Source organism: Betta splendens, chromosome 9 (assembly GCF_900634795.4).
Source record: "Betta splendens chromosome 9, fBetSpl5.4, whole genome shotgun sequence".
NCBI lineage: Eukaryota > Metazoa > Chordata > Actinopteri > Anabantiformes > Osphronemidae > Betta > Betta splendens.
The window spans coordinates 23,439,112-23,508,762 of record NC_040889.2 but is presented as its reverse complement, the minus strand read 5'-3'; the positions used below and the strand labels follow the sequence as shown (position 1 = coordinate 23,508,762).

The window sequence follows — 69,651 nt, the reverse complement described above, 5'->3', positions numbered from 1 at the left end:
GAGGCGAGCAGCTGCAGACCCTTGCTTTGTGTGCTACGTTCAGCAATATTGTGTTTTCTTATGAAAGAATAGGGAAATAAGAAACAAGCTAAATAAATCACATTTTCTTCAAGCTCCAGAAGGTTACACTGCTTCATTTATGGCACTGACTCACTCTGGGTTCGTGTTTCTGACCCGTGCTGTGTTTACCCTCCGGCCAGTGGGTGGAGTGGATGTAGCTCCGCTTCCTGTTGTGCAGGAAGCGGAGAGCGGGGCAGGAGAGGTGGGAAGGGCTCCGAGGAGCTGATGGACGAGCTCCTTTTACCCCTTTGTCTCTTCGACAGGTGCACTTCTAGCAGGATAACAAAAACAGAACTGTGCCCTACCTGTTTTGTGATTATGGATCTGAAATGTGATGAAGCTCAAACAAATTGCATTAATTACATTCTAACTCTGTGCAATGTAATTAATGCGCACATTAATTACAAAAAGCAGGTATTATTAGGTTTCTAGTAAATGATTAAGCATTTGCAAGAAATCATTTGTTGTACGTGGAAGTGAGAGAAGCAGATATTTGTGTTTTGTGCCATTTGTTGTGTTAGTGATGTTTAGTAAAGCATTATGTTTAACTGGCTAAATCTGCACCACATCCTTTAGTTGCTATGACATTAAAACCTGCATTAGACCCAGTTGGGTAAACAGCAGGTTGCTTGACTTTGTCACGGAGCTGCATTAATCTAAGTCGTGTTGCAACGCACACAGCGGCTGCCTGATGGTTCCATGCGTACGCCTCCGTGTTTGTGTGTCGCTGTGTTGCAACGGCGCTCTGTGAAGGCTTAAGGCTGAGCTGCGGCTGGAGGAAACGTCCGGGCATGTCCTCCTGAACGTGCTGCGCAAGAATTAAAGCCAGATTGAATTCCTGAAGTCGGTGTTGAGCAGCAGGATGTTGGTGTGTGGTGTTGTTGATAACAGCTCTCTTCTACTGCCAGAGAGCAAAGTAAAGAAGGTTCCAGATGAAACCTTTTAAAAAGGAAAATCACATCCGAACCCACAAACTGTTGGACCAAATGAAAATATTTCAATGTATTTCTTGCTGCTTTACTTCCACTTTGAGCCACGCACGTGTTTGATTGTACTTCCTGCTGCATTGCTTCCGAAGGTACTTTTACAGTAGCTTGTTCATACCAGTCATCAGTTGCTCAATGACATACCATCAATACCAAGGCTCACTCCCATTTTCACTCATCGCTAAATGAGAACGAGTCTCAGGCTAAAACGAACTACTGCTCAGTTTGTCCGACACTTATTTCCTGCATGACAAAGTAATTCAAAGTGTCAGAAGTGTTTCTCGCACCCCAGGCTACATGCAGAGGACAGTTTTGGTGTCAGCTCTGTAACGTCACAGCTCTCACAGGCCCCGGAGGCTCGTTGAAAATACAATGAGTGAGCGAGTGTTCAGCCGAAAGAGTCGCTTTAGCCTGATGCATTGACCCTAAAGTGTTAAAGATGTTTGAGCCGTACGGTGAAAGGGAACAGCGAGAGAGTGAGAGATGCTGGATGCGTTTTTATTTTCAACAAGCTCAAACAGAAAATCACCACTTGACCCCAGTGACAAAAACCCAATGCAGAGAAGTGGAGGTGGAGTATTTAAGCTCCATGTTCCCTGTATAGACAGAGGACGTGTGGTGAGTAAGGCTGAAGCGATGCATTAGATATTGACCCTGCACATACAGAAAGAGTAAAATCATCATTATGTAACGATAATCTACCTTATTATTTAGACTGTCAGTGTTTTTCATTGCACCGATTCCCATTTCTGTGCCTGTGTAATTGGATTTCCTGGTGAAGGTCGTTCAGTGATTCGTCTGTTCTAGCACCGGACTCTGCACTGGTTGTGTGTGTCTGGACTGGGTGCAGCCTCCCTCCCTGTAACTGTCTGCCTTTCCACCTTCATGAGGAAAAGCAGTTTGGATGAAGGGACGGATGCGAGTTCTGTCCGTTTGACTGGCGGTGTTACTGGCACCTGTGACAAGAATCAGATAATGCGTAAATGAATTCCACTCAAAAGCAATGTGACAAAGTGGAATGCACTGTTGTGATGTGTCTCTGAGGAACCGGCTACCTGGGTTACTAAGATACGCCAGGTAGGAACAACCGTGGGTGCAGTGCAGTTGAGTCCAGGATGCAGTGGTTAAAGTGCAGTTTCAGAGGCTTTCACACCAAACGCACAATAATCAGCCTGCGGTTCTTGCATAACTCCTCCTTTTTTCTGTGGTAAATAAAGTTGTTGAGGCGCCTATGCTGTAATTTCAAGGTGCTTTGCCAGGACGATGTGTTGTGCTGTGCGTCCCCCCCCCCCTCCCCCTTTACGCTTTGTCATGCTGTATGTGAGCGCTGTGTTGTGCGTTGCGCTGCGTCGTGATGTCTTGGGTCTGTGTTTTTCCTGGAGGACTTATCAGAGCAGACACTGAGACAGGCTGCATTACAGCTCTAATGAAATCTGTCACTGCCGACTGCACTAGGTGCAGCTCACGGGGAGAGAAAGTGGCACGAGGGCGCGATCGGGCGCGGAGATAGGAAGAGATTTATCTGGGAGTTTGTGTGTGAGGCTCCACGTGTGCGCGTGCACACGTGTGTGTCTGTTAGAGTAATTACACACTGATGAATAAAGTGCTCTGGCAAACTGGGGAGCCTCACTCCAGTGCCTTTAAACCAGAGGAGCAGACAGCCACAGCCTCCCTGCATAGACTGGCTGGGCCTGAACAGAATACTAATGTGAGCAGGAGGCTGCGAGAGGAGGAGGAGGAGGAGGAGGAGGAGGAGGATGGAGGGAGCGCAGGGAAGGTTATTAAAGCCTGGGTGCGACAAGAAACTCGTAAAGATGTGAATGGAAGGATTAAAGGAAGGATTGGTAAAAAATCACGTACATCACCGTCAATTATGGAGATTGTTGTTTCATTGGAACTAAACCAGAATTGCGTGAGACCCCACGCAGACGTTGTGCGTGGGTGCTTCACGCAGGTTTGGTCCTGGTTTGAGTTGCTGTATTCATCGTACACCTGCAGGAACCACGCAGACAGCGTGGCATTTCAAACATTTCCAAAGCAAAAAGAAAGAAGTTTCCTCCAACAAACGAGAAGAAAGCTGCTGTGTCACATGAAGAGCTTCACAGGCTAGAATGTTTTGATGTGACTCATGATAAAAGCTGCAACATTACGTAAAACGTGAGAGCGACAGAGGCCGGGTGCTGAGCGCGTTCCTCCAGCGCGCTGCTCCGTGTTCCGTCTCGGTGAGTAACCACTCAATGCAACTGTGCAAAGTCCTATTTGATGCGTCTGCTTTATTGCTGCTTTGCATTCACATGGCTTCAAGCTGGTGCGCTGCATTCCCCGAACACCGACGCAGGTGCAGTTTCGCGAATTCCGAGCGTAACTGACGTTTTCGCCTGTCACGCCTGCGTGCACGTCCCGCGTGCACGTCGATGCTGGTGATGCCGGTGTCACTCAGGTCACATGGGCTCCTGCATACATTCTGCAGCACCAAAGGAATACTATATAAGAAGCGTTTGATCTGTGTGCTGTGGTCTTTGATATTCAGATTCATATTAGCTGCCGACCCCTTGAACTCTCGTAGCTGCTCATCATTACCGGAGGCCGGTGTCACTAAAGCGCCTCTCCTCTCTTTACAAATGTGATCAAAGAATTTCATATGACACTTCAAACAATATGGTGGTGTTTGGCACAAATGCGCATCCTCCTGCATTTGTCGTCTCAAACACTTCAACAATATTATACTGTACAGACTGATTTGGATTCAGAGTCAGGGTTAGAACATGTCTATACAGCCTCAAATACTGGACTGATGAAAGGAGTGATTGTGTCCTGTACAATATCTGTGTTATTTAATTAATTTAATTCAAATCTGTGAGGCTGTATAAGTCAAAGGATGAATACAGGAACATCTCCAGGTCTCTGTCACACACTTGCCTCCTTACATCTCCTGTCGCTTCGCACCCCCACTGTCATGCTCCTCCTCCTCCACTACACCTGATGCTCATGTCCACTCATTAATTCTGTTTGCTTCACTCCTCTGCCAAACTGTCTAGTCTGCTCATGCTGCCAACATTTCCTGCCAGTTTATTTCCCGTGGTTCTTATGTTTTCTGACTTTGGCTTGTCTTCGCTCTGCATATTAGTCCTTTAGCCTGATCAGATCCTGCCCTGTGCTTGTTTTTTAACCTGTCCCCCTTCCTTTTTGACAGGAATCGGGCAAATATTAGTTCGAGTCTAAGTTGCTAACTACAGCAATAACAGTTATTAAATATTGTCAGACCAGAGTTGAACCCATCACCAAGAATTGGAAGTAATGTCAGTACAGCTGAACTTCAGGACCTTCGCCAGTCGAATCTCGATGGGTGAGAAGTCGCAGACGTTAGTGACAGCGCTGAGAAGGTTTTCTGCTCTGATGAGATCAAAATAAACCCTTTGGCTCATCAGACACCGTGACTCGTATTTAATAAGCTACACATCTCCATGAACACAAATTAGGTTTGTACCACGGAATCAAACACAGATCATAGGAATTATCCAGCGACAGCTACTAAAATAATATAATAATTATCTAAATGAAGGAACATTAATATTTGGAGCTAATTGTATAATAAGTCAAAATAAGACATTTTCTTTCTGCTGCACACGAGTTCAGAGTGCCAGTCGCTCCCACTCCCATGCCATCGCTGCCTGCTCTGTCCTCTCATTCAGTCAGAGTAACGTGTAATTACAGCCGGTTAAGCTGCCCAGAATCTCTTTAGAGATCTTGGGAAAAAATATGGTGCTGCTCTTTCCAATCCACAGCCTCTGCACTAAAGGCTGGACACTTTGTTCTCGGGCTTCTCTCTCTCTTTCTCTTTCTCTCTCTCTTTCTAGAAACACCTCAGTTGTTCTCTGTATTCAGCACATCTCTCTGCACTCTCCTGCATAGTAAAGCACAGTGGGATGATTTAAGGCTGACCTTTCGTCGAGGTGGAACAGAATAAGGCGTGTTCATTATTTGACCCGAGCGGACTTCCTGTAGTATGTTAGAACTTCCCAAGTTGTGCACATGCCGTATCGTGCCAGCAGCACGTGCGTGGCTCACCGTCCGCGGTCTCGGCTGAACCACAGGCTTCTTGATGCGGTGAACTTTCCTCCATTAACCACAAGGTCCAGGACAACAAGCCTTTGTGTGCGGTGTAGCCAGCTGCACTCCACATTTTAATGAGGACACATGTAGCTGGGTAAACAGAGGTGGGAGCCCGATGATGGGCTGAGGGGAGAGAGGCGTGGGTAAACAGGCTGGATAATGCAGCCTGCATCAGTCATGGTGGGTGACAAATATTTACAAACCCGAGCTGAGTCATTAATCAAAGACATTCTGCGGTGTAAAGGACGCCGGCGTGGGGATGTCTAGCACAAATTTAAAACGCTGTCACTACTTGGGTTATCGGCAGATCCTCCGATGCTGGAAGGCGGCAGGCGTCGCCTCTGCTCGAGGTAGATGATGCAACACGCGTTCGGTTTCTGCAATTATTCGTCGGAGTCACCCAATTCAGCCTGATGTGAATCCATAAATTGAGATGATATAATGAGGCTGACTTTTTTTAAAGACGCCTCGTACCAGCCACAGCCTCTGACTAAGAGCGATATCCTATAGAGAACAGAACAATAACAAGCGGTGACAATGTGAAATAACCACACTTCAGCCCTTCACGCCAAGAACACTGCGGCCTCCCCCAGCCACACATCCACATCTCTTTATATCTGTCTGCCTCTCTCTGGGCAATGACTCACTGAACACACCAGCAATTCTACCAGATACGGTGGCTCTTCTTCTTCCGCTGACGTCCACGGCAGAAGACGTCTGGGAGGCGGAACGGTGCATCGGCGACGTGAACAGCGTTCCTGTACAAGAAATGGGTCACAAAGCACGAACCCGCCCCCCAGCATCGCCGGCGCCTGTACCAACTTCCACGGCGGCCCATCTGCGAGCCGCTGAGCTGCTTCAGTCCGGGCCACGGTGGCACATAGACTGAGCAGCTGACACTTCCATCCCCAGAGTCGCGCTCCCGGCACGGCTAAAAATGTGCCGCTCCACCGCCTCAGCGGGACGAACGGGCCCCGGGCCGTCAGCTGAGCTGCAGCTGGTTAATGGAAGCGGACACCGGAGTTCACGACGTGTGATTTGATGACAGGTTGAGGAGATGAGTCTACTTTAATGCAGGCCGTCGTATTATCCTGCAGGTACCACAGGGACTTCCCAGAGGGAGTGGCTGTGTTTATTCCTTTCACTGTTTGTTTCACATTATTGTTTTTGTCCTGCAGCTGCTCACAGTCAGTGGGAACCAAGGCCTGGAAGCTCCTCCCCTTCCTGTCCTCTTGTTGTTGACCTCCCCCAACTCCTTCCTCTTCATTGAAAGTATCCCTAGAAGAAAGACTTTTGCCTCGAAGCGTTACCTCATCCATTGTTTTCTTGGCTTTTACCCATAACAGTATTAAGCACTGACACGATGACGTCTACGTAAACAGAAAAATGAGTTCCTCAGTGTTTGACAGAAAAACACTGCACCTAACCACACTTTGAATAAATGCTTTGAGTCTATGAATTCTTACTAGTTTACTAGTAAGTATTACTAGTTAAATTCTGGTGACAATATTAAACATAAAAAATATTTTCAAAATGTCTGTATGTCAATCTCTTGCGTTTATAGGAATAATTTCTTCATTCAGTTCAATCACGTTCTTCATGCTGTTTAGTTCAGCACTGCTGACCTCAGGCCTCACACAGCCGAAGGGGGACGTGTGCTGTGACTCAGCGTCCGTGCCATCATTTCAAGTTCTGCTGTAGAAGGTTAAAGCAGACACAGGCCAATAACATAGGGTAATAATTATTCATTGTGACCTGTCATTCTCTTATTGCTTTGGAATGTGACTGACTAGCCTCAACCTTAGTTCAGTTGTTTTTTATTCACCATGAGATAAATCTGTCAGATGTTTTAATATATTCCAACACAAGCTGCTTCTAATTAGCTCCTAAATGCTAATAGTTGAACCATTACAGTATTAACTGTGTACTTCTATATTAGTCTTTTAATGTGTCACGTACAGTATAGCAGCACCCACTGGCACTTTCAGCTCACAGCCAATCACAAGAGCCTGCTCAGGTGTTGCACTACTTCCTGTACGCTCATCTTTAGGAAATCCTGCCCGTGAAACCTCACGAGTGGATACATTTTTCAAGTAAAACGTATGAATGAGACGAGGGAGGACGCTTCCTGGTCGAACAGGCGGCTTAGCATTCTACAACGTGAAGAATGTGACACTACTTACTGCACCCATACCAATACAGTGACACAATCTCCATGTACTGTAATACGAAGGTGACCTTTGCCCTTCTTACTCAATGAACTGCAATGCTGCTTAGGCGATGCATTATTCTGAAGGCTGAGAGGAGGAGCATGACTACCTGCTACCTGCTCCATCAGCGCGTGTTGGTGCGACCGCCTGCGTGTTCCCGGTGAACATGTCTGACGCCTGCTTGACGTTTCTGGACGTCGGTCTCGCCTACAGCTGTCCTCTGCCGTCGCGCAGCGCTATTGCTGACGGTGACATGAAACGATTCTACAAATTCTGGCTCGCTGCAGTGCGTGGATTCACGCAGGTGTGCGGACGCGGCGCTTTCACACCCGTGTTGGTTTCGTAAGCCAAGTGTTCACAGGGCTGTTCCCACACGGTGGTGGAATGGAGAAATCAGCATGAGCCTTACACAGAGTATGAAGTAAGGTTCAAATATGAAAAAATGGCAGATATTTCATCACATGGTGATTTTAATAGTATCACAGGGTTGGTGGTAGAACAGCAGCTCTCTTTATGGCTCTGGACTGCTCATAGACAATGGGCGTCACACACTTCAGCAATCAGGTGCTGCTTGACGTGAATGACCCCAGTTCCTGCGCTCTTTGCACATCCAGAGGCGAGCGTTCCCGTGCAGGAGGAAGCTCCCGGCGTTCACCTATTTGCCCTGTGGGAGAGGCTTCCTCTGTTATAAGGGGGCGGCTTCGCCACCCTGTGTGTTCATGGGATCCCAACAATGATTCACCGAGCAAGTTTTTCCTCTGGTTTCTCGGTCTCTCTCCCCTTCTCTCTCTCTTTCTCTCTCTCTCCGCCTGAGCCGACCAACATTTCACACTCCTCCTCCTCCTCGTCCCCCCTTAGTCAGAGCGCCGTTGCTTTTCTCTCAGTGAGTCACAAACGAAATCCACGGATATAGATGGCCTGTGTGGGTGGATAGTGCCCCCCATGCTCAACTGCTGTTATTGCAACTATGAGTCTCATCCAGGCTCCTTTAGAGGCTAGGAAAAAAGACAGCTCTCCCACATTGTTCTCACTTCAGCGGAAATACTGTATGTTTAATACGAATTGTCTGTAATATAACATTTTACCATTCCCCACCAGTGTCTTTCCTGGCAGCAAGCAAAGCATTGATTCTACAGATGCAAACACCGGAGCACTGGCCCAACTACAAGCATATACTGGACTTATAAACACATTTACAGAATAAAATCTATTATTTTTTTATAAAGGATTAGTCTTAATCTAAGATATAGCTGTTATAAATGCTCATATATCATTGTGGCACTGTAATCACGAGGTTTCATTACTCACATGCTCACAAAAAAAACACATATAACATCATTGAACACGTATGAAAGATATTAGGCACACACCCCTAATCATCACAAATGCCTCTTTGTACAGTAGTTCACACTGAGGTGATCGGCACTTGATGTACAACACCCAAACTGGACCTGACTGACTTTTAACTGAGGAAAAGGGAGGAACCTTCAGAGCAGAGGAGGTGTGAGAGCATCCTTCCTTAAAGGAAGCATATGGAGGGAGGTGGAGAGGAAGCCAGCTCCTCCAGAGGCTAAAGCAGAGGATGTCTAATTAATTGCTGGAATGTGAGAGATTTATATACATTCTTTGGTTAGAGAAGTATCTAAACACTGCTGCATTTCTGTTGAAATATCTCAGAGTTTCAGAAAATTGATGTAGAGTGAATCATAATAGTTTGTCCTGCAAAGTACTTAGTTCAGTTTTCTACATATGTTGTTTTAAGATGTGTGTGTCATGTTTCCAACACGACTAAAGAAGCAAATTGGTTTTAAATAGATTTTATTTTTTTAGGCAGTATGAGTAATCGCATGTTCTTCAAACAGAATAATGCCAGTGTTAATTAACATCAAACCTCCTACTGAAATTTCCCCTGGGGTTCTCAAATTACATAAAAATGCTAAAATATGTTTAAAACAGCTTCTCCTTGTTTTCATGGGTTCCCTCCAAGTCTCTTACTTTCCTCCCACGACTCCAAAGCAGAGACAGATTAGCTGCCATCTCATCTCTACTGTCTATACAGTAAGTGTGTGTCGATGGACTGGCAAGTTGTCCAGCGTGCTTTTCCGCCAGTGGCTTAAAACCACCTGTGACCACAGGCAAAGTGAAGACCAGTCACGGCACAGTAATCAGTATAATGCTCCGTTTTCATTTTCCCATGAATGTCTTGCTGAAGTAATTGTGAGAGGAATGATAATTATGCAGCCTTGGCGTTAAGCTACCAGTTCGTGTCAGGAAATCACTTTAACTCCCATTAACATTCACTGCATATTTGTGCTGTCTGTCCCCACAACCCCATGTGACAGCTTACATGTCTGGTCATTTAGTTGATTTCAAATCTGCTAAACGGCCGAGACATTATCTGGATCACTGCACAGAAACAATAAGCGGTGCAGATAAATGGCCGAACAATTGTATTATGTATGACGTAATTGTTAATGTCCAAATTATATCAACATGGAGGCACGAGGGCATCAGCACATCAGCTGGGACAAGGTCACTGGATATGTTTTTCCATAGTTATAGACTATAGCTCCTATGAGAATCTGCCCTGTGGTGAATAATTATCACAGGTTCACTTACTTCTTCACAAAGTGAGCATGGGAACAAACCGAAGATAGTATCTGGAAGAAAGCAGAGACAATGGGAACAGGGGGCTGAATACATGAACGGTTGAACCTTTATCCATGCTGCCATGACTCCTGACTAAATGATACAAAAAATGCGATTTATGTTTCTCATATTCATTTATATTACTCATATACTTTTCATCATATCAAAAATTCTGTGTATGTTTGAAAAATAATTTTGTTGCAATGTGTTTTTATAAATGCACATGTGCAGCTCACGCAAATAAAAGGGATTTATCTTGGAAAGGAAAGCAGACGTGCTCGCGGCTTCATCCAATCTTCCCTGGGGGTCATCTTCACATCAGAGAGGGGCATCCTGAACACAGGCTGAGGGGAAACGCGAAGGAAGAGGATGCGTGTATACGAGCGCGCTTGGGCCTGCGAAAGCTCTTTAGTTTACAGTGCTGGGAACAGCTGCAGGCAGGACTTCCTGTTCTGCACAGGAAACAAAATGGCGGAGAATGGGAGGCCTGAAACAATGCTGTGAAAGTCAGGGTCCACCCAGGTTAGAGAGCAAGGTGCTTGTGAATCACAGGGCAGAGAAGTGAGCAGACACGTCCCAGTGCTGCTGCAGGAACCATGTGTTGGAATGTTTGTCCTCTGGTATAATTCAAAATTCAAAAATTTCATATATAGCATAAAATTATACAAACACTGTTGGATAAGTATAAAAAAACATCAAACCATATGTTACATAACAGAAACATGACCATTAAATTAAAAAGATGTTACTTATCCTCTAAGAGTAGCAGATTTTTCTCAAGGAAGGGACCATCTTACTGTAAAATGAAGCTGCACACAGTCCAAAGCATGGTCTCCGCCGACCAAACAACCACGCAAACAGTAAACAATCACTCTGCTGACAATTTCCTTTCACAGCCGCTCTGTGGAGAATTCAAGCTCTCCGCCAAAAATAGTCATGACCACTCTCACGTATCAAATCTGATCAGAATAGCAAGGAGGATGGAAGTTAACAGCAGCGTCTTTGTTTTCAGGATGTTACACGGCCTCTATATTTAGCCCCTTAGAGATATAATAATCTGCTTTGTGCCTGTTTTGTGTCTTTTGAGGGTAAGGACCTGTCTTTTCCTATCTGCTCCTTTCTCCAGATGGAGTCGCATTATCAGATAATTGGCCCTAGAAAATGGAAAAGAGCTGCTGAATTTGGAGCAAAATGATTCTTTATTTTCAACGGTGCATTAGAGATGGAGCCGGGGACGAGATGGGAGCAGCGAGGAACTTCAGACAACGAGAGCATGTAGGCCAAGTTGCACAGCTGCGTCGCTCAGAAGACGGAGCTATTATGTAATGAAACACAAAACTCTACTCCAGTTTCCCACTATTTTCCTTTTCCAATTTGACCACCTACGGTGTCCAGATAACGCCCCTGACAGTGAAGGTGTGATCAAGGCAGACTTAGCAGACTCCGGAGGTGGTCACACATTTTGAGCACCGTGTCTTCAAATAGTTCATTCTTAAGAACGATTTGCTAGCCGTAAAAATAGTAACAGCCAATAGCCTGTTTGAGTTTCTTGGTTCTTGGAGTCTTGAATGGTTATATTTTCACACATTTGGAGCTGTGCTCTGGGGACTTGTTGTTTTGTGTAATAGGCTTCTGCCGAGAAGCCCAAGCTACAGCCACTTTTTGATCCACAGATGGCTTGTACTTGAAAACCTGTGGATAGAGTCCACATTTCCTTTACATAACAGGCCTCTTATTAGATTTAAAGATGAAACTATTGAACGGAGCTCCATCGGTGCAGCTCGTGGAGATCACGCTAACAGGAAAAGTTAGCTTTGCTATGTGTCTTTATCATCAGGCACTTAATGACAGTCATTGAAGTTTTTATTAGAAATTCATCCCATCACTTCATTTCATACTTTAATTTATAAATGACTGTATCTGTACTTTGAATTCCGGCCAAACACCAAATGTTCCAGTGAACCACAATGAACTGATCAGCAAAAATTTGATCCTCTTTCATTTTTCAACCTTTACACATCCATTATAAATTAGTTTCATGGTCTTTTTTTTCTTGTCAACCAATATTATCTACATTAAAACTGTCCAAAGCTTATTAATTTATCTTCTTGTGCCTCTAATAATCCTACTACCCCACTAATTTTTGTGATTCATGCCACAGATAAACGTGAGAGGTGAGACAGCACCTTAATAGATAATATGCATTGTTAATATGTAACAAGAGCAATTTGTGCATGAACACACACTGGCAGCAAACCGAAGGAAACATCTGACTCTGGGTGCCAATATCTCAGTTTGTTGAAGCAGCATGTACAGTGCTGCACTACACTAAACTGACTGTTCTAGACAGAAGTGTGTGAATTGATGTGTACTCAAAAGTGAGAATTTCCCAAGTTTTCAGCTTGTACATCCTCTGTTCTTTTCTCCTCACAAACTGTTCTTGCGCTAGGATCTCGGGTTACCATGGAGACAGAATCACCCACATGTCTCGTCATGAGGACACTCTTATCCATGACAACACAGCTGTTTCTTCTATCCTTCACATTTGGTACGTTGCTCATCACTTTGCATATTTTGCACAATATTTGAATCAAATGAGCTGTGGAGCATCCTGCCTCGACTACTGAAGACATTCATCACAGCTGCCATGATTGAATGCTTCTGAAAATTATCTCCGGTGTTAAGTAATATTTTTTATTCATGCAGACAAGCTTTTGCTGATGACTCTCATGCTGTAGCTTTGGGGGAGAATAAAGAGTGTGATGGATTTTTAAGGTGCACTAAAGAAGAACAAACCACACTGAATCTATACAGCGTTTTTAATCCCTACATCTTTTACCTCATACATACACTAGACAGTAGTTTACAGCATTAGTTGTTGGCAACAAGTGGATTCATTATTTTTCTTGGAAATTACTCAAAACCACGTTTACCCTGCGTCATTTTTACAAATATGGGCATTTCCACAGTTGCTAAATAAAACTAGTCATTCAAAAGGGTAATCTCATCAAAAAACGTGAGTCCACAGCATGACGTAAATTACAGATGTATACAAACACCTACACAAGTGGATACTGCGTCTGACTGCAGAGGGAGAGAAGAAATTGCAGTGCCCACTCACTGTTGCTCTGCCTTGAAGTGAGCTTTCGCTGCTCAGTGTTCCAATCGTGTAGCAAAATGAGGAGAGCGCACACAACGCTGCCAAGATTTTACTACAGCATTTATACAACATGCCCAGCCTGTCATCCTGACGGTGCACTGATAAACAGTGGAGTAGGATCTGTCATTTATCTGTCTTACATCAGGGCAGACAGCCTTAAGTGGACACTGCTGTGCTGGGATGTAGAGCTCAGCATGGGGTCGAGGAGTGAAGCAGCGCTGCTAATACTCAGACTCTGGGTTTTTGCATGTTCTCGAACTCACCGACCCCAGCGTCACCTGAGGAGCAACGGGAGCTCTCCAAGAGGCTCCAGAAGTTCATGTGCCAGCTGGTAATGGCCGAATTAAAGTAATAGTGATGAGTGCTTAAGGCACATTTAATAAACATCACTTCAGGCTCGGTAGTCTTTGGAGCACCTGATGAATTAAATGCACCTATTTGCACACATTTTCTTTGGCCGATTCAGTGGGAATGATAAAGGGCTATAACTGCTACTATTTCTGGCCTATCATCCAGCCAATAACAAGTCCATCTGTTAATAACTAACTCAGATGCTGAAAAAGTTCCATAAATGTTTTTATGTTTGTCATAAAATTATCTAAATGGTTCTGTACACCTCAGTCAACCACGGTAAAGACACACATTAAGTCCAGAATAGAAACAAGTGGGGAAACACTTTATGGCATGCACTTCACCTTTACAAATCACAGCTTGCAGCCTAAAAGATTAAAAACTAATGTTTACAGTGGCCATTGCTTTGATGCTGATGATATAGTTTTTCCCCATCATTGTCAAAGCAACACGTTTTTAACCAGAGCTAAATCTGTGACATCTCCGACACACATTTATGGAGCTACTAAATGTACCTCTGAATCTATTTTCATGTCCATGGAAACATTTAATGGAGAAATACACTTCAACGGGGACACCTGCTGCTAATGAAGTACCCATATAAAATGCCCTTTAGAAAGGCTCTTCAGAGACAAACGGGTGCATATAAATATAGACAAATCAGTCCTTGGAGAATCTCAATTAGCATCCTCTTTTAACACCTCTTGTGTTTATTTAGGAGAAAAAGTGAGATGAATGACGAAAGTTGATTGTAAGTCAACAGGTTTAGTATGATTGAGATGTGCTGTTGTTAGCGCTTATGTACTACAGCGAAGATGACTAAGTTTTACTGACAGAAGAAAAACACCAGTCACCAACACAATGAGGCGCAAGACATGTTTTTGTTCAAACCTCTGGGTGACAGTGACACAATTATTTATTTCATACCCAAACACCATACAGTAGCTTTAAACACTGCTGCATCAAAACACTGAAGGACAATATGGAAACAAACATGTTTTTAATCATGACATATTTATCGCTTCTCTTCATGCCAACCATGATTTCAATATCTGTTGATGTCTGGATGGATTTGAAAAGGTAACATGTCCAGACTTACAGTACAGCAGACTCTTTTAATGTTTGCAGTATGATTTGACCTACATTATCCAGAAGTGGCACAATACACAGTATTCTAAATACAGTAATACTTAACTTAAAGCGATACTTTACCGATAAAAAGCACGATGTGTTAAAAATTTTTTTACATTTTATCAGCAGAAATGTGCAACAGCATTTAACATTGATGGTCTATGTCCAGAGAAAACAGGGAAAACTGAAGTAATATGTTGTGGTTGAAAATGGTCATATCCTATAACACCCAGAATGCATTGAGCTCTGACGAATCACCTGAGCTGCAGTGATTGGACCTACCTGTCGTGTAGCTCCGCCCCCCTCTCAGCCCAGTCATTGCTGGGGCAGGTACAGAAAAAAAACAGGAAGCACTAGTTGTAGTCTGTGAGCGCATGAAGAAAAGTCCTCTGAGATGTTTCAGAGGATAATACTATCTCTTCATTCTTAAATATTACCTGCCATTTAAATCCAACCAAAATTAGTTTGACTTTATTTGTTTGTGTAGAAATATAAAACGACTTGAGGTATCATATAAATGGTTGTAAGACCTTGTATTTTATGCCACCTTTTGCTTTTTAAAGTTAAAGTATCATAAAAATAAAATAGAAAGACACAAATAAAGAATTTACTTTGGGTGCATCTATTTATTACTCATTTCAAACTAAATTTGCTTCACAGAAAATTCTATTGATTTGTAGTTTTCTTTAGATCAGTATTTACTCGCGTCCGAGCCACATAAGGTCATAGTGTGATATAAACAAAGGCATACGCAAACCATTTTCTAGTATTTCTTAGAAATTTGGATTATCCTGCACAACAGCGTGCTTGACTTGACTCATGTTTCGTTTAAATTCTAAATGGCTAAGCAGAAAGGTTTGTCGGGTGCAGCTGTTGAGCGCTTAGAGAGCCCCGTGAGTTGATAAATACTGCACTTATGTACATACACAAATCTGTGTCACTGCACATGTCAGAGGTTTACATGATTCACCCCAAAGTATCAACACAGCAGGCCGTTGGTGTTTGTACAGTCATTGTTGCAGCCGGTGGAGGGTGGTGTTTGGAGGACAGAGGAAATGGAAAATGCTAACGTTGACTCATGAAGAACTGTCACACAATGCCACCTGGTGGATTGTACTTACCTGTTTATTTGATAACATATGCATAGTAAATATTTTACTACCCTGTTTTGACTCAGTTAGGCACAGTAGAGTCTTGCATTGTATTAGTTGGTTTGTTATTAGTTGGTTACTGAGTTGTTGAGACGTCATGGTCCAGCACTGTTCATGATGACAAGAGCACATTCAACGCAAGTGCAGCTCTAGAGTGATTAAAAAAAGACAATCACCAGGAAGTAATGCCTCTCAGTGCCTCCAATCAGCTGAGTAGGCATTTGCTGAACAATTGCAGAACCAGTATACAGTAGGTGCAAGGCAGTGTTAATCGGCAGCATCCGTTTTACGCTCCAACAATGGATTGTGACCCTTTGTCACTCGCCTCTCCAAAGTGTGCGTCAGAGGATAACTTGTTGACCTGACAATTTCACTTCATTAGGTGAGGGCCCACGTCTTCCTGGCGATATTGTTCTGTAGACGTGGGCTTCAAATGGGCCTCAGTTGATTCAGGTAATCATAGGATGTTTAGTAATGACTGCTCTCATTTTATGCTGCTTGAACAGTACATGAGCAGGCAGCCACCTGTGCACAGACTAACACAAACAGTAAAAGGCTACTGCTACTGAGAAGGAATAAACTGGTGTTTTCTTGTTCAGGAAGGTATATATATTATTAATTTACCTCTAGTTTAGCTGAAACCTACTGATGCTGACCGCAGCGGATGTGCTTCTGAAATATCCAAACATAGTGACTTATTTGTTTGTCAGGTCCTCCAAATAAAGCCCACGCTGCCCTTCCTACGCCTTATGGGGAACCCTGTTTCCAAAACACTGAAGTGCTGCAACAAGTTGTGATGTGAATGATCCCTGTGACAAATAAAATGATTTAATATTATCTCTGTGTACTGTACACAATGATGTTTGTCATACGTTCAATTGCAACACAAGCAACAAATCTCTAAGTGACAGCAGTTAAACACACTGTTAACGCCTGTTATCGCCTGCTTCTACTGAAAAATTATAGGACAAGTTCAATATGATTAACCATATTTAAGACATTAACCGAATTATTACAATGTTCTTTATTTTATAGTAGGACACACAGCAATAGTAAAAGCAGTAATCATACTTTTGAAGTGTACTTTTGCCCTCTGGTGGCCTTTATAAAAGGCAAAATATCACAAATGAAACCACTGTAAAATGCTTTCTTCTTCTTAAAAAACTAAATAACTTTTTCCAATTAAACCAGCATTTACCATAAAATCTGAATTTCCTACAAAAAGCAAAAAGAGATTATAAATATGCATAACTGTTAGCAAAAAGGAAAATCTAAAAACAGTTTCCCCCAAAACATGTAGTTTCTTAACTGTGTAAACTTGCCTGAAAGTTTATATTAATTATTCCATAAATTAAGAGGTGTACACTATTCCCATGTGTATTTTATGAGGCTGAAGTTGTTACTAGGTAATACACAAGGTGATGCCACAAATAGCAAGTGTTGTGGGGTGACACAATTAAATATGCTACAAAACTATACATCTAAAATGTGAGGTAGTTACAGCGCTGTTAGCGGAGATGCTTTTAAATAGTCAGCGGCGACTGGAAATCAGCTGGGACGCTCCGAGAACATTCTAGGAATGCCACAGAAACATGCCACACAGCACAGACAGGCTCGACATCACGTTACTGATAAATCCCGGTTGTACCGCTGCTGTGTAGTTTGTGCGTTAGTGTGTTTTTTGATCATTTTCGTGTGGTCGATTTCAGATTCCAAGCGACTACCGTTAGTCTGATTAGTGGTTGGTTTGAACGGCGTCACGACCTCTGCCGTCACCTGGGCCGCTGATTGGCTAAGAGCGAGGATCCGGGTACTGCGCTAGAACGAGCTCATTAGCTAAAGGTACCAATATGGCGGAGGTAAGAGGGAAAACAGGGGAGAAGCAATCGATCTTAAATCGATATTTTTAAATTTTGTGTGTTGTATTTTTAATTTTTATGTTATCGATTGAGGATATTGTAGGTTTTGGCTCATGTATAGCGTGTTTCTTGTCATGATTATTGTTTCTGTTCGGCTAAAATTTGCCTGGATGTCGGCAGTGATCCTTCACTACAAGGCCGCTGCGCCTTCGCTCTCTCAGCTGCTCTGGTGTAGCGGCTGTGTAAATTGATAGGTAAAATTTAACGTTAGCTTACTGGTTAGAAGAAATAAGGGGTTCTACCGCGTCAGTAATAATATTTTATATTTTAAAAAAATCCTGATAACTGAACGACACATCTGTTGCAAATATGCCCCTCTGTCGATTTCCGTACCGCGCAAACGAATTTAATGTTTACATTTGTCGGCGCTTAACGTTAACGTTAACCTACCGCTTAGCTTGCTGCTAGCTAGCTAACGAGTAACGTTACAGAAGCCGACACAGTATAAGTCGCACTCTTTCCCCTAATGTAGTCATATCGGTCGATTTGGTTTGTACGTTGAGAGAGCAGTCGTTTTAATTTCAGGGTGTAAAACTGCCTTTGGGTCACAACTGGTGACGCTGGGTAGCGTTCCTTCGCGGCTAACATGTATTAGCCACCTTTCTCAGGTAACGTTGGTCGTAAATGCAGCTTGTCTGCTGGTTATAGTGCACGCCTTTAAACAACTTTTTGCCAAGTCGTTTATTTTGATAGTTGGAGCAGAAATGCCAGTGTAATTGTCAAACCGGCGTTTCAACTGTAACGCACACTTACGCTCTGATTTGCTTTGCAGGCTTCCCTAGGGAGTTCAAGTCCAGGTAAGAAGCCATGCGACACAAATAAGTGCTGTCTGTGATTTTCTATGGGTTTTAATAAAATATTTTACATAGTAGAATTCCTACCATGTATTAAGAAATTATACCACCACTACACATTCAACCCAGTATTTTACCACATCTTTCACATAGTATGTTACTGTAATTGAGTAGTAGAGTAAATATGGGCTCATCTAAGACGTTTGTTCTATTCCCCACCTCTCTTGATTTTACTTTAGTTGGCTCATTATCATCAGAGGACCATGACTTTGACCCAACAGCAGAGATGTTAGTTCATGAGTATGATGACGAGAGGACTCTGGAAGAGGAAGAGTCTTTGGATGGAGGCAGGAATTTTAGTTCTGAGATTGCAGATCTGGAAAAGGTAAACTGCTCTTTGTACAATATACACTATAACATACCCTACATTTATAAATGCAAGCAAAGGGTTACATATAACTTAAAAGAACTTAAATAAATAACTTTAATATTGTTGGACGGACCCTTTTCTGACCTAAGTGAAGCAGTCTGATGCTCTAGTTACTAAAACTGTACAATATTTCAGTACTTGCACAATTTCTGATGGAGGTAATCAATGTCATTGCAGTTGTTGTTTTGTTAAATATTTTATGTTTAAAATGCAATGCGTTTGGTCACGCCTACGTTCCATTGGAATGCTTTATATTTCCCAATATGAGTGTTCTTATGTTTAGATTGTGTATGTGATCTTAGTGTTTTTATGAAGCAGAAATTTTTATTTTATTTTCCATACAGGAAGGGAACATGCCTTTGGACGAATTGTTGGCTATCTACCGCTATGAAGCCTCTGCAGGCTCTAGTATAGACAGTTCTTCTGGAGACCTCACTGATGAGCTTCCTGATATGACTTTGGACAAGGTAAGAACTGCTGTTAAATGTGTGAGAATATCATTTTAGAAGTAAATTTAATTTATTTTCATAAACTGTATGTATGTAATTTAGACATTTTGTCAGTCAACTTGATCTCTCTCAATATAAAATGGATATTGTTTACTCCTAGGAGGAAATAGCAAAAGATCTGTTGTCCGGAGACTATGAGGAAGAGACTCAGTCCTCAGCCGATGATCTTACCCCTTCAGTCACTTCCCATGAGGCCACAGATTTTTTCCCTAGAACACTTCGATGTAAGTTTCACGCATTTTTAACAAATAAATTAGGGCTCCAGAACTGATGCATGTTTTTTTTTAAGCTACTGTTTATTTGTCCTGTCTTGGCCATTTGAGATATATTATTGTAATATATGAATATGTAAGAAGACATTATCTTATCAAATTTGATTGTAAAAAACATTGACGTTAAAGTGTGGGGCAAAAAATGTATGTGTAAGGTTTTTATTTTTCTTCCAGCCAATGCTGTTTCTGATGGAGATAAAGAGTCGGAATGTGATGAAGATGGACCGAGTCCTGAAGACTCCAGAAAGGTAAATACAACATATAATTTTGAAAAAAGAAAAGTGCAAGTGTATTTTCTTTAAATTTGGATCAGTTATAGTTTGCTCTTAAATTTAAACCTGTTTCTGATAACTGTTATGTTTTTAAGGAAATAATGGTGGGAACAGATTACCAAGCAGAGGTTCCCTCTTGCCTCTGTCACTACAAAGATGGAGAGAGAGGTGCTTTTCTATTTTAATTGTGTTTGTGATTTAGTTTCTTCTAATGTATCATTACAATACAATTAATACATGGTACTTCCCACTAAGTGAGTAATCTTAATGTCCTCTATTCTACAGTGTATGAAGATGAAGACGAGTTATTATGGAGCCCAGGTACAATGCCAGAAAGCAAGGTTAGGAGTTTCCTCTTTGAAGTGTTGTCACGGACAACAGATGAAAAGACGGGATGTGACAAGCAAGGGATGCATATTCGTGATAATGAGCAAGTAAGTAATTTCTTTAATATCATTTTGCATTAAAGAGCATGCATGACAAATTGTGAGCTCACATAATCAGCATTCATTACTTTAAGTCAACAAAGTACTGTCTCATTTGGTCATTTTGGACAATATTCACTTCCTTCTACAGGCTTTGCATGAGCTTGTAAAATGCAACTACAACACACGTGAAGCACTAGAACGACACTGCAGCCATGTAAAGTCCTCTAAAGGTAAGCAATGTAAACCAGTTTAACACAATTTCTGACAGGGGAATGTTACATTATTTTATACTTAATGGTATAAATTATTGAATTCTTTGCTTTAATTTCAGAAAAATCACCTCCTTGGTCAGAAGAAGAATGCAGGAACTTCGAACATGCACTACAGATGTATGACAAGAACTTTCACCTCATACAGAAACACAAAGTGAGTAACTAATTGCTTTTATAATTATTTAATATAATAATGATATAATAATAATAATGTATAACGAAACAATGTTTTTCATCCCTTTTTAAATGATTTTGTACCTCTCTTAGGTAACAACACGAACAGTAGCAGAATGTGTCGCATTTTATTACATGTGGAAAAAGTCGGAGCGCTTTGACTTCTTTGTGCAGCAGAATCGGTTTGGGAAGAAAAAGTACAGCAGTTATCCTGGTGTTACGTAAGTGACAGGGCCATCAGCGTATCTGATAAATAAATTTTGTATTTACGTAGAACTATGTCCAAGAAAGAAGCTGCTCAAAATTAAACAATCCACACTCAGTTTTATTAAAAAAAATGCATTTTTCCTCCAGTGACCTGATGGACAGACTGGTGGATGAAGCAGAAGGGCTGGCAGTGGACAGTTCGTCTTCTGTGTGTTCGGGAGCAGGTGGAGGGGGAAGGCTGGAGACGACTGCAGACCAGCAGCTCAGCTTGCTCAACTCAATCACAGCCAGCGACCTCACAGGTCAGTCATGGAGACGAAACTTGAACTTTAAATGGCTCAACAACCTACTTGTAGTGTATAGAAACCAAAGAGCCACTATTATTGTGATTTTTCTGCATAAACTGGTGACCTGTTCCCCATAAAAGCTACAAATGTTAATTGGGTGTCTTATCTCTTTGCAGCTTTAAGTAACAGTGTAGCGACCGTGTGCAGCCCTGCAGAGGTTAGTTGCTTGGACTCTTACACCTTTCCTCCTCTGGAAAGTCTCCACCGTGGCTCCCTGAACCATGACGAATCCCTTGGGTTTCCTTCCAATGGTGCAGACTCCGACTGCCTCAACATGCTTGATGCTGGTTTCTACCACTCTGACCTAGGCCAGCTAGGAGGCGTGTGTGTTAACAAGGACTGCGAGCGGCCCTCTAAAAGACTCAAGATGGCACTGCCTGACTCATTTATCAATGATGTATCTGTGGGTAACATTGGAGTAGACTTTGAAGCGAGACGGACAACAACAAATCACCACAGAATCACTGGCGCAAAAATGGCAGTTTCTGTCACAGACTTTGGTAGCTTGGCTGGCAGCGGCGAGCCCAATGGCTTTTTAGGAGCTCATGCACGGCACCACACACAGCACACTGCAGCACTTCAGTCAGAGTGATCTTCCTCAAATTTTTCGCTTTTTGAAATCCTTATCCCACTTGTACATAAGACTGACCTCACTGGAGAATCCGATTTGTTTAAATTCTATTATATATATATATATATATATATATATAGATATATATCTATATGTATATGAATATACTTTTGTTTTCATTTTTGTGTAATATGACATCAGTGATGTCTCTCATATAGAACTAAAATCTTGATTTCTCTCAAGAGTTTATATAGCCATTTATTTTATTTGTTAACGTCCGTGTACAGTGGGGCCCAGAGACTGCAGTAGGAGAGTTGTGTGTCTTCCTCCCTCACATCTGCACGCAACCTCTTCAGAGTTTGTCATCCTGCCATTCTTTTCAGCTGCCAAAACTGGTTTATTTCTGCCTGTAGTGTTGGTAATTGGTTGCCTGTTTATTTTGAAGTGGTACTTAAAATTGGTGTTTGGTTTACAGGTACTTTTAGTGACCAGGCTGGTGCAAATGGTATTTGTCCCTAGGTAAAGCTGGGTAAATATTGTATGAAGAGCAACACTAGCATGAACATTATCTTGAAGACCAGGAAGTGTTGTGGCTTCAGCCACAAGGCCTTCCAATGGTTTTCCTCAAATGTACCTTCTCCTGTGGAAGCTTGTCTGTAGTTGGTCTGCTTGTTTACTTTAAAACCGTTTAAAGTGGCCAAACTGGAACATGTGAATGTTTGCTACGTTTCTTTTTTACCCCCTCTTTTAGTACAGTACATTCTAGTTTCATTCAGTTTCTTTACATTTTGAAAACTGATAATGGAAAAAGCTTTTGCATGGTAACAGCCCAAGTCACATTTATATCACCTTTTTTCCCTTTTTAAATTCTGCTTAATTTCTAAGATCACTAAGTTAAATATAACAATGCAAAGAGACCGGTTGGGTTAATAGCCATTATAACATGCACTGCAAGCACAGTGTGTATTTATTGCATATAGGTTGGTAACATTGTTTCATCTTGTTAACTCATGCAAATATTAGGCATGCTTATCTGTATCTATCTGTCCTTTTTTTTTTTTTTTTAGTTGTGTAAACATTTTTCTAGACCAAGTAGTGCAGTCTTTAGAGGACCTGGCACACTTGGGTAAATCTGCTAGCAGTATTCTCTTTATTTAAACCCAATTATTTTTTTTGAAGTTCTGCCTATACTGTACTGACTGGAGAACGCCTTGTAGGATCTGGTTGGCATTTTTGTGGAGTAATAGCAGTAATGTTTAATATTCTCTTGACTGAAGTGTGTAATTTTGAGGTGTAAAATGTTTAGCGGGTTGTCAGCTGGTTGGATGCAGTAGTCGAGTTTACTTAATTTATCTATGCATTGTGCTATGAATAATTAGTTTGTTTCAGGGGTACATCATGTTTGTCAGTGTTTCCATAATGTTTGTACAGACAAGAGTCATGCCTCTAAAGTTAGATCCCACTGCTTAGTTTCCATGCCCAGCATCAAAGATTATTCATTTGTTTCATGTAAATAATTAGCAAATAGCCTTTAAAAAGTCTATTAACTGACCTCCTACACTTGTGAATCTGTGTTGATACAAAGGTTTTAATTTGATTCCTTGTCAAAAAGGCAATAATTTGTAGATATGTACAGCTATTTTGAGGTTTTGCATTGTACCAGTTGACTGGTGTTTGAATTCCTTTTCTCTTTTTGCATTACCCAGACACCAGGGCACAGCTGAAACCACGCATGCCAGCTGTGTCTGCTTCTCAACCACTGAAAACGGCTTTACCGAAAGACGTATTGATATTAATGTTGCAATTTTGCATTCAAAACTTGCAGCCATGTGTAAAAGACATCTTTCTAGAAAAACAACAAAAAAAAAACGTTTTACATGTCGTCGATAATTGTCTTGATGGTAAAGGGATGGCTGCTGCTCTATGTGGAGAGCTAGTTTCTTTTAATGCAGTGTGCATAATGCAGTAGGTCCTCCAAGCTCTTCTAGCTTTAGCAGTGCCGTGATATTTATTTCACCTGTGGTTTGTACAAAGACGCAGAAAATTGTCAGAATGTAAAGGCCATTAAGTAGTAGAAGTAGATTTTTCACCACCCTGTGAACTCTCGAAAATGTGATTTTATTGGTATCTCTGGTATGAGACTTGTGTGTGCGCAAGAAAGCACTAAACAAATTTATTTTATATTTTGTATTGTGTTTAAGTTTAAAATGGGGGGGAAATTATAGCAGTTGTGGTTTTGAAAAAGAAATCTGGAGTCCTTTGAAAACAAAACACCTTTGTGAATAAAACCTACAAAACGTAAAAATGTATATCCAGAAATATAGACAATCAAAAACTTCATTATGAGAAATGTTCAAGAAGCTATCTTTATTGTTTATAAGAATTGTACATAAGCATTGAGTTGTTTTCTTTCCTTTTGTTAAACATTATTTTGTATTTTCTGTTGTACTTTAATACCTTGTGTACAGATCCAGAAATAAAACTCTGGAAAAGGTTCAGAGATAATTGCATGGTATGTTCATGATTTATCACTCTGTAGAGTTGAAAATATTTGCTCATTCAAAAAAGATGGTTTCAGGACCGACAGCATCTGTAAGATCTGAAACCTGTCACATCATTATTCATTTCATTGTGATCATTTAAGTAAAACAGATTACAATTTTATTATTATTAAATATTTCCATCTAATTAAAATCAATTATCTTATATTTTAACTTGACACTTGAAAATTGGAAAAACATCGCATAATGCCCAGTAGTAGGAGTTTTCACAGTATCTCTACTGCATCATAATGTGGAGAGGAAACTGAAAAGGGACCACATCTACAGTTACAACTCGAAATCTATGTGCTGATTAAGAGTGATGTGATCAAAGAAGCCAGAACAAGCAAATAAGTGGTTCCTGGACTAGATGTCACAGTAAAGAGTGACTACTTTAAAAACATTTTATATTAAACAACAGACCAGTTTTAACCAGATTCAGTAGCACTTAAAACGAACCGTTACCTTGGTCTTCTTAGAGGAATGGGCAAAGTGAGAAAGTCTTCGGCCAGAGTCACTTCAACACCACTGTCCTGCAGAGCTTCCTCAGCCTGTCGTCTGAGCTCTGAAACACTATCCTCCTCTCCATCCTTCAGCAGGGAGCTGGGTTTGTACCTCTGACTGAAATGGTAGAGCACCAGCCTGTGTGCACAGCAGGCCCGGGCTACCGCTGCCGCCATGTCAGGGGTACTGTGTCCATGCTCCACAGCCTTGTCCCGGTGCTCCCTCCCCAGCGTCGCTTCGTGAACCAGAATGTCCGCCCCGCGGCAGAGCCTGAGAGGCTGCAGCCCAAGGACAGCGCTGCAATCCCCCAAGATGCACACTTTCCTCCCTGGTACGGCTTCTTCCAGCACCTCACTCGGCAACACCACACGCCCATTGTCTAAAGTTAAAGCCTCTCCAGCTTTGAGACGCCCGTAGAGAGGCCCTGGTTTCACGCCTGAGAGAAACAAAATGAGGCTGTGTTTAATCCTTTTTCATTGTTCACTTCATTGAACAACTACAATATGCAACTGGAGCTTGTACGAGATTTTTACCTAACTCCTTCAGTACTTCTGTTTTCAGTCTCCCAGGACGATCGTGCTCCTGAATACAAAAACCAAAGGAAGGGATGCGGTGGAATAACCTGAAGGCCTTTACCACAAACTTCTTGTCTTCAAACAGGAGGTAACAGTCATTGGAGACGTCCAGTGGGATCGACCTGCCCAGTCGCTCCTGTGGGTGCAGAGAGCCGTGCTCCGCTGTCATCTGTCATCAAGAGACAACAAACTCCTCAGTTAAATAAAAACGTAACATTTACCATCTTCTGTGTGCTTTAAGGGAACCCCGTTACTCATAGAGCTGAAGGCTGTCACTGAGGACAACAGGTGCATGGGTTTTTGTGGGTTAGACTCAGTTTCTGTACCTCCAGACTAAGGTATCCCTCTGCTGGACTCTGATCAGGTGTGGGCTCCAACTCATGTACTACATGAACATAAACAAGGGTAAGTTTAGAGCAGAGGACACAAAAAAAACGCGTAGCATTTGGATATAACATGGCAAAAGAGACGACCAAAATAACTTGGCTTCATGTATACAGACATCTATGATGTTCTGTGTGACCCATGGTGTACTGTAGCGTGTGGACATCAGAACTCGACCTGCCTGCATATGGGAAGAGCAGCTGTGATCCTGTGAGACCAAGCGACACCCTGAGAAAGTTCCGGAGGCCCCGTGGTCCGTAGATGTGCACACAACTCAGGTTCTCTGCAGAGTCAGGGTTCGTGTTGAGACTCACTGTGCACAGGAGCCCGGGCAAACCAAACAGGTGATCTCCGTGCAGGTGAGAGATAAAAACCTTGGTGATGCGACCTGGATACAATACACATTATTAGACAATTTTTAGTTTAGCCATAAGTAGTACTTCTCTCATTTTTAGGTACTACTTCCTAATTCTAAAATACATGTACATGTTAAAGTTACAAAAAATGAAAGTTAACAAATTACAGGAAACAAAAGTTGAAGGTTCTCTTAACAGGTTTGCAATATATTCTAAAGTTATGCAAAAACATAAACTGTTTAAATTTGATCAAGATTGGTTTTCTTCCTGCCCTTGTTTTAGTTTCTACAGTCTTTTATAACCGCTCACCGGCTCTCAGCTGGCTCTTCATCAGCTGGGTCTGGGTCCCCTCTCCGCAGTCAAACAGCCAGCACTCCCCCTCCGTCCGCAGCACCAGAGCCGAGGCGCCGCGGTGAGGGGACGGGTAGGCCGAGCCGGTTCCGAGGAAGGTTACGTCCATAGTCATTGTTCCAGAGTTAGAGGACAGGTGCAGGGAGAGTCCATGCGACGATACCTACCTACGACTGCATGCTCCCTGTAAACAGTCACACAGTGATGACGTCAAAAGGGAGACGGCGCGGCGTTCACGCTCCGTGTCTTCTCTCGTAATTTTAACGTTTTGAAGAACTGCATGAAAATACGTTTATGATAAAAACATTTTCTTTTCTACTTTCACCGATCCATTGAAGTAACACGCCTCGTTATACCAAAATCAAAACATTCAATTTCAAAGCTCTGATTTACAATTACTGTTTTTACAGCAGTGAAAACTAAATAAATGAAAGCATTAACTCAACATTTAAACACTTAAACAAATAAGTCTAAATTAAAAAAAAGTTTATTTTGTACCATCAATATCACATTAAATATTGTACTACAATGAATGAGTCAGCACAACTGCTCTCCAAGTACAAATGCTAAGACACAATTGAGGTGAAGCTAAATAACTCTTTTGTTTTGCAGATACAAACACCAAAAACACAAAGTCCACACTTTATGAAGTACACAAGACATTAAGGGGGACAATAAAATTCAGATCCTCAAAGCACAAAAAACATAATGGGATTTAACTCTTTCCATACAGTTTATTTTGAAAAAATAGTTTCACTTAAGGTTAAGAGTAAAAACCTGCTTCTATGTTCACAACCAGCTGCTCAACAGTCTTTCTAAAAATAGCTGCACAGTTAACAAAAAGCTACAGTAGCTGGCTCTGGAGCGTGGAGGTACAAGAAAAAACAGTTAATGTTGTGCAGGCACTTGGATGCAAGTGTTTAGAAGGTCCTAAGACTAATTCCTGAGGTTAAAATGAAGCAGTTGCTTAGTATCTATCCTTCAAACTATTTAATGTGCAATGGATGCTCTTAAAGGGGTAACATCTGAATAAGCTGCCTGATGGTTTGTAGTATGGGTAATAGGACATGGTCATTAATTATCTGGGTTTTCTGAAGGTACTAATAAAATCTTTTAGCAGTGCTATTTGGTCATTAACGTTCTGTAATAAGATTCTTGCAAGTCAGCTGGATAGATGAATGACTGGATCGATAGATTATCCAATAAGCGAACTATCACATATGTCTAGAACTTAATAAGCAAGTTCATTGTCCTATATTTGTTAAACCCACACACGGACATGCTTAATACAAATTTATACATATTCTTTCAGCAAAGTCTTGTTTCCATAAAAGTGCATGCACAGTAAACAACAATAACATTAATTCATCTTAACTGCACCTTTTTTTAGGGATACGGTTTATATTTAACTTGTATTTCACACAAAATCTATTTTATATTTTTTTTTGGGGGGGGGGGACAATCTTAGCAACCTTAAATGTACTATGACTAACTATAAAATATTATAAAAGACATAAATACATGGCAAAAGCATTTAAACTAATAAAAATAGGGAGTGGATGCCGGTTTTTCAAGGGTTTTGTAGCTGAAGGTCTAGTCATATATTTACTTCTCTTCCTGAACCCTTGGCATTGTGTTCCAAGGTCTGTATTTAAACAATCCTTCACACTTTCTGTATCATCAATATGATAGAAAAAGAGCAGAGTCTGACAGTAGGAGGCTGACTGGTGTCCAAAGCAATAAATATAACATAACAAAAATTCAATCTAGTGGAGTGGAGTGAAATTATGATAATAATGTAGCAATTTACTTATACCTATTTAGCGTTACTTTCTACCAGGGAAATCTGAGGTTAAAACAAGGAAAACAAAACATAGCTAAAAAGTTATGTCCACTGTGTTGTGCTTTACTACTGCAGTGGAACATTCATGTGGTATTTGGATTATCTAGAGTTTCCGTTTTTGTTGGTGTGGACAGAGAATTGATTGCTTTTCTCCACCAGCAGGTGGCCCTGCAGGCACAGTGCACGAGGAGGGAGCATCTATTACCATTGAAACTTCCTTCTTTTTACACTGATCTTAAGAGACTGTTTTCTTAGTCCAAATGTGCTGCATTTGCACCGAGAAAACTAGTCATTTTAAATCATCATCATCAAGGTTTAAAACAAAAAAAAACAAAAAAACCCAACAAACTGAAATTTTTAATTGGTCTTGGGGCTGAAGCTCATGCCTGGCCAGTCATAGGTATCTGGGAGGAAGGAGTCATAGTTGGTGTTCCAGACCGTGGCACGTACGAAGCCATTCTTGTCCACGGGCTCAGGGTAGCGAAATGCCATGCCTTTAGCATAGACATACTCCACCACCTGCGCACAGGCAAACACAAATAAGTGACACAGGTTAGGTTGTTCAACTCTAACTAGCTGTAGTTTAGAATTACTAGGTTTGCCAGTGGAACAGAATCATAAAAAAACATTAGCAAGAATATGTTAAGCAGACTTGCCTTGACAGCCATTTGGACAGAAACCTCTCGGATGTTGGAAAGAGGAGGGTAGAGTCTGCCTTCTTCAAGCTCTTTGTCTGTCAGCTGCTCTGCAAGGGTCTAAGCGTAGTGAAATAAAAAAAAAAACAACTTTAGACTTAGGACACATGTCTGTAAGAATTAGAAATGAAAAACAAAACACAATGCAGACCTTGGCAGCCTCTAAGAACACTGTGTCACTAATGTGTCTCACTCCGCTCAGGATCACAGCCAGAGCGACACCTGCAATAAGCACACCATGAGTTTCTCAGCTGTCATCTCTACCCAGCATCCAGAAAAATAGTATATCAAGTGGTTACTTCTCCTGACCTGGGAAGATGTAAGCATTGTTCCCTTGGCCAGGAGTAAAAACACGACCATCACTCAGAGTCACTGGACCAAATGGACTGCCACTGGCAAAGAGGCATCTACCCTGTGGGGAAAGAAAACCAAGAGGTACTGTATGATGAGGAAAAAATACAACCAAAAAGCAGAGAAAGTTGAAGACTAAAAAAATGGCCAAGAACAACTGTGTACATCTGTCAGTGTGTAGGCGTCCTCTGCTGTGCATTCTGCTTTGTTGGTTGGGTTACTCAGGGCAAAAATGATTGGCCGTTTATTCAGGGTTCCCATAGCCTTGATAACATCGTGGGTGAACAGACGTCCGGCTCCTGACACACCTAAAAGCAAAGAGAACAGTTTGCAATGAGTTTTAAGTATGATTAATTGCACTGGCAGGCTTTGATGTTACACAACCCCTTACCAATGATAGCTGTGGGTTTGATGGTGTTGACAGCATCTAGGAAGCTCTGTACATTCCCTGGACTGTCATGGACAAATGCCTCCTGGTTAGCGTCTATTTCCTGTGATCGGCCCTGGGGTTGCATACAGAAGAGCGATGACAACAATAAATAATTGATGTAATGAATTGTAAATTAGTGCTTACAAGTTGCTAATGAATGTCTAAGTCAATGACTGTGACACAAAAACACACCGACCTTCACAAGTAAACCATCTTTATCAAACATCCAAATCTTTTCTCTGGCCTCACTCTGACTCATCCCCGTCTCCATCATGGCCATGACAATCAGATTGGCAATACCAAGTGCAGCCTATGGAGAGAATCATGTTAGATTAATAATTGATTGAATTAATTATTAGTTAATACTTAAATTAAATTAAATTAAATTAAATTAAATTAAATTAAATTAAATTAAATTAAATTAAATTAAATTAAATTAAATTAAATTAAATTAAATTAAAAAAGTGGCTAATAATTATTTACCTAACCCTATTTACAAGCACTGACAACATTGGCCACTAGATGTCAGTCTGTCCTGACATATAGTCAAATTTTCTATGCCCTATGAACAGTCATGAATCTCACGTGACTACTGATATAGCTGAACACAATTTAATACTGTGGCTACTCTCCATCAGACTGAGGGTGCAGGAAACTCAGAAGGCCAAACACACGAAGCACAATGAACTCAATTAAAAAAAAAAGGTTCAGAGGAAAAATTTGACTAAAGCACTAATGAATAAATATTAGCTCACCTCTCCAGCTCCCAGGAAAAGCACCCGGTGTTCAGTGATGGGTTTGCCAACAGCTCTCTGAGCTGCCAACAGACCAGCAAGAGCTACAGATGCAGTGCCTGGAAACATGGATGTATAAAACAGTAAACAAATGCGCTTTGAAGGGAAGTACCATCTTCTTGCGTTGATATTTTTTCATTATATTGTATATACTACGCTATACATATTTACCTTTTTGGAAAAGAAATTAAAAATTACGTATTACAAAATACAATGGCTGTGTGACAGGGTGTGTGTGAACCTTGGATGTCATCGTTGAAGGTGCAGTATTTCTCCCTGTACTTCCTGAGGAAGCGAAAGGCATTGTGGTTCCCAAAGTCCTCAAACTGGATCAGCGTGTCCTGCCCATATTTATCCACCACAGCCTCCATGAACTCATCAATCAGATCGTCATAAGCTTGGGAGCGGTCTCGCTTCTGGTACAGACCCATGTATAGTGGATCCTGCAGGAGGGTCTGCCCGAAAGCAAATAAACTCAATATAATAGAATATATATTAAAAAAACAAAACACCGGTCCAAATATGTATGAACAAAAGACAACCAGGTCACATTGGCCAAAATGTGCTTTTCAAATATATATAATGTGCAACAATGGTTCCTACCTTGTTGTCTGTGCCAACATCTATCACCACGGGGAGACATTTTTCAGGTCTAATGCCAGCACATGCAGTATACAGGCAAAGTTTTCCAACAGGGATGCCCATTCCATAAACACCAAGGTCCCCTAACCCTAGAATACGCTCTCCATCAGTTACCACTACTGCCTACAAAAAGAAGTACAAATACATTGATCAGACAAACTTTCAGATAACATTTTAGACATATAATCTGTAATCTGGGCCTAATAATATAAAAAATATATATTGACAGATAATTTAAAAAGAGTGTGTGTGTGTGTGTGTGTGTGTGTGTGTGTGTGTGTGTGTGTGTGTGTGTGTGTGTGTGTGTGTGTGTGTGTGTGTGTGTGTGTGTGTGCGCGTGTGACTGAGGGGTTTCAACTTTGACTCACGCGTTTTACATTAATAGAGATACCAATTGAATAAGTGCAAGCATTGGGAGGTTTTAGGTTTACTTACTGAAACATTAGTTTCTGGCCAGTTGTCCAGTATTGAACGGACATGTCCTCTATCCAGGATGGAGATGAACAATCCTCTGTTGATAGAAAACATGATAGTTACTACACAACAGTGACAACAATAATCTGTCCACTAAAATATACGGTATACTGTACATTGCAACTGTACTAGAACCAAAAGTCAAGTTAAATGCATGTTATATTTTCATGATATCTTTAGAACATGCTTACTTGGGCCTTCTAAAGATGTGTCCATAGTGTGTGCAGGCCAGACCGACAGTGGGAGTATAAACTATCGGCATCAGTTCCTCTATGTCTTCCATCAAAACTCTATAGAAAAGCCTTTCATTTCTTTCCTGGATGCCCATTAAATAAACATACCTGTGAATTTAGAGAACAGGGATTTGAAGCCATATACAGAAGGTGTTATTAGGACATGATTGTAAGAGTACGTATACGTCCAAGTTCAAATGTTCAAAACATGCCCTTACTTTTCTAGAGGATCCACCATTTTCTTGAGATTATTCTGAAAGCGCATGGCCTGAAGGTCCTGAGTCTCCACTTTGGGAGGCAACAGACCGTGTATTCCCAAAATCTGCCGCTCCTGTAGAGAGAAGGCCATGCCCTGGAAAGAAACACACAAATGCACAAAACATCATGAAACATTGAGACACAGACAATGTGTGAATCTTCCTTGATAATAATAATTTTTATCTTGCAACTAATGTTACAGGTCATAAAGTCAAAGTACACATTTTCTTTTTACAGTGTTTCTGTGATAGATTTAGTGGCATCATCTTACATTTTACCTGGCAAGTTGAATATTAAGGGTGCAGTTTATAGGCATCATGTTTCTGATGTTTAACAATTAGCCATTTAACCCAATCTTCATTTGTTGCCTGTGTAACTCTAGAAAGGGTTGGCCTATTGAAGCCAAAAGGAGAAAATGACAAGAAACAATGGAAACCAGATGTAAGCAGTTTTGCAGCAGGGGAAGTGGAAGCTATAGGAGGTAAGAGACGAGTGGCTTGAAAGTAACCAATAAAAAACACTCTAGTCAAAAACACCCCATTTGTAAAGAGGTATTGAGAAGTTACTAGCCTCTGAATGGATGTAAGACATCATGTCTGAGGCAGACTGACTGTGAGCTTCTCCGTTTCATGCTGATGAAGCATTTCACTTCCCTCTGCTCCTCTGCAATATTGCAATATAGACTGATGCCTATAGTAAATTTCCCCTTTGTCTGAAATGTAAGTTTTGATGATAAAATTGGTGTTTTATTTATCCTAACCCCTAGCACTGTGCAATTCAAATGTCTTTTGGAATAACTCTAATCCTTAAAAAGGTGAAAATAACCAATGAACATATGACAATATCTTTAGAAATAGAACTACTGTGTGAATACAAGCCCCAACAAGACTACAGACCTGGTACCTGAAGATATGTACTAGACAGCCTAAGGCTTTGGACCCTCTCCTCAAAGTGTTTTCACATTTCCACTTGCTTTTTGTAAAAATAAATAAATAAATAATAAATAAAATCTGCACAAGATCAAAATAGTTCATATATGTAATCAGAGGAATCTAGATGGAAGCACAATGTGACCATATTTGGGTTGTGATTACAATATTAGAAACACTGTCCAACCATCACCAGTTTACATGGAGCCTGGAATGTCTATACTTAGACCAACGTGTTCAGTCTAGTGCATGTTCAGCATAACCAGCAAGTGTGAGACCCTTTCAAGCAGCTACAGTATCATGTTACAAATGTTTTAGATAGTAGTATTTAGACAAAACAGACATTAAACACAGCCAAACAACACAAAGTATATATAAAAAAAGAATAATATTCAATGCAATGTACTAAAACTGCAATACTGCAAATATGTTAGTGGGAGGAAAACCTTGGCAACCACTTCAACAACTACTAGGCCCATGTTAGAGGTCAACTTCTGGTGGTGGTATTTTTTCTTTTGGCTGTTTACCTTAACGTGGGTTGCAATAAGTAGCAATGTTGCTGGCAAGAAAGTGTAAGTGTTCAAAGCACATTCTAAACCTGTCTGAATAAATGCTGATACAAGCACAATACTTCACGTAAATCCTTTCTTACTTTGTTAGTGCGAGGGTTGAGCATGAGGGGCTTCCCTTTCTCTTTGGTGTGTGCCCATCTGCAAACAGAGACGCAGGGCCTCAGGGACCAAGTCATCCTTAACTTGGACAACATGGTAAACATTCACTGGTCTTGAAGGTGATGAAAAGCTGATAAAAAGAAAAAAAAAAAGTTGCTAGGTGGTAGGGTTTCTACAGAAAATGTAAACTTTATCCATAGCAAATAGCTGTTATTTAATGCCACATTGCAATTTTCACTGACTTTGAGGGCATCATTATTAAGACCTTTGAACATCACATCATCAAAGCCTTATTGCACCTTGGTACAAACAATAATCTATCAGCAGGGACCTGACACAAAGCCACAGAAGCCCGTGAGTGTGCTCGGTCCCCTGGACAGTGACTAAGTTGAGGATTAGAGAATCTGGATGTGGACAGAAGTGATTTAGTTTGTGAGAGAAAAAAAAGATTGTCATAATCCTTTTTGAATGAGCTTGAAATGAAGACTGAGCAAGTTAAATCATCCTTACATCACTGAACTGAAAAAAACCCTGCAGGAAACAGAGAACATATTGTACAGTATGTGGCATTTCAGGTTGTTTTTTATCTACAGAGATAATCCAAAGGAATAAACAAAAGAACAATTTGTCAATGTCTTTTAAAACTATAGCCCATGAACCAGTAAACGTTACAGGATACCCACTAAGGGCCTCCACCCTAGTAGCTGCTACTGGTGGCCTGGAACACTGTTGTTATTGTAAGAGCTGTGTACTGCATGTGACCTGTGAATTGCTGCTACAGTATATTACATTCTGCTGTGTTGCAGTAGAAGCAGAAGGGGTCAGTTAGAGGTCCTCTGATAGACCTTTGTAGACTGAACAATTAAAAGTGGTTTTGTCCCCCTGGTGAAGCAAAAGGTCATGCTGACATTAGAAAAAAAATGCTGCCTTCCAAATGAACCTTTAAAGCTAATAGGAAAACAATAATTTCCCACATGAAATAATAATAAAATAGCTATATATTTAAATATTAATTAAAATGCACAATCCTCTAATATAACAGTGACACAAAATGTAAAACACTTAATATCCACCATAACTGCACATAAATCATTTAATTTTAGTTCTTTTTTCTTCATTTTATTATTTCGGCCACAGTCCTTTTGTCTTAGCCTAATGTTTAAATGTGACCAAGAGGAAATGCAACTGGACTTGTAAGCAAGTTACATGGGGAAGAGCAATGTGAAGGTTTGTGCAGTTTCTATTTTAGTACTAGTATTTAATGACAGGATTTTATTGCTTTGAAATACAAGACATGGGAAAAGTAAACTGCTGAGATAATTTTAAAAAGAGGTTGTGTATTCATTTTTATATACACGTTAGAAATTGAAGCCTTATTATAATAGACTGGTTACACGAGAAAAAAAATTTGGATCTGTCTCTGTTTGATTCAGTAAATGACACAGGATTGTTTTTTCACACTCAGCATTCACATATAAAAGGACAGATTCAGAGGATGTACTGTGGTTGTGTCATATGCCTCAGCCAAAATAGCTGATAAAATAAATTACAAGCTTGGCCAGATGGCTGAGTCCAGGTTTTACAACCACATTTCCAGGAAACTGCTTAGAAAGCAGCTGAAAGCAGATACAAAGACAATGGCATTCTGAAGCTGCATTAATTTACCATTTGAAGAGAAACAGCCTACATGTGAATGCTAACATTTGTGTTACACAGCACAGAAACTATTTTGGTTAATCAAACATTAGTCCCTCCTCACACCCTCCCTTCAACATATACTTCATTCATTTGGCAGAAATGTGCACTGGAATTTATTTTTCAGTAATAGAAATTGTACTATAGCTTCCAGTGCTCTGTATTATTATTAATTATGTACAAATACAGAATAACAACACATTTAACTGAAGAATTGCACCTTCTCTTACTCTGACAGCCAATAAATCTCACCCACACGCATTTTGTAATGTGTAAACCTTTTATGGTGTTAGAGGTAGATTTTACAAGGATCAGAGTACATTTGTATTTCCTAATTCAACTCTATTGGATAATACACAAGTCGTGACTTCACAGAGGGGCTGTTTGTTGCTGCTCTCCTCACGCAAGAACTTATCCATGCTGTTGCGTCTCAGTGTCTTCTTACCACTCGGGTTGTCGTAATACGCAGATTACAGCACAGTGTGTTACACACTCATTTGAGAGCTTAAACTGACAGTGGGGACAGTAAATCCTTGGGCGAAGTTATCTTCTCGCTCAACAGAGGCTATGTCATGAAATCGGTTACACGTGGAAGTGGCCGAAATAAACGTCTTGTTGTGAACACGAAACAAAGATGTTTGCGCATAAACATCTGGCTGAAAACAAGCGGTGACACAATTTGCCTACAGCGACTAGCTAAAAACGAACTGCTAGCTAACGCAAGGCTAGCTCAGAAAGAAGGAGCTAATAGACGTAAAACGCGTGTCAGCACCCGGCGACAGCGAAGCTGTCAGTGACGGAAACGCGTCCAGTTCCAAAGCTTATAGTTAAATGTCTGAAAAGACCTTTCAGCTTTTGTGTTTATTAAGCGGTGCTTTCTTGAGACCCGTCGGTATTTCTTGGATGGTCAATCCTAGAGAACATAGACTTGCCATTTTAATAAAGTAACGGTTCGTCTTACCCGCTGTAGAATACTAAACGTTTCTTTCCGTTGAACAGGTCAAGTTACTGCTCTAAAAGCATATTTCTTTGTCTCTTCGAGGGCTGTTAGCTTTCCTCTTCACAGTAGCAACAGATGCACCTGGTCAGTGAAGCCAGGACTTCACGGAGAGCAAGACCCAAGCTGCACGTCCAATCACATGCTGGGATTTCCTTCTTGGTTACCGTAAACCGCTGCAATGTGCGCGTAGTTTTAAGATCGTAATTACTGGATAATATGTATCTTAAAAACAGGCCATATTTACTGTATGGCTCGGGACATAAATAAACACACAAAAACAAAGTATTAACTATGTATCTTAACTGTTCTCTGCTGTAGGTGATTTTCATCAACTCTGGCTAATACTGTAAAATTATCTCACATGAATGTCGTAATAGAGATGAAAAATTCAATAACGTGCTTTAAAATCAACAAACCACATTAGACAAGAGCCTTAATCCAGGTTTTAAAAGATTCTTGGAATTTACGGATTGCACATTTCTAGAGAGATTTGTGTCCAGAGCAAATGACAGATGGTCAAAAAGTACTTTAATCATTGTTTTATTAAGTTACCAGTAAACTGCAAAAATCTAAACTACCAATACTGAGCATTTAAAAATGTCACAGCTATTCTGAAGTTAAAAAAAACAAACAAAAAAAAAAACAATTCCCCTTAAGAAAATAATCACAAAATAAATCTGGGCCTACAGTAATATAACAGTGATGCAAAGTGACACATAATTAAAAATACAATATTTAAGATATTTGAATAGATGTAAAAGCCATGCAAAAAGGACAGGATATGTTACATTCAGCAAGCTGGAAGCATTGAGATGTACTGAGGCACATTTTCTACATCTGTTCAAACACTTCGGCTCAGGAACTATGCTTATTGTTCACTTGTGTTATCAATCTGATGTTATTGCTGACTTGTGTTACCTGCAGAGGAACTGTATAATACAAAATGTGACCTGTGTGGACTAGATTCACTTTGAATTGTTTCACTGCAGCATAGGGTAGATGCACTTATATAAATTATAAATATGAACAAATAATAAATTATCATAAATATTACTGTTTTCTTTACATTAAAACTTCTGTTGGTTATATGCTTGATACCTTAGAAGTACTAAAAATGACTAAAACTGGGATAGACAAAAATGGAGTTTCACTTGTAGTTAAAGGAAACCTGAATGTGCTAGTGACTCTAAATGTGCTTTGTGTTTATTGTAAATGTAAAAGAATCTGGATTTGTTATATTATGGGCTGTGTCAGCAATTATCTTGTATGGCTCAATCCTCAGAAAAGCATTTGTTGTGCAAGTGGCATTTGGTTCACAAACTGTGTGGAGTACTGTGGCCGCAGGTGCAGTGATTTGAAATTCAAACTTTTTGAAACAATCTGTGTGCAATAACAGTTAATAGCCTTAATAATATAGGTGGGAAGCCTGTTTGTTTTGTTTTCCTCTTTGGCACTAACTCAGCAGGATAACTTTGAACAAGTAAAGTGGTGGTGAGATGGACAGATTTTAGAATGTATGAGCCAGACAACTCAGTCAGTCTATACAGTACATTTTGGCTGTACCTTTCACTTGATATGTTTACGTTGGTTGGGAAACATGAGACCTGTGAGGTCACAGTCCTACACACTACTGTAGATAGAAAAGTATTTCAAATGATATGTTATATCTATTTTTCTTTCATTTACAGTATTAGTGTAGTTACTGGAAATAGTTAGTACAAATAATTTATTATTAGGATTGTAGTATCATCGAAAATATATGCTACTATTGTTTGCATTGTACGGTAGCTTTCTGTGGCTAACATTCATGTGACAGATGTCAAGCTGTCTAGTGCAGAGAGCATACTAGGATTTCAGGAAGTGCGCAGCAAACGGTAATATAGTTTGGTATGTCAGCCAGACAGGAAGTGGAAAAGGTGACGTGATAAGCAAGAGCTTAACAATCATAAATTATCAGGATAAAGCATTCCACATTGAAACAAAATACAGCTTACTGCAAATTAGACTACAGTCTCAAATATCTATTTAAGACACAAGGATAATATTAACAACAGTCTTGAGAAATATACTATAGATTTAAACATTACAACAAGTTTACAAAGCAGGTACTGTCGCAGTGGGGGCGCTCATTCACAATGGAAGGGCTGAAAGAGCATCAAATTAAAACTGAATGGTTGTACTATACTATAGGGTGTAATTTGACTGGTGTGTTTTCAGTTAATACATTCAGAGGACTTAGGGAACACACTCCCCATATCACTGTGGTGATACACACGGTAAAATCACCTTTGGAAGACGTTTGGGAAAATTACGGACTAAGACACAGCAAGATATTGAATAGAATAACAAACATAAAGCAAGTTTAAGGTTTAACGCTTATGCTTATCATTAGTCTGTTCCCTTTGCAGAAAAAGTCACAAATACCACAATCAGTGATAACATACCTTTCTAAATATTCTCATGTCAGGCAAACTCTTGACGTGAAGCATGTATCACCTTTAACCCAACTTGTTTCTGACTCCTTATTGCCTGACAGCACCTCTGAACAGCTACAGGATTGCTTATTTAGGTGGGAGTTGGAGTCATGCCGTGTAGTGTGTCATTACAGTAGTACAAAAGAATCAGTGGCTGCTAACAATAATGTTCAAGCAGCGTGAACACCCCTTAATATGTGACGCTCTACAAGCATTTGTACCAGTGAGCCATTATCACACTTCTCTGTGTTGGACCTGAAGTTACTTCAACATCAAGTGTTTGGGGTCTGAGGCGGTGGAGTCCGGTGCTCTGGAAGTCTTGTCACCTTACAGTTCATACTTGACTGTTTGCTTTCCTCCCGCCACCCTCCCTCTTTTCCTTTCATCCCATCGGCTTTCTCCTTATTCTGTCTGCACAGCTTCAGCGCTCGGGATATGAAAACATCCAGATCGAACAGCCGCTCTTTTTGTTTCACGGGAAGAGACTGCCCTTCGTTTAGTGGCTGCGTAACGGAGGAAGTGGAGGAGAGGGGTTGGGATTCTGAGGATTCAAAAAAGTCTGAAGTAGGGGGAGACATAATTTGGGACGACTGGGCAGGAAGTGGAGCGGTGGGGGATGAAGGAAGAAGTGAAGGAAGGAAATTAGAGGAAGATGTGACAGGTGGAATTGGACTAAGTCTGTGTTCATCATATTCAGATGACGGTTGCCGCACAACTTCCATGTAGTGGAAGACCGGAGGTGGGAGATCAGTCGGAGAGAGGGGAAGAGGAGGGGAGGAGGTGTAGCAGGAAGGAGAATGAGGCTCTGGACTGGGACTGGGTGAGCGCAGACGAGACTGGGTGCTCTCCACCCAGCGAGAGATCTCCTGAAACAAATCCCCCGTCTCCTCCTCTTCTTCTTTCTCCTCCTTCATCTCCACCAGGTCCTCCACGCTGCCACCGATGGGCTCAGGAGGCACCGGGACAATGTTAGCGTTACGTTTCCAGTGAGACAGGTCAAGTATCAGCTTAGGCTCTGAGTAGTGCTGAGGTTTGCCCTCCCTCCAGGCGATTTTGTCCAGATACGAAGGAGAGCCCACTTTGTAGTCACAGGAGCGTCCGCAGTCCAGCTCGCCGTACGCCAGAGCGCAGGCGCGTTCCAGGGAGGAGTGAGAGTTTTCCAGAAAGCGTTCAGCTGAGCTGCTGTGGGAGTATTTGCGTGGATCGACCTGCATGATAGAATGAGCGTAGACAGGTGAACATGAATCACACCAAATGTTTTAATAATAGTCCATTTCATGAACTTTAAGTGATAATTATTAAGTAATTAATTAATTAAGTTCATTAATATTTCTATGGAGTATCCAACCTGAGCCTCCTCTAACAGTGCCGTGGAGTTGGCCCGGGGGTCCCTCTGCACCTCCTCCTCCTCTGTCATTTCTCCCAGGTCAGAGGTCATGTGGCCAGAGGGCATGCAACGACACCTCCCACCCGACTGCCGGCAGCACGCATCGGTTGACAAACTGTTCTCATATCTGCAGGAGGGCAGAAATCGGACATTTGCATTAGACCTATAGCTCATTTGTTGTTTCTAACTCCCTGATGCCGTCGATTGTGCAATAAAATAAATCCATATTAACATAAGAAACATGTTGCATTCACCTGTCCCAGTTAGTGTTGGAGGCCTGACTGTTGCTGCTGCTGAGGCTCTGCTCGGTGATGAGGCTGTCCTCCAGCTCATCCTCTATGTGGAATGGGTGCGATGAAGTGGGCTCGTCCTCTGGACAGGAGTACTGGTGGAGGAAGGGGTGGGACAGCGCCGCCTCAGCCGTCAGCCGATCCATGGGGTTAAAGGTCAGGATGAGCTCAAGGAAGTCCACAGCTTAGGGGAGAGGATGATGGGATGCAGAAAGGATGGGGAACTAATTAAGCAGTAGCTATGGAGTATGAAATATATTGGCATTCAGTTCCCCTGTCAGGGCTAAATAATTTGTGTCACCTCCAAGTCCTGCTTTACAGCCATTCACAGCTCTAAGAGGCTGAGCAATTCCCTTCACTCACCCTGAGCATCCACTTCAGGCAGCACTTCAGAAAAGGGTTTCCTGACTCTCCATCCATGACTGACGTATGAAGGCATCACCTGGAAACAAAGACCAGAAAAATGATGGTCATTATTTTATATCTTAAAAAGTGCTGTAAGTGTGACAATTTTAACATATATAAAGAAAACTAATGTTTTGCTCTAAAGCTGCTTATATACCATAATATGACAACAACATCCTGTTCTGTATGACATGACAGGCCTGCAGACCTATAAATGGCAGAAGCCACTGAAGTGTCACCTGAAGCAGGTCCTGTCTGTCCTCTTCTCTCAGAACCGGCACTGTGTCAAGAATCAGCTGCATCTGCTCTAGCTCATGAGCTCCTGGGAGGAAACCGGCCAATCAGAGAGAGGCACAGGAGAGCCAGAGGATCAGTTACATGATAGAGGGAATGGATAGGTTTAAATAAAAACAGTCTAGAAGTGATAATTAATTATAACACACCTCAATATTAATGCTGGTCCTTACAATCTTAAAATGTCACTTGAAAATATCTGGTTTTACTCAAACATCGAGCATCTTGTTAGTTTGTTGTGGGTTTGCAACAGGCTTGAAGCTTATAGTGAACACTGCTGCAACATTTTCCACGTCTTACAGGTTTCCGTTTCATCTATGGTCACCAGCAGGGGGTGCTATACCAACACATTAGGTAAGGAGCACTTATTTGTTTGTTTGACGGTGCCTTGCATCCCCTCTGGTAAACGAAATCATATTTTCCAGTGTCTAGTGCTGCAGATGGGACATGATGCAAACATCTCTCTGCAGCTGATGTGTGGAATTCTAGCACTGAGGAGCAGCGGTAGATCATGATATCGCGCCTATGGCACCATCTCCCCAGTGGTGGACGTCCAGTCAGTCTGACATGACGAACTAAATCTGCTTCAGACTGTCATAATTATTATTCTGGTCAGGCAAAGAAGGAGCCTGCAGAGGGAGAATGAAGTGTCTTCGGTGGAGGACACTTTAGAAAGAAAAACTGTTGTAGCTCCGCCCTGATGTGACTCAGTACTTGGTTATGCAGTTGTAAGAACTTGAAGAAGTTTAACACAGGAAAAAATCCCTAATTAGTTAATTAGTTAGTTATAATTAATTATTTATGTAGACATGTCAATGAGTATTAGTTTAACCTTTTGAATTGTACAAAATCCACTAATTCCTAGAAACACATTCAGCTTGCAGGATTTTAATCATTAATAGTCCTTGGTGTCACGCGGTTTCTTCGGGGCAGTGCAGAAGGTCGGTACCTGCGAACAGCATGCGTCCACTCAGCATCTCAGCCAGGATGCAGCCCGCGGCCCACATGTCTATGGCCTTGGTATAGTTGTTGGGGGACAGGAGCAGGCGGGGGGAACGATACCATTTAGTTACCAAGCCCTCAGACAGATAGCCCTGGAGAAGCAGGGGGGGGGGGCAGAGGGACAGAAAGATGCCGTAGACTCATTAGCTATGGACATGCAGCAGATTCGCTTGGTAGCAGTTACTGTGGAGATGAACTAAGTCTGGGAGTCTCGCGTTTATTGCAATCCAGCGGATGATAGGTATTAGAAAAGCACAGCAGTGAAGGCAGCTGCACAGGGAGCAGATTTGGATTCATTTAGACAAGGATCTCATGGTGTTCTGTCAGCTACATGGAGCTGAAGTACACGTCCACAGCATCAAACACCTCCACCTCATCTCTACCTGAGCTCAGCCGGGCTTTGACGCCGCGCCTCTTAGCGGCACAGGGTTTCTCATTAGAGCAGGCTCTCGTCTGCCTCTCACTTCAGTAAACGCTCACCCCTTGAATAACACTGATGATTCTGCACATGGAAATGAGCCACGGGCATAAAAAAAAAAAAATACAGATGCACTTAACGCAGCGTGAGATATTTTCATTAAGGCGCTCGTCGCCTCTCGCCACTCCACCTCCGTAATTGCTCCACTTTCTGACCTCGCAAAATCTCAAAACCCCTGCAAATACCGCATGACAGCTGATCTGCTGAGTCACATCTCACTGCCTCAGGCTCTTAAACTTTGAGAGTCATTGACACTGAACACACAAAACACATTTTTATATTCACAAGGACATGATGGCAAATGTCAGTACTTTATCATAAAGCATGGTATTTTGTTAATCTTTGTCTAAAATCTAATCAATTTACATCAACATAAATGACATGGATGTTTCTCCTCCTTTGAACTATTTGCAGTTCATGTCTCACCATTTCCTTGTCTCTCCTCTTCTTCATTCGATGCCATATAGACAGGGTGAGCTCTACCCTGACCCAGATGAGTTTTCATACTGAAAATGGATGTCAGAAATTGATCTGCAGGCTCTTTCACACCATTTAAACCACCCTGGGCCACCTAATACTAGCAGAGTCTCGCACTTACATTGACAGTACATTGGCCTTCTGGTGTTACAGCTATTTCACTTGACATGCGAAATGCTGCTTCCTTCCTTATCTCTGGAGACAGTAACATAATAGGGTGGTGGATTGTGTCTCCATCAGCAGGTTTGGGGCAGGACTCGGAGCCTTTATTCACTGTGGTCCACCCGCACCAGTGCTCCCACATCACCTCCAGCAATGTGTGGGTATATGGATTCAGTCAGAATGGGTTTTCAGGCCTGCTGTCTATGGGACAGGCTCCTGGCTCCTCCTGTTATGCTCCACCCTACTCTGTCGTCACTGCACCCTTACAGCCTGACCTTCCCTTCTTCGCCCGCTCTTCTTCTCTGTGGATGACGGCGCAGACAGAGCTGATGGTCTGACAAACACAGCTTCACCTCGTCTTCATTCTGAGAGTCAGGTTCAATAAATGGCCGCGTCAAAACATCTGTTCTCTTTCCTTCTCTTGACCTTCTCCCTTCCATCCTCACCTTCCACTATATTATTCGTCACCCCTCCTCACCTCGGTGTGTCGTCCTCATCCATCTCCGGGCTTCGCCCTTTCTCTCATCTCATCTTTTCACTCGACCTGTGTTTTCTTTCACTAATAATTTCTGGGCGGCTTCAGCCGTGGCTCAGCAGGTTAGATTCACACGCGTTCCCGCCCGTGTACCAGACTGTAAACAACATCACAAAGAATGTTTTCCATGACTCTGCTTTCCTTCTCCCCCCACCTCTCTATTGTCTGTCTCTGTCTGAACAAATGTTTGTATATTCGAAACTCCACTTCAGAGGAGCCTCATCCGATGGCCTCATTTCAATTCACCACAGAGCCACAGTGTGCTAATGAAACTGCTGTGATATAACACACTGACCATGAAAGGAAAGGTAAAAAAACGGATTCAGAGCAATTACAGTTAATTGAAAAAAGACACTGTGTAGATCTAATATGCTGTACAACATGAAAGTTAATGCTCATTTGTGACCATTGTGATCTTCACCACAACTAAAGCCAGTGCCACTGCTTCCATTACGGCAAAATGTTTGAAAAAGCAACAAATCAGCTCTGCATTATTAAGTAACAGAGATGATGCTCACACATGCACTGCAGGCAGCTGCTTTGGTGTCAACACTGCGTCACAAATAGACCATCGCCTCACTCGCTGTCTGTCTGTCTGTCTGTCTGTCTGTCTGTCTGTCTGTCTGTCTGTCTGTCTGTCTGTCTGTCTGTCTGTCTGTCTGGTTGTCTGCCTTTCTGTCTGTCTGTGTCTGTCTGTGTCTGCCTGTCTGTCTGTCTGTCTGTCTGTCTGTCTGTCTGTCTGTCTGTCTGTCTGTCTGTCTGTCTGTCTGCCTGCTTGCCTGCCTTGCTGTCTGCCTGTCTGTCTGTCCATCTGTCTATCTACCTACCCATCTATCTCTTCTTGCAGCTAGCCATATTTTCCACTTTCTCCTCATCTGTTAGCTGCCTCCCCCTCCCTTCCTCCAAACACAACCCCTGTGTCTGCTCTCAGCTGATCCCCAGTCCTGTGTCCTGAGCTGACAAAGATTGTCTTTCACACGAGCTTCCCCCCCCCCCCCCCCCCCCCCCCCCCCCCCCCCCCCCCCCCCCCCCCACACACACACACACACACACACACACATGCCATGCCCCTCTAGTGTACTGTAAGTACTGCTATGGGATATTCATGCATAATGAAGCAGCACAATGTATCAGTAAATTGTCACACTAATCTGTCAGAAACTGTCACCTACAGAGCACAAGCAACTCACAGGATCTGAGTAGTACAAAATGTGATACCCGGCTTGGGAGGGACAGTATAATGGCAGGGTTCTGGCTGGAAAGAGTGTCTGTTGTGAAAGACACTGTTCAGGAACATCAGACATGGGGATGTGTAATCTGAGAAGCCGGTCACAGAAAGAAAGACAGTTTAGCTGAACTGGAGTCATAACATGCACAATTCTTCCCAGAGGTGGAGAAAACAACACACAGGTTTCAGATCTCACCCCCACATTAAAGACATTATTTGTGCAAACACAGCGTGCGTGCAAGCCTTATGCTTTTCCATAAGAGGATTCCTCAGCAGCAGTATCCCAAACCACCCCCACAGACGTGGACAAGAATGCATCTGACCCAGGTACTGCAGAGAGGCCTGAGGCCCAGATGTGGGAACCGTCACGCTGTGCGTGTTTATTTCAATGTGTTTTGGGTTTCCTCCCGCTTCTGACTTTCTACCTTGTGAGAATAGTGAGGGTCGACTATCCTGGCCAGCCCGAAGTCTCCGATCTTGAGCAGCAGTTGGTCCGTGTTGATGAAAATGTTGGCGGGCTTCAGGTCTCTGTGCAGGACGTTGGCCGAGTGGATGAACTTTAGTCCCCTCAGCAGCTGGTAGAACAGCAGAGTGGCGTGATCTGTTCAAGGGCAGAGAGGAGACTTTTCTCTGATGATGCATGACCTAATAGTGACACTTGGTATTTGCAGTATGAGTCACACACACAATACAGTAACCATTGTCCCTATTCCAGAATTAACCAATAAACTAATGAATGTGTTTTTACTGTAGGTCAAAGTTCAGGTCTCTTATTCTTCACACCTGTGGGTAACGGCCCTTGCTCCAGCAGCCGAGCCAAGTCCGTCTCCATGCACTCCTGGAAGATGTAGAGCGCGCTGAGCTGGGCCGGGTCCTGGGGCAGCGGGCGTCCGTGCGGCGCCAGGACCTCGTGAACGCAGACCACGTTCTCGTGGTGCAGACGCCGGGTGATTTTGACCTCTCGCAGGGCGTGCTTCACCGTCACGGCGTCGCGCATCACCAGCTTTTTAATGGCCACGCGCCGCCCCGTGCGCTGGTCCACGGCGGACAGCACCAGGCCCGTGACGCCGGTGCCGAGGGGTCGGAGGTCGACAAAGTGTCCGCTGAGGTCAAAGCCGTGGAAGAAGAGCAGCGTGTCCTGAGCGGCCATGATGGCTCCGTTCAGGTGGTTCTAACTTTTAACAGATCCCTACAATTGCAAAGCTAGTCAGCTGCGTTAGCATCGTTCATGTTCAAAAGCACGGATTGTTTAAACATTATAACCAAACGTGTTCAATCAGAAGAACTCAGCTACATGTTTACATGTGTAGGTGAAGCATCTACAGTGCATGATGAAGTAGCAAACGTGCTTCAGCAGATGTGATTTGGGGCCACAGCGTGCTGCAGGGGAGCGCTCCTAATCTCCCACTGTATCTCCTTCACACGCAGATAGTCAGAATATGAGTGAGTCTTATTAATACTGCTCAGGGCAGGGGTAGCCATAGAAACAGCCCTCTGTGCCGCGGCTCCTGCTCACACGCGTGCAGATGTATCGCGGGACAGCAACAGGCTGACGGCGGCCTCCGTGCCCGTCTCTCCTTCGTCAAGCCTGTGTCAAACACCCACCATTAAAACCGCTGTTAATCAGGCAGAAGGAGAGGTGGTGCGTTTTAAATTCAACGGCATCCTCTCGGCTCCTCCTCTTTTTCCATGATACCACAGAGCAGCTTTCGGGCAGTCACACAAGTTCAGTGAGCGCGAGCTCCGCCGTGGGATGCGTCCCAACGCCGGACCTGTTCGAGCCCTCCGTGCTTGTGCATATGTGTGCATGCATTTAATCCCTCAGTAATCTGCTTCCTGTTGCCCTCTGGTGAACAGCAGCAGCAGCAGGTTGCGCTCACGGCGGAGGGACACCGCTGCTATGGCTGCGTCGCTCATCACACGCGCTGCCGCTGCTGAGGAGGAAACACAAAAGGGGGAGCGGAGTGAACAGGGAGACGCGGAGGACCAAAGTTACACAGCAACAGAGGGCTGAGCGTCCACAGGGTCCGTGTGGCCACAGAGTTACCGTTACGTAACAGCAGCGTAACCTAATCTACACCACCAACTTAATGTGCCCAGAGAGGATAATGATGTCAATTCAGCGATGCTTTAATACGTGCGGCACCAAGCTGTTCACATCTCACACGGACACAATGAGAGGATGGAGCAGCAGATTTCATTTGTTTCCAGTTGCAGTTTCTACGTGACATTTCGTATAATTGTCCCCTTGGAAAGGTCACGGTACTTCCTTCCACTCCTAACTCAGGACTCAATAAAAGGTGGCGAGGTTCGGCGCCAGCGTTAGATACAGTGCGTGATGGTGTGTGAGGCTCCACTGGACGGGCTGCCTGTGTGTGAGGGGAGATCGGGCCCAGAGAGGGGGAGTCTTGACAGTTGTGCTGGGTGGGAGGCGAAGCACTGAGCTACAGTAACTTTATAAATAATGCATAACCACTGGAGATGGCGCTCGGCGTTCTCTCTCAGCACGTCTTCTGCTTATGCAACAGGAATAAATATTACGAACGAGGATAATCGGCGGTTTTTCCACCAGACGATACAAAATAGCTTAACTCGTTGTTCAATTGTATTTATTGTCCTCGGCGTTATATTTATCTAACGCCGTGTTTTACCTGAAAAATCAATTATGCTCCACCTAATTGATGACACACATGATGATAACCGATGTGATAGTTGGGTTGGAGCAAACAAAGCTGCCTCCCGTTGTACTCTGTGCAGCAGCGCCTCTTTCCCTTCTTGTTGTTTCGCTCAGTTCACTTCCCATCACGCGTTAAGGCAGTTTCACTTCGCACGGGAAACGCTGCATCCTCTCTCATCGCGGGCGTCGTGCAGCCGCCTTTGTGTGTCTACCTTCGCTCCAGTAACGCCCCTCTCACGGAACGACAACAGTCACACCGTAGAGCATCTAGTCAAGAGATAAAATCTCATTTTAGGGAGAAATGCTTCCCCTCTCTCCCAAACTCGCTGCCCGTTATCCCACCTTATCTCGGTATCTGTTCCGAGTGCAGTTGCGGGAGCGAAGAAGGAGGAAAAGGCACGGAAAGCACGGAAACACGAGCAGAGCGGCCGTCGGTACTCACCGGAGCGTCGCGCAGCCGTGCCGTCCACACACAAAGATCCGAGCGAGAGACGGGGCAGAGATAATACGCGTCCGTGCGAGCGGAGAAAGTGAAACGCGACCGCAGCCGTGTGGGATCCAAACGGTGCGGGCTGGACCGGCCGGCTCGGGTCGGCACCAGGGGGCGATCCGAGGAGAGGAGACAACCCCGAGGCTGCCGCGGAGCCGCGGACTGTGGACGTGCGTCCGCCTGCTGTCAGCGCTTCAGAGGAAGGATCCGAGAGGAGGGCTCATCCCGCTCCACGCACATCCACACCCGAGCAGCTTCACGCACTCTTACATATTGCACCACGGATGCTTAAGTACCCATCTCTCAGTCTCCCTCAGCTCCCCCTTCCGCCCCCTTCTTACCTCTGTGTTTGTGTGTCTTTCTCCCGTTGGGAGTCCCAGCAGCACCATGACCTCAGTTAAACCGGGGTCAGTTCTGTACAACTGCGGATCTCACTGATCTAAATTCAAATCAATATAAAAATCCAACTTAGACAGAAGACAATATAAACCAGCAACATCATATTATAGCTCATCATCATCATCATAATCAGAAGTTTCTTCCATGTTCCAGAGCGCTGATGGTGCCTCACAGCTGTTTTGCATGATTTTCCATTAACCTTGGTTTAGCCTGTTGTTGGCTGTTGGAGGATGCTCAGGGTTGAGACTAGAGTCAACGAGAGAGAGGAGACATGCAATAATGATTATGCGGAGGTGCTACAGCTGCAGGGATTAACAAAGCGGAGAGAGCAAGGGACCCAGGGGTCACCTAATGTAATGAACTCTGCAAAGTGACACAGGGACGTTACGGCTCCCACAGTGAGAAGAGCACAGGAACATTAGAGGCAGGAGCATTTCAGCCCTATTACACTAAATGCATCTGAAAAGATCAACTCGGTGCATCGTCCCAAATCTCAGCAACTTGGAGACATGACAAAAAGAAAAGATGGAATGAAGGTTGATGAAGGAAGAAGATAAAATTAAAGCCCATTAGGCCTTTACTTTCTAACTCTTACAATCCAAAAGTGTAAGTGGAAAAGATGCTTTCAAGCTATACATTGGTATTAAAAGTTGTGGTGAACATTTCAGTTGTCTGTTTTGGACCCTGTTGAACATTTTTTTTTTCCATTATTATTTTAAACCAAGCACAGGTGAAATGAATTGAAAACATATTTGGTAGATGAATCATTCCTTGGTGAATAAAAATGCTCAGCTTCTCCCAAACAACCTCCACAATGATGTGCTGGTTTGCTTTCAGAGACACTTTTACCTTCACGTGTGTCTGCAACATAAGGCGGGTTTACTGGTGGAATGTAATGAAAAGGAAATTGTCAAATACTTCTGTTGGAGTTGCATCAGAGCAAAGTGTTTGTCCAGGTGTTTTTATTCAGCCACAGAAAACGGGTAGAACTGGACATGCCTCCAACAATTAGACCATGTGATTGGATTTGGAGTATTTAATACGCTCACATACGCACTGAGAGGAAATAGATGAGTTAAAAGTTTCTTTTGAATCACAAAGGCACAAAATAGCACTTTATGGTATTTCCTGTGTTAATTTGTTCCATCCCGTTAAAACAGCTCAACTCCAGAAACATCACATCCAATCACAATAAAAAAGAAGAGAAAAATTAGATTCCTGCATCAGCTGAGCTACAAAAATAACCTCAGCATTTCTGTAATTTCTGTTAGAGCTATTTCTGCATCCGTTTTAAGAGCATTTATAATATTAGTAATAATAATTTCCCCAAGGGGATCAATAAAGTCTGACTTATTTCAGTCATTTTAGAAGATATGATAAGATAGATTATAAATAATAATAAATTAAAACAACAAAAGCAAATAAACTATGGCAATTAGAACTGAAATGATCTATAATGTAATATGGATAATACTCCAACACGTCTATATCGATGCTCATTTGGGACTTTGTTCTGTGTGTGTGTGCTCCAGCTCAGGCCCTGATGTCTGGCTGCCGTCTCTGATTAACTCTGATAGCATCTGACAAATGGAGACATCACAGTGTCAGTGGTGGGTGGCTATTTACAGAAACGCACCCGTTGTCCCTGCTGCTGATAATCTGGGCTCATTAGATCTATACTACCCCATAATAAGATGAGGGGACTTGTACCAGTGTGCTAGTAATATTACTAGATGCAAAGTAGGCAATTATATCTTATCTAAACTATCCAAATATTCATTATCATCTTCACTGTCAAATTAAAACCAGTAATGGTAGTAATCTAAAATAATACATCAAACTGCCCCAATATTAAGAAATGCTTCAGAGGAATGATGGACAGCTTCGGACAGGGTTTCTACAGAGTCACACAAACACTGCCTGCCTCGCTGTCCATCAGCGTTCAGCCCACAGCGAGCAGCAACATTGTGTGTGTCCTCCTCAGATTACCTCTCTCCAACAGATCCCTGCCTAAGTAGGAAGGGAAATAAATAAATTAGAGGTCAGGCTGAAATTTCCCTGTGACAACATCTGGCTTAGTCGGTTCGCTCGCTGCGCTTGTGATGAATGTTTTTCCACATAGACGATGGCCCAAAGGGGAGCGAGGAAGGGGCCACATCTGTAGGTGTGCAACGATGGCTCACACAGGAATAGATGGGCACAAACAGCCCCTACCCCTGCGAATTCAAGGCTTTTCAGTTCATTATTTATAAATTAAAGGTAGCGCATCTGACTCACATCCTGTTTTAGAGTGCTCACAATAACAAGGTCATAGAATATTTGAAAGTGAATTAGCTTTTAGAAATAGAAGGTACATAGACTGGCTACTGTGGGGAAAGAAATGTCATATTCTGATTCTTGTCTTATAAAAGTTGGGATATGTGTGAGCATAGAAATGGAAACTTCCCCAATAAGTCTACAAAAATAAACGATCACTACCTCCTTCACACAAGAGGACCTTTCACGTTGATAAGACTGTATGGGGCAGTATAATATTCAACAAGCATTATCTTCCTTTTTGCAGCACCTGATATCAAGGGCTGACAGTTGACATGAGCTGGAGGCACAGATGGGTGGTCTGGTTGGAGATATACATATGCAAACTAACTTTAAATGTAACATGTGGATAAAGATATACAGAGGTGAGGCAAGAAACAAACACAGATGAACCAACATGACAGTAAAAGAGGGAGAGCAGGGGTTTAGCGATGGGGGGGGGCTCACAGGGTCATCTAGCTGCGCTCTCGCTAAAAGGACGCGGCTGTCTAAATGTCAACACAGCCTGGAGCTGGAAAGATACCCGGTCACCAGACGGGAGACGCGGGGGCAGCGGGGCTCGCATCAGCAGACACCAACTACGCAGAGATGGAGAATCACAAGACGAACAACACAAGGAAAAGCCAACCCAGGCTAATAGGTGTGAAAATGACTTTCTGTCGCTCATAGAACGTCTGTGAACTACATGTATGATGCTGGATCCATGTTGGTTTTATACACAAGTACAACAACAGACTGACACATGTAGGAGTCCTACTGTTGTATTCTACCAGCTCTGTGCACATTGGAGATGCCTTTGGGCCCATTCAGAGCTCTGCAGCACCACCTGCAGGACGCTCTTCGTTATCACAACACAACTTAACCTATAATACATTTATTAGAGGGCTTTGTTAATTAAAATAAAAGTAAGGTTGTTACCCATAAAAGTCAAATAATTTATTTAATTAGGGTTTATTTGGATTTATTTGGATTCAGTTGATCAGTTTTACCTGCGGCCTCATTAATGACCGAGCTCTTTAATTGGTGATGACTGACGACTACAACAGCCCTGGACACGAGTTCACGCTGTCCGTCTATCTGCATGAGGCTCATGTAAGGCGAAGGCTCCCATCGTCTGTGCTGAGTGCAATAAGGGCCTCTTTATCAGCGGCCTCATGATGCGCCCAAGGCTGATAACAAACGCGGGTCAATTAATCTGAACGCAACAGTGGCCTGTTCTAAAACAACCCGACGTTGGAAAACAAGGCACGAAGGTGATTCGGCACCAAGTTAGTCCACTTTCTAAAGAACACACGCAGGCTGATCCAATGTTAATTACTGGTGACTAAGAAAGCAAAGAAAGGACATAACCACACTCAAAGTGAAATTAATGAGAAATACTGTTTTAATTAGAAATACAATAAACACAGCTAATGTTGAACTATGCCAAATTTCTTCAGTTACTTCATCAAATACAGTTCACCAACTATAAAATTACATATATTGTCTTCATTCTGTTTACATTGCAACCCTAAATAAGGCAGTCAGTAGCTATACTTGTGTTCACAATCACAGAAACCTTAAAATATAGTTTGAACTGCTTCGTTACAGTAGATTGCACAGAATAATGTCCTTGAAATATTATCTACACGCTGCCGCAGAGCTTAACAAGTGATGTCAGAGGAGCTGCTGGGGTTTAAAGGCCAGTGCTAGTTGGCAGGTTGCTCCGGTGGGGAAAGCATCTCAAGTGAACATCCTTTAGTTGGTTTAGGACCAAATATAAGCGGTCGGTAGCTCAAGGGGGAAGTTACGATAGGTCAAGGCTGAAAACCACACTCAGTGAAATCGTTTAACACGCTCAGAGGAAAACGTATGTCGGTCGTCTGTACAAGCTGCATCTGCACACGCTCGATATCCAGCGGTCAGAAAACCCAGTGGAGCAAAGTGGGGAAAGTGCTGAGGGGCTTCAGGCGGCGTCTCAGGCGTACAGCGGCTGGTAGCCCGTCCTCCTGCTGCCATTTCGACAGCTGATCACGCACACGCTCAGCATCGCGAAGAACTGCGGCACAAAACACAGAGGTGAATGAGCTCCGAGGTACGACATGAGCCGGAACAGCGCCGTCAAATCTGGTTTGGGCTAATTTACTTTGGATGATAGCTGCACTGGTAATTACCTTGATTATGGCAAAGCCCAGAACGACCAGCATGGCGTAGCCCAGCACATTCTGTATGAGGCTCAGCAGCTTGGCCTCACAGCCCTGCAACACATGCAGACGTCCAGTCAGCACGCAAGCGGCGGAGAGAGACTTTGCTGTGCGATTTGATTTTATGGGTCATAAACTCATTAAAAGAACACTAAGCAAACAAAACACACCGTATTTATGGGTACAATAAAAACACGTGAATGAGCTTTGTGTGTCAACATGAGCGCGTTTCTGTGCGACACACCTCCAGGTTCAGCAGATCCAGTTGATCGAGTTTCCCCGTGCAGCCCCCGGTGGTGTTTTTACAGCAGGACTGAGGCACCGTGTTGTTGTGGGTGGCGAACCACGTGGTGTTGAACCAGCTGGTGTAGTTTTTAACGCCGCAGCAATGCAACTGCACAGAGAGTTTATTAGAAAGTATGTCATTAAAAACGGAACGCAATCAGTTAACGTGTCCCGTTTAAAGAGGCGAAAAATCATCTCATTCAGACACGTACGCAAACATAGACAGAGGGTGGAAAAAAAAAAAAAACGGGAAATGAAAGTGGGCAAACCAAGAGAAGAAGAATTCAACAAAAGCAGAAGCAGATGAAAAGAATGAAAACACATCTGTTTGTGTCGCTAGAATGTGAAGCCAACCTGGGTCTGAAGAGCGTCGACAGGTTCGCTGCTCTGTCCATCGTACTTGGAGAAGACCTCATTCATGGACACATCCAGTCCTGATTTTATCTGGACAGAAAGAAGGAAAAACTATAATATAAACACACCAGGATCTAAGGTTCCCAGAAACACCAGAAAAGGCCACGTATCCGTGCCTTACCTTTCCTTGGTAGATGATGCTAAACACCAGAGCAGCCACTTCTGCTGCGAAGATCACAAAGATGACCACAAAGAACTGGAGACGGAAAAAAAAAGAGTGGTGGCAAAAAGACTGTGAGTAAAACAAGTAAAGAACAGAGAAGAGAAAAACAACAAATGTGAGGTTTCTGCATGTGGAGAGTGAGACAAGCACGACTTACGAAGCTGAGGCCGAGCTTGGACTCGCGCAGGGTGGCGCAGCATCCCAGCAGCCCGAGGCAGAACATCACCACGCTGATGCCGATGATGATGATGGCCGGCGTCAGGGCGTACCGGTTCTGGATCACGCCGTCGAAGCTGTCATAGCTCCTGATCACGTAGGCGCCGACGTAGGCCAACGCGGCTCCAGCAGCCTGAGGGGAGGACGGGCAACCGTGACGGATCCGTCACAGGCGGGCGAGTGATCAGCAGCGGATCGCTGCGCTAAAATAAATTATCTGCAGAGATCTACCAGCTACAACGAGACATTGGATTTCCCTTTTTTCACACTGTCCTTGAACTGGTCATTCCCATGTATTAGACAGAATTCACGACTAAAGTGAGATCAACTCTGAAAATAAAAGGGACGTGTGAAGTTTTTCTTTTCCGGCTGAGTCAGTTGCAGACATCACACGTAGTGATTGCACCTTAGTCATGCTTCAGTAGTGACCTCATCAGTCATAAGACTGTGTGTGTGTGTGTGTGTGTGTGTGTACAGTAAGAGCCTTTTTCTAGATTAAAGTCAGTGAATAGAAGGAATTATGATAAAATGACAATGACTGTGTTTAACAGAAATCAGTTTCGTCCACTAGTCACTGTCAGTTTTACTTCCTCTTTAATAGAAGCGTACAGGTTTGCTCATATTTAAGAAAACCTATTTTGTGTCACCTAGTGGTCCTTCCTCGTGACTCTCTCCTCCTCATCACTCCACAGTCACGGGATCCCTGTGGGGCAGCCCCTCCACAGCCCCCTACTCTACCCCAGCGCTTGGCCCTAAGCTTCCCAGAAACTCTGATCTTGTGCCTTAGAAGCAGCACAAAGAGGCTTACACAAGCACGGAGCTACCGCTGAGGAATGTGAAAAATCTCCAGGGAGATGTTTCTTGATCTGAGGGGATGATTTTAGTGAGCTCGCGTGTGAGAAATGTTCTTGCACTAATCTGGTTCTCAGGGGTTTAGGGGCAGATATCAGCACGTAGGAAGGAAGCAGGTCGGCTTTAATAATACAGGCTCAATAAAATGGAAGCTTTATGTTTTTACCAAATAAACCATTAAATACATTACGCACTGTGTTTTGCTGTGTTTTGCTCAAGATTTGCTCAATCAAATGAATATTCAGACGTTTTTCAATAAATTCACTACATTTTCTTAGACTAAAACAAAACTCCTTCTCCATAAATCCCAGAATCACGTAATATTTTGGTTATCTGAAAGTCCACAGTTTGATAATCTAGTACACACACAGTGGTTTAAGACTTCAGACTGTGTTGTTCAGAGGAGAAATCACAGACGCGCAGTTTCAGTCGTTATATTGTGTTTGTTTAGTTTGTGTTTGGCTACATTAGGTTTGCCCTCGTTCTTTATAACAGCAGACAGGATTGAGAAAAAAAAACTGAACTGCATCTGTTGAATCCAGATGAGTGTAATCTGCAATAATGCCACAAACTCATGATTCTAAGTCACAGAACTTAATGGGGAAACGAAAACACATCAAGTTGGGACGAATTGAGGAAATAAAATGTGGATGTGGGCATTTGTTTACAGAATAAACACGACCAGAAAAACGCGTTTCATTAAACGAGCCCATCCACAGTTCAGTGAGTGGAGCGTGCAGTTCAGCTGAAAGACGCGAGTCATGGTGAACTAAACACGCGAAAAGTCCAAGTCTTGACTCGGTAATGAGCTGAGTCACGGTTCTCTGGAAGGACACAGGTGGACCCTGCAGGGAAACGATGCCGCTCTGACGGCCTTTGTGTGATCGTTTGGCTTCAGGTTAATTATTACCTAGGCAGATGTGCGCTATCTCAGCCACAGCAACAACGGGGAAGTACAGAAACCGCGCGACGCAAATCTGGGCCAGGGTTCAATTTCACATCTCTGACTCGCTTCTCTGTCAAACGAGCGGGTCCAAACACAATAAACGGTACAAATCCCGCTGGCTTCTAAAAAATAAAACCTAATACCGGTGCCGAACGTGCTTCAATTCCTCCCCCGCTGTTAATTAACTCAAATCTCCGCAGGTGTACACACACACACACACACACACACACACACACACACCACCGCGACTTACCCAAAAAATCAAGCTGAGGAAGAGCAGGACGGTCTTGGACGTGACGATGCCGCAGTCCATGTCGTCTGACGCAGCCGAGAGGATGAGAGCGACTGTGAGGCGGCGACGCGTCAAGTTTTATTGCGGAGAACACGCCGATAGAAGCTCGTCGGGTCACAAGTTTTCCGTCCGTCTGACTGCAGCGGTCACATGCTTCGGGGAGGAGAGCGAGCTGCCTTCCGGGGTCGCAGGGAAGCTGCATCACACCATCAGCTCCAGCGCGAAGCGCAAAGTAAAAGCTGCGCAAACAAACCTCCACCTGCAAAAAGCGGCAGAGTCACGTGACCGCGATGGTTTGAGCGGAGACCCAACAAAGCGCTTTCACTGTTGGAACTAATTGTTTACACACACATTACGAGCATTTATGAAGATATAAGGGGCCATGGGACGATAAAGCTCATTATTTTGCATCCTCTGTGTTTCTAGCGGAAGTGACAGAAATGATTCTGCCCTGCGGGGCTGGAATGAATCTTCTTATTAACACCATTTATCTGTCGAAGTGAATGTCTCGCTTGGATCGCATAGATCTACATTAGAAATGAGTTATCTTCATCCACTGACACATTTGATTCAGGATATTTGACACTGGTAACGAAGACTCCGCATGTAAATGATCTCATTTACCCTATATGGATATTAAGTCAGAACCATCAGCTATAGATTTACTTTAATTACGTCACATGTCTTTTACATGATGATCAGAGCTGTCACCGCTGAGAGGTCATCTAAAACCAGATGTGCATTTTTATTGAACCTAATGATATTCAGTTGAGTGTAAAAGTGTGTGCTGCCGCCTTGGCATGAAACAGGAGGAGGCGCTATCTGCGCACCGCAGAAGGCAACCTGCCCCTCACACTCTAGCGCTAACTGTATCTCGTATTAGTAAACAGAAAAACAAAGGGAAAGGCGCAAACATGTACATTCTACATGATTAACACACTTTATACAAGTGTCATCATACCTTATCATCTCCACTTTAAAACTGATATCAAGGAACAGCTTAACTTTGATATGTGGTCACATTTTAAGCTTTTATACTTTAACATCAATATAATATGATACTGTTTGAAGTTACAAAAAGATATTATTCTGATTTTGTGAAAGATTTCTTATTAATAATGCTTGTTAATACAATAAATTGTTGTTTATGTATTTATGACTCTATGTTGTCAAATTCAAGAATAACAGATATTTTTCGGTTCCATTGAAGTATGAGTGTAAATATTGAAGCTTAATATTATTGATAACATTTAAAATTTAGCAAAACAGACCAAACACATTTTAAAACACATATTTATTAGATTTTTTATTGTGTCATGCTCCAGGTAAGGTGATTAAAGCTGTAGTGAAATCACAGCCTTACAAATAATATGAAATGAATATTTTTTAAAAAGCTCACACGTGTAAATTGATTCTTCACTGCTCATTTTCATGGTCATAAGTTCAAAAAGACCCGGGAAATGAATCATAAATTCGTTTCTCTGTCTGCCCCTGTTTATAGGCTGATAAGTCTCGTTCTGGCTGAGGTCCACCTCCCTCCACACAGCAGTCATACTGTACTATATAATACTTGACCACATCACATGAAACAACATAAAACTACTCTCACTGTTTTCTCTTTGGCGTATGTCACATCATGCTTTCATTAAAACTGTCCTGGCTTTTGTATTGCAGAAATATATCCTGGTTGATGTGACTATGAGGGATATGTATGACAGGTGTGTTTCTTTGGTCATCAATAAATGAATTTATTTGGCCAAATTTGATGAAGCAATGCTCACTTTGGAGCCAGTACATCAGTTACTTCATTATTTGAGCTCACTCTGTCATTGAACTTCATATGTAATCGTTTTCTCTTAAATAACTTTGTTACAATCACCGAAACACGCATCTAAAAAACACTTTACAGCCACCAGCTGGAAATGGGGCCACAAATATGGCATCATTTTTCAAAGATGCCAGTTGAAAATACAGAGGTATACAGTTTAGATTACGCTGGTTACAGCGGTGTGTCTCTTCTATTCATATCCGGAGTTTTACGCTGGAATTTTACCGCATAATCCAGATGGAGAAAACACAAACTCTGATGTGTGAGGGGGAGAAAAGGGCGCGCGCGCTGTGGCGGCGGAGTTTCACTCACCACGGTTCTCATCCAGGCTTGATAAAGCGTCATCCTGTCAAGGGGGCACGCGCAGATATCACTCTGTCCCTTTACTCTGTGTCCTGAACGCGCAGACGCATTACAATGTCCTCTGCTGTGGCTGCTTTGCCTCCGGCGACTCCCGCAAAAGCCCCCAAGAGGAGATCCAAGTCTCCGAGGAGGAAGACGGGCCCCACGGTGTCGGACCGGATCCTGAAGGCCGTGTCCGCGTCCAAGGAGCGCGGCGGCGTCTCCCTGGTCGCCCTGAAGAAAGCGCTGAAGGTGGGAGGATACGACGTGGTGAAGAACAACGCAAGAATCCTCGTCGCCGTCAGACGCCTGGTGGCAAACAAGGCACTGGTCCAGGTCAAGGGCACCGGGGCGTCGGGCTCTTTTAAGGTGAACAAGAAGCCCCCCACACCTCGGAAGAAGAGGGTGGTGAAGAAGAAGCCAGGGGCAAAGAAGGCCAAGAAGGCGGCCGTGGGGGCCAGTCCAGCAGCCAAGAAGTCCCCCAAGAAGAAGAGGAGGGCCAAGAGTCCCACGAAAGCCAAGAGGCCGGCTGCGGCCAAGAAGCCCAGGAAGCCGAAGAGCCCCAGAAAGGTCAAACGCAAGGTCACCAAGTCCACCAGGACCCGAGCTGCAGCCAAGAAGTGACCGCTCCTCAGTGAACACTAAATGAGGCCCACACGCCTGTTCTGGCCGCGTTTAACCCTGTGTGGACTAAATATTTGCATTCATTTCAATGATTCATTTCAACTTGACTTCGCTAGTGCTATTTCACTGTTTCTATAACAGATAATAACGATGTTTTCCCCTAATTATCATATTCTGCCTGGGTTGTTGGAAATAATAAACCTATTTTTATTTAAACAGCGTCTCGTATTTCAACTCTGTGTTGAGGTAAATCTATTTTATTTATTCAATTTTAAATCTACATCATTACAGAACTCTACGAACAGAGGCAGTTAATATTTAACACGTATTTTAAAATAAAATAGCAAATAAAATCAAATAAATTATCGAAATATTTTAAAATTTCAGGAGAATAATTTGCCTTAAAGATATGAAAAGTTTGAACTTCATTATAACTTCGTTTGGCCCGTGTTCCTTCAATATCATTAAATGTTACACAATAAGAGGATTATGGAGATGCGCTTTTTACGCAGCGCACCAATGGATTCATTCTGCGTCCTCAACAAAAGTGTCATACTGTTTTACCTTGCGTAAAACAGCCTGACAGCCTTGAATCATACGATGACATTCTGACGGCTTTACAGTCAAAGGTTACCATCTACTGGTCAGATTCGGTGTTACATAAAAATGAGGCGTTATGCAGAGGTTTACGGTCCTCACGCGCGGTGATGAGTCTTATGTTGCAAATTCTCCCTATCTATATCCTCGATATCATGAACACCAATGGTTCCTCTAAGTACTGGGCTCCTGTGTTGTTGATTTTTGATTAACTCATAGTGTTGAATTCAATGTAAAAATTAAGCATAAACGTCCTAATTGACAAAATGTGCATGGTTTTATTTGCTGGCAACTTGTATACAGCCAATGAGCATGTCTACCTAAATTTGGGTGCACGCTAAGTTTTCGTGGGCCAAGGCTTGAAGCCCAACATTGTCAACTGCAGTGACTTCCATTTGTTAAGGTGCAACAAACCCTCTCCAATCCTCCATCGTCCTCGCTGCTTCATCTCCTGCTCACCTAAAGCTCACCATTTGCTATCTACATTAAACCACTTTATCTTCATAAGGGTCGTGGGGGTCCAGGTGCCTGTCCCAGGTGTTTTGGGTGAGAGGCAAATGGAGAGGAATTTAAGGTGAATGGTTAACTCCTAAGCAATAATTCTTCAGCTACGCCTTAAATTCCAAACTGACAATACTTAAAATGCATGTGACACAAGCGACAATAGACCATGAGATCATGTGAAAATGCAGCCACACCTTTCCAGAGTTGATGTTTACTTGGCAATGCATAGATTCAGTAAGGTGAACCGTTTTGTTTTTACAACAAAGGTTACACAACAGCAATAGTCAGTTTCGTTTTGAAGTATTTATATAGCACCAACTCATGACTCGTCTCAGGATATTGCCATAGGCTCAGTAGGTATATAAATAAAACCCAGAAACAGACCATTACAATAATCCACGGTGGAAATTGAACAAAGTTAAAGTCTTTACATTTTCTTTTTATGCCCAGCTGACAAAGTGAGTCCAGTCAAATAAGACTTTAATGTGATGTTCAAAACAAAAAAAACTGAATAAAGAGCATTTATTTATAAAACGCATATAGTGGAGAAGTTCAAATGGTCACTGTTAGATGTGTGTACAGTATGTGAGAGTTAGAAAATAGAAAACATGCCCAATTAAATAGGCAGTGTTTCATATAACGTTTTTTCATTTAGGCGTATTTGCAGAGGTGGAACTTGCTTACTAGTTCCCCAGTGAGCTTCATGTGACAGGTTGCAAAAACATGCCACATGTCACGAACAGCAAGGTAGAGGACCCACACACAGCTCAGACAAGGCAGAGAGTTCAGAGGCATTAATCAGAATCTTCGTCACAAACAAGCGAGGATCGGTACACAGTATAGCATTGGCTAAGGTACAGGTGAGGCTCAGGCAAATGGAGGTTAGGAACAGATGGGAGTCAAAAACACAAGGCAGCAAGATCAAGGTGCAGGGTTCTGGACAAAAAGAAGGCGAGGCCTGGACAAGAACAGAGGTCATACAACGAAGTGACTGCTGGCACCTGGTATAGAAACACAGACAATTTGCTGGTTTGTGTGAATGCTGGTGATGCAGACAGGCAGGATGAGAACAGGGATAACAAAATAAAACCGGAACTAGAACTAAAACATAACTAAGAAGCAGGATCCATGACACCACATATGCAGCTACAGTATGTACTATTATAAGAATAGTTGTTATATCAACATCTCATGTTCATCAGGGCAAAAAGCTTGTTTTGTCTCCAAACAGATAGAAAATGTGTGTGCTGTGCAATGTTAAGACATTTATTGTGTAACAGCCAGTCTTTCCTGAATCCTCTGTGATCGTTTATCACTCTGCCACAGAGAGCGCACGCTCTAACAGAGGTAACATAAACCAAGGCATTGACAGGGACAGCTAACAGGATGTCACCCGGGTAAAACAACAACTCGGAAGTCGGTCATCAGTTAACATGGTCACTCTTTCATATGGAACGCCAGTTTACGTTACTTACCTGATTCAGCAATAGAGTAATCTGTGGATGAAGCACTTGGTTTACATTACATAATCCAACAGGTAGGTAGGTAACAGACGCTTCCTCCACAAATTAGTCTGGCGCTAACAGCTGGCTAACTTTATGGCAACGTGAACACAGCATCTTGCTGGTTGTACTGGTTTCAGACAGGTACAGACACTGGTCAAGTCAACTGTATGCTCATTAAATCTATTATTGTAATCCAGCAGAGCTCAATGAAATTAAAATAAGGGAGAAAGAAGCTTTCAGTAAACAGATATTGGCTTAAACACTTTGTGGCGACATAAAACCAGCATGCTGCTGGTTCTACTGGTCTTAGGCAGGAACAGACAATGATCAGATGCATTGAATATTTATTATATCTTTAAATATAACAAAGCAGAGCTCAATGTATTTAAAATAAAGCAGAATTAAGCGTCTTATCAAAAGCTTTGGCTCTAATAATCATGTTTTGGCAACATGAAAGCATCTTACTGGTTTAACTGGTAGCATACAGATATTAAAAGTGGTAAAACAACTCGGTGGTCACTCGTGCAGTTTCAATCAGACACAAAATGAGGAAGAACAAACATGTTGCAGCAATATTGGGTCGTAGATCTGAGTCCTAGCGTCATGTCATAGAGTTAAGCAGTCACGAACGCTTTAAAGAGATTTACGATGATTTTCCATACCTGTGAATCCCATATGCGTGGTCGCGGGGCCTACGCCAGCTGGCTATGGGCGAGAGGCGGGGTACACCCTGGACAGGTCGCCAGCCCATCGCAGGGCAACACACAGACAGACAATGGAGAGAAGCCAATCAACCTAATGCACGTCTTTGAATAACCCACACATTATGTCTTATTATTATGGAATTAACTTTTTGCAGTTAGTTAAAAAAATGTTAACCTACCTTATTATTTGACTTTGTTATAGTTTTAAACACAGAGTAGACTTTCAAATACATTGTTTTGCTTGTGTAGGAACTACTGTGGGGGTAATCCTTGGATCTTAAACTAAACTAAAGAATTTGTGGTCATACTTCTTTCGGTTTTTCCGGTTTAGCGGTTTTACAGGCTAAAAGCCAGACACGAGTTTGTGTACTTCTATCCCTCTGCTTGATTCTGCTGACAAACTGAACTACTAACAAACATGACAGGGTTTGAATGGTTTCAGCTGATCATTTTTGGCATCATCATTCAGCAAATTTAAAGCTCTGTGGGTAAATACTGCCTTGATAAGTTATTCTATATACTAAACTTCATATATATCTGTTACATTTTACATTCCTATACAGATACAATTAACTTGCACATTATGACCTATTACTGTGGAATTAATTTTGAGAGTTGGTTAAAACAGATTAACCTTATTAATTATTTGACTAATATTTGATGAACATGAAGTACACTTTCAAATACTTTGTTTTGCTTGTGTAGTGCCTGTGCTTTGTGGTTTGGTGTTCCTTGAAGCCTCTATTTACTACTTGAACTAAACAAAAAAATTTAAGGCTTCTACTTCTTGTTTTTCCAGTTCCACAGTTTTACAGTACTTCTACACTAACTCTCTGCTAGTATGATTCTTAAAGGCAAAACTCTTTTAGCAAACAGGTTTATTTGTGCGATGTGTTAGACATTGTTTGTATTACAGAAAACAACATAAATTCAAATTTTACACGGAGGCAGTACTTTGAATCACAAGATGCATCTATTTAAATAACCTAAAGTACATACTGTGGCGTAAATAACATCACATAAAGACTAGAAACACACAACATGAATGCTACTGTACCAGCTGCTGAACAAGAATTGCCTGTTTGTTTTTTTTTATCCAAAATTAGTGTCAATTTGTGGAAGTTTAATCAACAAAGAAATGAACTGATCGGGAGGGCTGGTTCTGTTCTGGGGGTGGAGCTGGACCCCTTACATGCTGTAGCTGAGAGGAGGATGCTGGTCAAACTAATAATTAGATGTAATTAGACAATATTAACCTCCAACTGTAACAGCGATCAAAGTGTGGAAAATAATTTCGTTGAATCTTGAATCTTGAATAGATGGTTTTAGACTTTTAACACTTTTACCACATTTTACCACTTTATTTAGCATTGATCCACAAATGCCATATTATCAGCTCCAATAAAAACAGGCAAGGCTGTTAATGTGATTTTGTGCTGTGGGTCATGACCTGTTCCATTAGTGTCTAATTTTTGGGGAATGCAAAAGTTTAATCCAATTTACTATTTGCAACACCACTTGTTTAATTTTCATCTTGAGATGTAATAATATTAAAAAGATCCATTTTAAATCTTAACCATGTGTAACTCAAATGTGACCTCCCTTGTGGAGGAATAAACATTAAAACAAGAACAGAAGAAATAATAAGTAATGAAAGTTAATTTAACAATAATACTGTAAACACAACCAGTTAGTGTTCTATAAATGTTTTCAGTCAACATCTTTATAGCTGTAGTACAGTATACAATATGGGTTGGGAATGAAGAGATAGGTATATTGTATAATGAAAGTAAAATCACTTTGACTATATCTGCTGCTGTACGAGATCTTCCAGTTTGTTTCAAAAGCCACTAAATGGGAGGAGAAACGTTGCCTGAGCCTTTAGTTAGCTGTGCTATCATTGTGTTTTACCAGTCACCATGAAGTCAGCAGCGGTCCTCCTGGCTCTCTCTCTCCTCCACACCTGCTCTCCTGTTCCCGTCAGACGTCCACCAAACTGGCTCAGACAATGTCGAGCCTCCACCAACCTCTCCATCACGGCACTGGAGGTGCTGCCAGGTGGAGGTTGGGACAACCTCCGGAACATGGACATGGGTCGGGTCATGAATCTCAGCTACTTTCAGTGCCAGACCACTGAAGACGGACTCTATCTCATCCCAGACGAAGTGTTTGTCATCCCCCAAAAGGAGACGGGTGTGGAGACCAGTTCAGAGATCATCAGCTCCTGGCTGGAGCAGAAAAGCTCCACATCTGAGACCATTAACGCAGACGTTTCTTTCCTATCTGTGCTGAATGCAAAATTTTCTACTGAGAACCAGAGAATGAAAACCCACCAGGTCAAAGACTCAGCAAAAACAGCCAGAGTGCAGGTATGATTTCATTGTTTTTATTTCATACAATATGTTATTTTGGGACATTTTATAAAAATATTAATATGAGAACGTTATTAATGTTAAGTTTTTCATCAAAAGGTTCGTAACTTCATCTACACAGTCAAGGCTTATCCAGACTTTGCTCTGGACGAACGTTTTGCTCAACAAGCCAAGGAAATCGCTGATGCAATAGAAAACAACCAGACGAGGAACGCTGACTATCTCTCAGAGAGGATGGTTCTAGATTATGGAACACACGTGATCACTAGTGTTGATGCAGGAGCCGCTTTAGTGGAGGACGACTACCTTAGTTCTTCATATGTCTCAGACAGTGTGTCAGACCAGACCACCATCAAAGCACAAGCTGGTTTGAACTTTTTTGACAAACTCAAGTTTGACATCAGCAGTCAAAGTACCCAACAGAGCTTCATTAACCAAACCTATCAAACCAACCTTCACTACTCTTTAATGCAAAGTCATGGAGGCACACCTTTCTATCCTGGCATCACTCTGCAGAAGTGGCAGGAAAGTATCAGAAACAACCTGGTTGCTATCGATCGGTCTGGATTCCCACTTCACTACTTCATAAACATCAACACCTTACCTGATCTACCTCAACCCACAGTTGAGAAAGTTTCTCTGAGAGTCAGTCAGGCCATAGAGCAATACTATAAAATCAACACCCGTCCTGGCTGTGTAGACGTCATCTCCACGAACTTCAACTTTCAGGCCAACGTTGATGATAGTTCCTGCAAAGGTCCTGACACAAACCTCACCTTTGGTGGCATCTACCAAGAATGTATTAGGATCAGTCCATATGCTGGTCCACTATGTGATGCTCTGGCCCAGAAAAACCCAGACACAGGTGACTTCTCTTGTCGTTCACCTTATAACGCCACTCTACTGAGATCAGAACTTAGACAGGAGGGTTTCCACAAGTATGAGTGTTATGACCAGGAATATAGTTGTGGGTTTTTTGATCTTTTTACCTGTCATCAGCAAGTGTGTGAGAACAACTACTATGTTCGCTCTGCCCAAATCAACACTTACTGGTGCTTTGACAGTGGAATTGCTCCAAACAACTCAGGGTATTTGTTTGGAGGGATATATAGCCAGTCTCTCCTAAATCCCCTCAGCAATGCTACAAGATGCCCCCCAAGCTTTATTCCATTAAAGTTTCTCTCTGATGGCCAGTTCATTTGTGTGAGCAATGACTATGAAATCGGCACCGTGCATGCAGCAAAATTTGGAGGCCTCTTCAGCTGCGAGTCCACCAACCCACTGGCAGGGTTTCAACGTCGCTGCCCTCTCACCTTTAGTCAGCACCTTGCTACCGTGAGCGACGGCTGTGAAATCCTTTACTGCGTCCTTTCAGATAGGTTCAAGAGTGAACAGCTGCAGCCAATCCGTCTGCCCCCATTTACTAAACCTCCACTTATTAGCATGCACGCCACCAAAACAGTGTTGGTGATGACAGAGGGAGAGCAGAGCTGGGTCAGAGTGGGGAAGACCAACAATTGGAAACTGGCCAAACCAGACGAAATCAAGGCGATTGTAGAAAAGCTTAATCCAGAACTGAATGTGATGTCCAGTGGAGAGAAGGCAGGAGTCGCCTTTGGGGTGATTGGCACGTTGGCGCTGGTGGTCATAGTGGCGGTCCTGATGAAGAGACCGGGCAGACTTCCTTGGATTAGAAGAGCTAGAGGCTATGAGGAAATACGTGGTGAGGTTGAATCTAATGATGCAGTCTGTAATCTAGAATAACAGACATAACTGACCCAGGAATACAGGCTTTACCTTTCTGACTTTTGTTTTATTATTTCAGAAATATGATTATTGGGATGTATTTCTTCCTTTATTTGTCTGTCAAATTGTAAAGTTTTAATCCTTATTTCTTCAATCACAAGACAGAAGTGGTTTCAGCTTTTCCCTTCTGATGTCACAAACCTCAACATAATGAAGTTAATAAAAAATATGAATGATTTAAAATGTTAAGTGATTTAAACTGTAATTGATTAAAAATGTATTGTGTTTTCTTCTTTTACACTATTCCAATGTTGAATGTGACCATTATGCTTTCAACGTAGAATTTAAGAACTAATAAAAATCTTAATAAATAAGAAATAGTGGACTTATGTCTATATGGCCATACTAGGTTTGGTTTGCCTTTGTTCCTGTATGTAAAAACACCATTATCCAATAAATACACACAGCACACAGAGCACACAGAGATTCTCTCTTGACTGACCTAATGTTAGTGATTACATCCACCGTCAGCTTTTGCTATATTAGTCCTGTGTAGAAGTGTAAGGTTATAAATTAGAAAGTGAAGTAGTAGCACATCACTCATAATCTAATAGAAAATATTAAAGTTTATTTGAAGTATTTTTAGGCGTACAGGGAAGTAAATAAAGGAAATTCACTTTCTATTTGTTTGCTGCATTTGACCCATCCCCTTTGGAGGGAGCAGTGAGCTACCACTCAAGAACAATCCTGATGTCAAGGAAGGCGATTGAATCACAGACCTTTTCCTTCCGAGGCCAACGCTCTACCAACTGAGCTACAGGCCACCCAAAATAAGTGTTGGGTCAATAGAATCCCAAACTGCACAGAAAACATACATTTACAAGTGTACTTACTACTCTTCTATATTAATCTGAGTGTTATTCATTTTCAAAAGGACAGAAGGATAACTAAACACTTTGCTATGAATCGTCTCAAAGTTAATAGAGTACATGCAGCATGCAGAGAAGACATTTCATTTTCCACACTACAGTACATGACGTCTACGTGATGGAATGAACTCTTAAGCACATTCACTAAGACAGAACAAAAACATGTGAGGCCTTATGCTTTACACATGCACGCAAACGCAAATTCCTGAAACCGGTCCTATACATTCCCACTGAAATTCATCTCAACGCTTGCCAGCTGTTTGCAGCTTGCTCCTAACCAGCACTAACAGTGAGACTTTACAGCAGGGGTGGCCGACCCTGGTCCCCAAGAGCCACTGTCCTGCTCGTTCTCCCTGCCCCAGCCAATATTAATCACCTTGACCAGGTGTGTTCAGTCAATCAGCAGCTAACTGACTCACCTGGTCAAGGTGATCAGCAGGGAGAGGTGGAAAACAAGCAGAACATTGGTTCTTGAGGACCAGGGTTGGCCATCCCTGGTTTACAATCTTGACCAGTTCTATTTTCTAGACTTTCCCTGATCTCCAGTACAAAAACAAACACATGTCTCAGTGGGGGTAAAGTGATAATGATTTCTAGCTGGTAGTTTTTAGCATAACATCTTCAATTAACATTATCTAGAAATGAGATTGAAAAAAGTCTGTGGGTGAATTTTGCACGAGAAATGATCCTATATGCTAAAGTTATAAGGGCATACATTAATAAAACAAAAGCTGCTGCCACCTACTGGTTTCATGAGGCATTGAAGTTTTTCTTTAGATTGGCTCACTCAAAGTCAAAGTTTCTTAAGGCATCACTCGCTCTACTTGGCCATCTAGTGGGTGAAATAAACAAAGATTATGTGTTAATCAGATTAAAGCTTTCTTGAAATTAATAAATGTGATAACTAAGTTATTACAAGTAAAGATGATGTCAGTCATATTGTACATTCATATAAAGACATAACTAACTCACATTATGACTGTAGAAATCTGATTTAGATTTGAAGCAGTGTCTGGTCTACAGTAGGTGTGGTGCTACCAGTACAAATTCCATGATTCCATCCCAGTTTATTTCTTCTTACATCATTTAATCAAGTCAAGAGGACGTATAATGTTGGTATATGTTCCTGCACACAACAGTTCCACAGCAACCAGGTCAGAAGCAGCCATGCACAAAATAAAGGCAGGAAGTGGTGATCAAATTAATAATTAGTAACAGGTGACAGTGGGAACCACCACTACATGCACATCACCTGATAGGTGGAAAATTTCATTCCTCATATTTTATTTTACTATAGAAATTACATTTGACACTAAATGGTTAAAAAGCATTTAATCTTGTTTGACTTTATGTTGAAACAATTTTAAGTGTGTCTTTTATTGACATTTTATTGATATTTACTTATTAAATAATATAATGTTCACTAATAACCTGAATGCAGTAAACAATTATTATAAAGCTACCCATTAAACTTTCTGTACTTCCTGATATTTTACGTCGCTTTGTTATAAGTTTTTCTTATTGGTAAATATGTTGTTCTCATTAATACAGTGAAGTAATGGCTTTTGCCTTCACGGTTTAGTGACTCAAACACATTTTAGAACCTTTCCAGTGATGACGTAATGGAATTTTCCACCATCTAATGGTGTGGTTTATTTTGACAGAACCTAGACATACTGTATATAACCCTATTTAGTAGAGTAGAACTTGATCTAATATAAGGAGTTGCCTGAAGTATGAAACTACCACATTTATCCTGTTTCTCTTTACATTTTACCTTTGACCTAATCTTTGTCCAATTGTT

The 69,651-nt window shown here is 42.2% G+C and overlaps 7 protein-coding genes across 11 annotated transcripts; 3 read left to right on the top strand and 4 right to left on the bottom strand.

Annotated features, from left to right (window-relative positions):
* The first annotated feature begins 17,548 nt into the window (after positions 1-17,548).
* On the top strand, positions 17,549-24,187 carry mier3b (mesoderm induction early response 1, family member 3 b). 3 transcript variants are annotated; one of them, XM_029161268.3, is made up of 13 exons: positions 17,549-17,670; positions 18,503-18,527; positions 18,764-18,909; positions 19,299-19,421; positions 19,564-19,687; positions 19,910-19,983; positions 20,103-20,175; positions 20,293-20,441; positions 20,584-20,665; positions 20,767-20,861; positions 20,975-21,102; positions 21,236-21,390; positions 21,552-24,187. In XM_029161268.3, exons 1-13 carry the CDS (start codon positions 17,662-17,664, stop codon positions 22,025-22,027), a joined length of 1,659 nt encoding a protein of 552 aa, XP_029017101.1. In that variant the 5' UTR covers positions 17,549-17,661; the 3' UTR covers positions 22,028-24,187. The 3 variants fall into 3 exon arrangements, with proteins under 3 accessions (XP_029017101.1, XP_029017102.1, XP_055367498.1); XM_029161269.3 differs by lacking the exon at positions 17,549-17,670 and adding an exon at positions 17,788-17,924; XM_055511523.1 differs by lacking the exon at positions 17,549-17,670 and adding an exon at positions 18,315-18,338.
* A 166-nt stretch (positions 24,188-24,353) lies between these two features.
* elac1 (elaC ribonuclease Z 1) lies at positions 24,354-26,949 on the bottom strand. The gene is made up of 5 exons (XM_029161270.2): positions 26,675-26,949; positions 26,191-26,397; positions 25,952-26,010; positions 25,584-25,794; positions 24,354-25,486 (listed from the first exon to the last, which is right to left on the bottom strand). The coding sequence occupies exons 1-5, from the start codon at positions 26,829-26,831 to the stop codon at positions 25,008-25,010; spliced, it is 1,113 nt and encodes a 370-aa protein (XP_029017103.1). The 5' UTR covers positions 26,832-26,949; the 3' UTR covers positions 24,354-25,007.
* Positions 26,950-27,189: 240 nt separating this feature from the next.
* me2 (malic enzyme 2, NAD(+)-dependent, mitochondrial) lies at positions 27,190-36,904 on the bottom strand. The gene is made up of 15 exons (XM_029161266.3): positions 36,693-36,904; positions 34,018-34,166; positions 32,397-32,530; positions 32,137-32,286; positions 31,907-31,982; positions 31,433-31,594; positions 31,071-31,284; positions 30,791-30,888; positions 30,232-30,345; positions 29,997-30,108; positions 29,771-29,913; positions 29,564-29,666; positions 29,406-29,476; positions 29,216-29,314; positions 27,190-29,078 (listed from the first exon to the last, which is right to left on the bottom strand). Exons 2-15 carry the CDS (start codon positions 34,138-34,140, stop codon positions 28,917-28,919), a joined length of 1,761 nt encoding a protein of 586 aa, XP_029017099.1. The 5' UTR covers positions 34,141-34,166; positions 36,693-36,904; the 3' UTR covers positions 27,190-28,916.
* A 351-nt stretch (positions 36,905-37,255) lies between these two features.
* On the bottom strand, positions 37,256-49,249 carry mapk4 (mitogen-activated protein kinase 4). 3 transcript variants are annotated; one of them, XM_029161265.3, is made up of 9 exons: positions 48,115-49,249; positions 46,247-47,397; positions 45,889-46,064; positions 42,531-42,675; positions 41,527-41,609; positions 41,246-41,324; positions 40,847-41,066; positions 40,554-40,719; positions 37,256-40,413 (listed from the first exon to the last, which is right to left on the bottom strand). In XM_029161265.3, the coding sequence occupies exons 2-9, from the start codon at positions 46,611-46,613 to the stop codon at positions 39,478-39,480; spliced, it is 2,172 nt and encodes a 723-aa protein (XP_029017098.1). In that variant the 5' UTR covers positions 46,614-47,397; positions 48,115-49,249; the 3' UTR covers positions 37,256-39,477. The 3 variants fall into 3 exon arrangements, with proteins under 3 accessions (XP_029017098.1, XP_029017096.1, XP_029017097.1); XM_029161263.3 differs by having other exon boundaries at positions 46,247-48,407; positions 48,583-49,249; XM_029161264.3 differs by having other exon boundaries at positions 48,583-49,249.
* Positions 49,250-52,706: 3,457 nt separating this feature from the next.
* Positions 52,707-56,927, bottom strand: tspan36 (tetraspanin 36). The gene is made up of 7 exons (XM_029161069.3): positions 56,658-56,927; positions 54,548-54,739; positions 54,349-54,423; positions 54,168-54,257; positions 53,773-53,922; positions 53,499-53,582; positions 52,707-53,383 (listed from the first exon to the last, which is right to left on the bottom strand). Exons 1-7 carry the CDS (start codon positions 56,715-56,717, stop codon positions 53,303-53,305), a joined length of 732 nt encoding a protein of 243 aa, XP_029016902.1. The 5' UTR covers positions 56,718-56,927; the 3' UTR covers positions 52,707-53,302.
* Positions 56,928-58,880: 1,953 nt separating this feature from the next.
* Positions 58,881-59,710, top strand: LOC114861627 (protamine-like protein). The gene has a single exon (XM_029161070.1). The coding sequence runs from the start codon at positions 58,942-58,944 to the stop codon at positions 59,488-59,490; it is 549 nt and encodes a 182-aa protein (XP_029016903.1). The 5' UTR covers positions 58,881-58,941; the 3' UTR covers positions 59,491-59,710.
* A 3,485-nt stretch (positions 59,711-63,195) lies between these two features.
* Positions 63,196-67,325, top strand: LOC129604610 (macrophage-expressed gene 1 protein-like). Its single transcript, XM_055511810.1, has 3 exons — positions 63,196-63,288; positions 64,715-65,169; positions 65,272-67,325. The coding sequence occupies exons 2-3, from the start codon at positions 64,720-64,722 to the stop codon at positions 66,934-66,936; spliced, it is 2,115 nt and encodes a 704-aa protein (XP_055367785.1). The 5' UTR covers positions 63,196-63,288; positions 64,715-64,719; the 3' UTR covers positions 66,937-67,325.
* Positions 67,326-69,651: the final 2,326 nt, after the last annotated feature.

Coding starts and splice junctions, on each gene's coding strand:
- mier3b (XM_029161268.3), top strand. Junction 20,442..20,583: donor ATATTCGTGATAATGAGCAA/GTAAGTAATTTC, acceptor TTCCTTCTACAG/GCTTTGCATGAGCTTGTAAA. Junction 21,391..21,551: donor CACAGCCAGCGACCTCACAG/GTCAGTCATGGA, acceptor ATCTCTTTGCAG/CTTTAAGTAACAGTGTAGCG.
- elac1 (XM_029161270.2), bottom strand. CDS start 26,831: ATGACTATGGACGTAACCTTCCTCGGAACCGGCTCGGCCTACCCGTCC. Junction 26,011..26,190: donor GCTGCTCTTCCCATATGCAG/GCAGGTCGAGTT, acceptor ATGTTCATGTAG/TACATGAGTTGGAGCCCACA. Junction 25,487..25,583: donor AGAAGTACTGAAGGAGTTAG/GTAAAAATCTCG, acceptor TGTTTCTCTCAG/GCGTGAAACCAGGGCCTCTC.
- me2 (XM_029161266.3), bottom strand. CDS start 34,140: ATGTTTACCATGTTGTCCAAGTTAAGGATGACTTGGTCCCTGAGGCCC. Junction 31,595..31,906: donor GGCCAGAAACTAATGTTTCA/GTAAGTAAACCT, acceptor TTCTTTTTGTAG/GCAGTAGTGGTAACTGATGG. Junction 29,079..29,215: donor CTGTCCAAATGGCTGTCAAG/GCAAGTCTGCTT, acceptor GCCTGTGCGCAG/GTGGTGGAGTATGTCTATGC.
- mapk4 (XM_029161265.3), bottom strand. CDS start 46,613: ATGGCCGCTCAGGACACGCTGCTCTTCTTCCACGGCTTTGACCTCAGC. Junction 41,610..42,530: donor TGGACGCATGCTGTTCGCAG/GTACCGACCTTC, acceptor GTTTCCTCCCAG/GAGCTCATGAGCTAGAGCAG. Junction 41,067..41,245: donor GCCTGAAGTGGATGCTCAGG/GTGAGTGAAGGG, acceptor CTCTCCCCTAAG/CTGTGGACTTCCTTGAGCTC.
- tspan36 (XM_029161069.3), bottom strand. CDS start 56,717: ATGGACTGCGGCATCGTCACGTCCAAGACCGTCCTGCTCTTCCTCAGC. Junction 53,583..53,772: donor TGGATCTGCTGAACCTGGAG/GTGTGTCGCACA, acceptor CATGTGTTGCAG/GGCTGTGAGGCCAAGCTGCT. Junction 53,384..53,498: donor TGGGCTTTGCCATAATCAAG/GTAATTACCAGT, acceptor TTTGTGCCGCAG/TTCTTCGCGATGCTGAGCGT.
- LOC114861627 (XM_029161070.1), top strand. CDS start 58,942: ATGTCCTCTGCTGTGGCTGCTTTGCCTCCGGCGACTCCCGCAAAAGCC.
- LOC129604610 (XM_055511810.1), top strand. CDS start 64,720: ATGAAGTCAGCAGCGGTCCTCCTGGCTCTCTCTCTCCTCCACACCTGC. Junction 65,170..65,271: donor CAAAAACAGCCAGAGTGCAG/GTATGATTTCAT, acceptor TTTCATCAAAAG/GTTCGTAACTTCATCTACAC.